The sequence below is a fragment of the Castor canadensis genome, chromosome 12 (genome assembly GCF_047511655.1).
Source record: "Castor canadensis chromosome 12, mCasCan1.hap1v2, whole genome shotgun sequence".
In the NCBI taxonomy this organism is placed as follows: Eukaryota; Metazoa; Chordata; class Mammalia; order Rodentia; family Castoridae; genus Castor; species Castor canadensis.
This window is the reverse complement of record NC_133397.1, coordinates 10,255,198-10,327,286: the sequence shown is the minus strand read 5'-3', so window position 1 is coordinate 10,327,286 and position 72,089 is coordinate 10,255,198. Positions and strand designations below refer to the sequence as shown.

Sequence of the window (72,089 nt, the reverse complement as noted above, 5' to 3'; positions counted from 1 at the left end):
CCAATTAGTCTCTCACCAAGGCAGTCCACAATCAGGGGACACTGTAGGTCAAACCCTTCTTGCTGTTGCCTAACTTGCTTGTTCAACAGTTCCCATCATGATAGTCTCTACTGGAAAATATTTAGGAAGAACTGACTTTTCTTAGTCATCTATGTAAACACTTCGGGACATTTACTATGTGGCCGACACAGTGCTAGACATTTTCACAATAATGAACTCATTTATGTTTCATTACACTTCTGAAGTTGGATGTTATCAACCATATTTTACAGATGAGAAACGAAGACTTAAATGGTAAGTGATTTACTCACAGCTAATAAATGTCAAAGCACAATGCTGAAACCCATCTCCCTGTCACTTGTCCTGTTCTCATTCCAATATATTAGAGCTGCCTAACAAAGAAATAACCACTTAGAAAAACACAGTCTTTCTGTTTCCCTTTTTTTCCTCTTCGGTCCTTTCTTCAAACATCGCTCACATAATGGAATGGAATTCTAAGGAGACAGAAATAAATTCTTTTCTTTTGAAACTTCTTTTCCTTTGGAGTCGTTCCCAGTTCTTGTGTGAACCATGGTCCAACTTCCACATCCTCTCTTTGACCCTAACATCCACTCAGATCTTTTTTCCAAGAATTCTCTCCCATCCTATGTGATGAATCACCTGGTTTGCCTCAAGACAGAAAACAGATTCTGGTCACTCTATCATTATCTACAGTTCCTCCTACTGTCCATACACTTTTCCCTACATATCTCATATAAACTAGTATGTCGAAGAAAGTAATAGACATTTGATTTTTTAATACATAGAGCATCCAATATAATGTCTAGAAGTGGTCACTCCTAGGCTATGGATTCATTCACTCATTTATTTATCTATTTACTTATTCATTATTCTGCATAAAGATTTCTATTAGATACAATGAACTCAAATGTGAGTAAATTATATTTTCTGCATGTAGCCTATCAAAAACTTGTAAGAGAAGCAAGTAAGGAATTGTTATACTAAACATGGTACTGTGAAGATTATAGGTTTGAGATAAAGTAACCACCACTTGAAGTCTGGCTGTTCCACACACTGGCATGTATGCTATTGTGCTAGACTCTTTTTGAGTCCCACTTTTCCATCTATAAAATTGAGATAAGGGCATCTACTCATGTTGTCATTGTAAAGATTAAATGAAACCACATGGCACATTTTCCGAAAAAATAGAAACAATTCAGCCAAAATATGGAATCAGCTCAGGAATGGAAAATATGGAGTCAACTGAGGAATTGATAAAGAAAATGTGGTATATATACATGATGGAGTATTATTCAGCCATAAAGAAGAATGAAATTTTGTCATTTGCAGGAAAATTCATGGGACTGAAAAGTCATCATGTTGACTGAAATAAGCCAGACTGAGAAAAACACATGTTCTCCCTTAGGTGGAGATTCTAGTCCTTAAGATGAATGCAGAACAGGTTCTGTTTGGGGATGGGTACCAGAGGGAGAGGGGATGACCAAAGGAGAGGACGAAGGATGGGGGTGAATATGGTCAAAGTACTTTATACCCATGTGTGAAAATGGAACAATGGAACCTGCTGAAGTTGTTTCCAGAAGGCTTGAGGGAGGGTTGAGAGAGAGTGATAGAGGGTGAATTTGATTGGAGTATATCATATGCATGGGTGGAAATATCATAATGAAACCCCTTGATACAACTAACATATGCTAGTGAAAATGCTTTGTAAGAATTTAATATGTGTTACATCCTATGCCATGAGAGAAGAGGAATAGTAACAATATAGTAGTTTTCTCAAAGCTAAGCCCACACAAAGAAACCAAAAAAGAGAAAGTTATTTTGTGAGGCCAATTTACACAATTGAACGAATGTTCTTAGACTTATGTGTTTGACCAAATAAGAACTAAGTTAGCTAAACTATTAATAATTAAGGACTCTGTGTGTGTGCATATTGACAGGGAGAGAGGCCTTATTTGATTGCCCAGTTAATTAATTCAACTACCCACAGAAATACTCTGTGATCACCCTTAAAATATTTTTAAAATATTTAAGTTACTGACTCAGCTATCATCACAAGTGCTAAAGAGGAAGCTACATGAAAGAAATAGGAATTCACAAGAGAAAAAACATCCTAAGGATAAAGTTTGGCATCTTCTGGGCTACCTTTGGGAGTAGCGATTTTCATGACTCTAAAGGAATTCAAATAAATGTTGTTCAGTCAGTTGTCCAAAAGCATGGTGTGGAAAGAATTCATGTATTTAGTCAAGTTTGAGAGAAGGTTTTTCTAGTCATTCTTATCTGTGGGACAGAAACACCTCAGCCTGAGCCTGCCTCCCTCTCTAGGACAGCAGGATCCTTGCTTCGTTTAGGAGAAGGCGTGATGGAGCTCCATATCATCCTTCCTACCACTAGCTCATGCTCTTAAACTACAAGTGAAAAGGAGATGAGGTGAGTCCCGGTGTTACTATGTGGTTAATGTTGTAATTTTTGTTCTTAAAAATAATCACCTGGTGATTGACCTCTGAATTCTGTTGTGGACGGAACGTCAACCCTGCTTCTCCCCACACACAAAGTTGATGAAGACTTCTACTTGGTCAGTTGCAGTAACAGTTCTGTCAATTCAATGAAGATGTACCAGGCCCCCTCCCTTGACCCAGGAATGCAGCAATGAAGTGGGAGAAAGTGTCACTGTCCATTATGACACATGCCAACATCCCAGAGGCTCTGCTGTCACTGCAACCCCAGACAAGTGGGACTGTGCCTGCCCCTGGGAATTCTGTGTTTTGGTACAGTTTCCCTTCCTTTACAGAGACCAATCAAGACATAGTTTCCCAATTGTCAGCTCCACTAGCAAGTGCAGTGAGCCAGGGTGAAGAGTCACTGCCACTAGAAATGGGTCTCGGCCTCCAGCATCCTAGAATTATGTTTTTCGCCTCCATCAAAGATCAAAATTTGAGAAAATGTTGGGCGATTGTAATCAACCCCAAAGTGTTTGGATGCACTGGGTTTATTCCCTAGCTTCTGCATTTGCCTGATTATTAGAAAATTAATATACCTATCTCAGTTTCACTTTCCTAAACATGAGCAGGGGTTGTTCGAGTGAAGTGAGTTTACCCATGGAAAATTCTTAATATAGTGTCTGGCACAAATATGCTCCATTAAATTTGCTATCGATATTATTAATACTGCTACAATAAATGTAACAAATCCCTCTAAGCTTTTCGGGATATCACATGGGGTCATTGCTACCATCTTAATTCTGCACAAACAGAAATCTAAATTGACAACTCCACTTGTCAGTTTTCCACGCAGTGCTAAGTCTAACTTCTAGCTTCTACTGCCAGCCTTGCCCTTCCTTTTGCACACTTGCCTTCCTCCTGACATCTGTTGGACACTGCCACTGCTTTACCTTCAAGAGACCACAAGTTGGGCTCCCGGTTCAGCTGGCCCTCAGTCACCTCCTTTGTCAGACACAGGATTTTCTCAGCTATTTTTATACCTTCAGTTCCTTTGGAAGTGGTGATGCCTAAAGAACCAATTCTCAGAAGATTTTCAGTTTGCGAAAATTAGATTTTTTAAGCAATCATTGGAGTATAGTTTTTCACATTAAAACAAGTATAGTAATATGTGTGCTCCTTTAACACAACATTTTAGATAACCTAATAGTGATATAATAAATATCATAATTTGAAGTTTTAATGAGTACAAACATTCTTTTCAAAAACTATAATGGAATGTGAAGATATGCAATATCTGTTAACAGTTACTGCAAATACAATCGTGATTTGTCATCTGCATGCACAAGGAATGGAGAGTAGTAAAAATGAAGTCATATTTCTTCTATCCTTAGTTATAAATGCCTGAGCTCTCTCATGAAGGGTTCATGGACCAGAACTTAAGAACTTCTGGTCTAGCCCTGCATCTTCCAGAGACCCCTGAATGGTCAACTCACTGTGGATATCTGCATGGGCACCAGACCTCCTGCATGCCTGGGGGTCATGTTTTGAAGTCATTGTGCCATCTCTTCACTGTACATGGGAATTTTTAGTATTTCAATGCTTAGGTCAACCCCAGCTTCCTCAGGAAACCTCCACTATATTCTCTGGCCTCTGGCATCAAGCCTTTATTGCTTGCCCAGATTTCGTTATCACTGACCTCAGAGGATGGCCAGTGCTATCATTTCACTTGAGGATTACTGCTACATTAATAGCTACTCAGGTGTTTGCCTTGCTTCATGAATGAAAAAAAAAAAACTAAAAAGCAGACAGACGTCAGCTGAATTATCATTATCATCTCAACAAAATCACTTTGCATTTTACAAAGCTTGTAAGTGCTCTCATTTGATTTTGGTAACAAGTCTTTGTGGGTAGGTAAAGCAACAGCATCGTCTTTATTATACAGAAGGAAAAGCCACACTTTCTTTTTTTTTTTTCTTTTATTATTCATATGTGCATACAAGGCTTGGGTCATTTCTCCCCCCTGCCCCCACCCCCTCCCTTACCACCCACTCCACCCCCTCCCTCTCCCCCCCCACCCCCTCGATACCCGGCAGAAACTATTTTGCCCTTATCTCTAATTTTGTTGTAGAGAGAGTATAAGCAATAATAGGAAGGAACAAGGGTTTTTGCTGGTTGAGATAAGGATAGCTATACAGGGAGTTGACTCACATTGATTTCCTGTGCGTGGGTGTTACCTTCTAGGTTAATTCTTTTTGATCTAACCTTTTCTCTAGTTCCTGGTCCCCTTCTCCTATTGGCCTCAGTTGCTTTTAAGGTATCTGCTTTAGTTTCTCTGCGTTAAGGGCAACAAATGCTAGCTAATTTTTTAGGTGTCTTACCTATCCTCACCCCTCCCTGTGTGCTCTCGCTTTTATCATGTGCTCAAAGTCCAATCCCCTTGTTGTGTTTGCCCTTGATCTAATGTCCACATATGAGGGACAACATATGATTTTTGGTCTTTTGGGCCAGGCTAACCTCACTCAGAATGATGTTCTCCAATTCCATCCATTTACCAGCGAATGATAACATTTCGTTCTTCTTCATGGCTGCATAAAATTCCATTGTGTATAGATACCACATTTTCTTAATCCATTCGTCAGTGCTGGGGCATCTTGGCTGTTTCCATAACTTGGCTATTGTGAATAGTGCAGCAATAAACATGGGTGTGCAGGTGCCTCTGGAGTAACCTGTGTCACAGTCTTTTGGGTATATCCCCAAGAGTGGTATTGCTGGATCAAATGGTAGATCGATGTCCAGCTTTTTAAGTAGCCTCCAAATTTTTTTCCAGAGTGGTTGTACTAGTTTACATTTCCACCAACAGTGTAAGAGGGTTCCTTTTTCCCCGCATCCTCGCCAACACCTGTTGTTCGTGGTGTTGCTGATGATGGCTATTCTGACAGGAGTGAGGTGGAATCTTAGCATGGTTTTAATTTGCATTTCCTTTATAGCTAGAGATGGTGAGCATTTTTTCATGTGTTTTTGGCCATTTAAGTTTCTTCTTTTGAGAAAGTTGTTTAGTTCACTTGCCCATTTCTTTATTGGTTCATTAGTTTTGGGAGAATTTAGTTTTTTAAGTTCCCTATATATTCTGGTTATCAGTCCTTTGTCTGATATATAGTTGGCAAATATTTTCTCCCACTCTGTGGGTGTTCTCTTCAGTTTAGAGACCATTTCTTTTGATGAACAGAAGCTTTTTAGCTTTATGAGGTCCCATTTATCTATGCTATCTCTTAGTTGCTGTGCTGCTGGGGTTTCGTTGAGAAAGTTCTTACCTATACCTACTAACTCCAGAGTAGTTCCTACTCTTTCCTGTATCAACTTTAGAGTTTGGGGTCTGATATTAAGATCCTTGATCTATTTTGAGTTAATCTTGGTATAGGGTGATATACATGGATCTAGTTTCAGTTTTTTGCAGACTGCTAACCAGTTTTCCCAGCAGTTTTTGTTGAAGAGGCTGCTATTTCTCCATTGTATATTTTTAGTTCCTTTGTCAAAGACAAGTTGGTTATAGTTGTGTGGCTTCATATCTGGGTCCTCTATTCTGTTCCACTGGTCTTCGTGTCTGTTTTTGTGCCAGTACCATGCTGTTTTTATTGTTATTGCTTTGTAATATAATTTGAAGTCAGGTATTGTGATACCTGCAGCATTGTTCTTTTAACTGAGTATTGCCTTGGCTATTCGTGGCCTCTTGTGTTTCCATATAAATTTCACAGTAGATTTTTCAATCTCTTTAATGAATGTCATTGGAATTTTGATGAGAATTAAAGCCACACTTTCTAAAGGAAAGAACTTGTAATGAACAACAGAGGAATGGAATCCCCTTTCTCCTGCCTCTGCCTTCACATCTGCATCCCTCCAATGACACAGGGCCTGCAAGTTAGTGATGTCTGCAGCTGCTTCTTTTGCAACTTCTCTTCATTATAAACCTCATGAACTATGGTGGGAGTGATGTGGAAAGGGTGTAAGAAGAGTCATTCAAGTAGGAGCTTCAAAAGAAGTAGAGCGGCAGAGCTCTTTTCTCATTCTCCATCCAAACGCACTGCTCCAAACTGCAAGACTGAGGCTGGGTGTCCAGTTAAGGTCTTCCAAAAGTGAAAAGGCAAAGCCTGTAACTACTGACAAAGAATCTGGGAGCCATTTCATACAGTGTGCTCATGTTAACGAGGAAGCAACAGAATTCAAGAAAAGAGAGTGTGTTTGCCAAGGGCTCTGTGGTTAGTGGTGGAACAGCACAGACCCAAGTCTCCTGAGGACCTGTAAGACGCTAGGCTTATTTGTTCAGAAGCCAGAATTACTTTCAGAAATTCCATTCCTTTTGAAAGACATAATCATCAGGGATATTTATGGGCGTCAACTATATGCAAAGTACTGTCCCAGAAATGCTTCAAAATAAAAACATGTTAAACGCAGTCTTGAATTTCCTCGTTAATGTTTCCTGTATAAAAATATCCATATTACATACTTTAAATCTCAGATTTAATAAGGCTACATGAAAGTGTGTGCTTATGTTTCTGCATATGTAGAAAAACTTTTATACATACTTGCTTGTATGAATAATCAGAGCTTGCTATATCACAAACTACACACAAACTACACATAAAGTATTGCATATGTCTGAAGAGATATTTATATGCATGCAAGCTTATGAATAAGCTTATTATGCTTCAATGAAGAAAGTTAATCAGAGCCACACATGGTGTGGCATGCTGAATGTGTACATTTGTATACATTTGTTCAATGCATAGATGCATGTGTGTACACAGAGCTATACAAATATGTAAACACATATATATGATGCTAGAAAGATGAATGCATATGTTTAAATAGACATTTACATAATAAATGTATAAGAACATTTACATGTATACATATAGACTATATTTAGACAATATATGTGTATAAACCTATATACATGTGAATTAAGTTAAAATTCAACAGCCGTTCATTGGATTTCCTTGTAGCCTTGAATCACACCCTACCCCATCAGTAAACTCTCTGGGATGGGACAATTTACTGACATGCCTGCACCTGCACATACCCTCATTTTCTAAATCACACTCTGTCCAGTACTGTCCCTGGTTCAGAATGGAAGACCTTCACCTAAGCGTGCAGACAGACCTAGGAGAGGAGACAAGCAGAATGTGGCCAGGGCTGTTTGGCAACTCTGAATTATAAGACACTGTGACTAAAGAATCAAGCACTTTGTTTTCTTCCAGTTTCCATTGGGTATCAATTGTAATTTGGACAAATTTGGTCATTTTTATACAACTTTCAACTTAAGTACATGTGCTACTTAAACCAAGAGAAAGGCAATGATAAAGCTCTAGCTTCTACACTAAAAATGAAAAAAATATACAATAATCTCGCCATTATATAGCAGCATACGGTACGGTAGAGAGATTGCAGCTTATGGTCAAATGATTGCATGAAGGGCCCCAGTCAAAAGTCTCTGTGCATCCAGCATATACCTTTGCAATGTGATGTTAGAGCTCCTCCCATCTATATGTTCTCTTCCTGTTGAACTTGTCCTTTCTGTTGGCCAGTAGGATCAGGCTCTTTTGCCCATGGACCTTTGTTGTTCCCAAAGAACACCCCTGGCTGGTGTGCTGGAGATGGAGCCACACATTGCATAAAAGCATTGTCCCACCCAAACTCACCCAACATAAACCTGCCCTAGCCATCCCAACAGCTGACCAAAGATGGAAATGAGTCCCAGTTGGTGGAACCTGGTCCTGACCCCAGCACTTCCTACCTCCACCAGAGACTAGTAAGCAAAAATACATGTTGATTATTGTTTGCCCCTGAGATTTGTGGTTGCTTGTCACACTTACTAATGTGGCACTAATGGGTGCAGGTCTGAGATCCAAAGGACTGATTGAAGCTCTCGTAGCACCACCTCTGAGCTGTATGTTCTTGTTCACGTCATTTCATCGTCTTAAACCTCAGTTTTATTAATGATAAAATGGGGATAACTATATCCGCCAGCAGGTTTTTTGTGAGGATTACTATGGCACGTGTAAAATTCTTGAAGTTAATAAGTTCTCAGTAACTGAGAGCTTTCATTATTCTCTGTTCTGCACCTGTGTAGGAGTTCGTAGGTTATGGTTTACTAAGGCCAATAAACCTACACTACGAGGTCAAAGTGGCTTGGAGTATCTGAGCACATCTTCTTTAAGCCTGAATTACAAAGCCAACAGCTAATTTAAAGCAGGTTCCTGAGGATAGCTGAAGTCTCCACAGTCATAATGACCACAAGGTTAGCAGCCAACTGTCCCAGCTAAATACTAGGACCTTTCTGTCCCTGGCTGGGCTTGACCACCATTCTGCAGGCCTGAAGACCTCCCCGTTAGAGCTCAGCAATGTTTAACAACTGGAGCGTCACATGCAGACCACCCAGAAGCCTTAACTGATGCACTTGGCTGCCTAATTAGGAGCATGAACTGATGGGAGCACGATGTTCCTGCAGCCTGGGCTTGCCGGAGGCCCTGACTTTGGCTCTCTGGGTTTCTCCATGGGGGAGGCAACGCCTTTGATCTACAAAGTCTGCATCCACTTTGATCCTGGTCACCTTCGAGGTCAATCTTCCAGCAGCTGGCCCTTCCCACTACGTCAGTCACCTGTACCCTGAGACAGCCTTGTTTAATATTTCCAGATGAAGAGAATCCAGAGAGAAAGAAGGATGCTGACTGCTTCAATGGGGTAGCCAAAAACAAACAGAAAAAGGCTTTGAAAGAGATCTGAAATGCTCTAACCATTTTGTTTTATACTTCAGAGTCCTTTTAACCATGGGAAAGGAAGCACTTCAGTTCAGCAAGGCAGAATCGAAGCTGAATTGCAACACTTCCTACCCAGCATTGGTGGGAGAGTTTTTAAACCCTTCAAATCTCAGGTTTTTCACCAAGGAAATAACTTCTTTAATCATAATGTATGCAAAGTGCCTAGCACTTGACTACTACTAAATATAATTATCGTAGTATCTGCATACAGTATTTCCCCTTACATCTTCAGAAGTTCCAAGACTCCCAGTAGACGCCTGAAAGCATGGCTAGTTCCAAGCTACCTACATATACACTGTGTATTTTAGTATATTCACACACCTATGACAAAATTCAATATATAAATTAGGCATAAGCAGAGATTAACAACATCAAGAGCAACAAAATAACAGTGCTAAGTGTGTGCTGTAAAAGTTATTTAAATCTTATGACTTGTTTATTTCTGAAATTTCCACTTAATAGCTTCAGACCATAGTTGCAGGTAATCGAAACCTTAGAAAATGAAACTGCAGATAAGAGACACCATTGTAATTGAAATATCATCTACCACTTAGGATGGAAGAAATGGAGCCTTCAGGGACTGGTGAGTAAGTCCTGGAGAGGAGATCTGGGATACCTTGTATTTCCATTAGTAGCACTGCCTGTGGTCAAACGCTATCCGTGGGCTGTTTGGTTCTCAGTCAGTGAGGCTTTCTGAGGGTGGTGAACAGAAAATGGACTCTCTTAAATGATGTTAGCATCTGTGCTTCATGTTCGTTGTTTTTTAGGTTGATAACCCTTAAACTTGTGTGTGTGTGTGTGTGTGTGTGTGTGTGTGTGTATCTGTAGACTATTATTCCCTTCTAGAGAAAGATTACTGACTTTAAGTTTAAAACCTTTCTTGAGCTAAGTGCTGGTGGCTCACGCCTGTAATCCTAACTACTCAGGAGGCAGAGATCAAGAGGATCACGGTTCGAAGCCAGCCCAGGCAACTAGTTCACGAGACCCTATCTCGAAAAACACTTTTCAAAAAATAGTGCTGGTAGAGTGGCTCAAAGTGTAGGCCTTGAGTCCAAGCCACAGTACGGGGAAAACAAAAATAAAAACAAAACTTTCTTGATGATTTGGTGCTATTACTCTGATTTCCTAAAAACCTATTACCACTTTCCATTGCAAATCTCTGCAATTAATCTCCTCCACCCACCATGGGCTCTCAACTCTTGTCAATGGATGTTTCTATAACTTTTCTCTGCTTCTATCCACTAAGCAGTTATTCTGGATTCCAGAGTGACTCTAATCACCTGAGAAGTTCTTTAGCCATCCATATATCAGGGCCTCACCCCAGGAAGCTGGAGGCCTTGGGTGAGGCTCAGAACCTCCCCATTTTAGCAAGCTCCCCGAGGATATGCTGATGCAGGTGGTCTGGGAATCATACTATGAGAAATGCTATTGGCTGACAACCAAATTATTCAACGAATCTATTCAACAGATATTTTCCAGGCTAGTTGTTAGGGTCATGACAGGCAGAGATGAAACATACTGACCTTGCTACCCTGGAAGGCTCAGTCTCGTGAGCTAAGAAATCTAAAATGACAATCATCAAAGCTGGGCCAAGGCCAGTAACAAGTTCACATTTGAAATGGATCTTAACCTATTACAGTTGGCTTCGATTGGCACAAACCAGAGATGAATTTTCAAGGATGAATTCTTGTTCCAAGTAGAATGTGGAGGTCATTCTAGGCAAAGGATCAGGGTGGAAAGTCAAGAGTAGAAAGAGAGCCTGGAGAGTAGAGGTAAATAAATGCAAGTAGTATGACATTGAGGGCGTAAGGAACAAGGGTAGGCTGGACCTCAGCAAGAACTAGTCCCATTTTTTAGAGCCAGTGAAAGGTTTTCTTCAGGATAATGTCATGCTTCAAGCTCGGTCTTAGTAAATGAAGTATCTGTGATTTGCTCAAGTCCTTTCAACTGCCTTTGTGTCTCTGAATTCTTAGGCTCTATTAGCACAGAATCACTAAGAGAGTTTCTGACCCAGGAAGAACTGTAACATGGCCCATAAAATTATGGGACTCATTAGTCAGCCAGAGCAACCTTAAAAGCTAACAAAAACAGAGCTCCATTTGTGTATTATTTGTCTAAATAATTTGTCCATTATTGTCTTAGACATGTACTATGATTTTCATTGCAATCCCTCTGCTCATACTACAAATTCAAGACTACTAGGTTTGGAAAGCAGAGGTCCAGAAAGGAGAAGGTCCTTAGTCACATGGTCAATAAGGGATGGAGCTCAAATTCAACCCCAAGCTGTCTGAGTTCAGAGCTTAGCTCCTTCTTTGCCACTTTGCTTCATCTCTCTGCACCAAACGGTGTAGTGGAAGGGGAGATGAGGATTTCTAAAAATAAAAATAAAAAAATCCCACAATTAATCCTACAAAAATTCACTTCATTTTCACCAAGTGAAAGGTGATGACCATTTTCCTATGGGTGTCTTGAGTGTTTCCAAGGTATTTCCTTCACTTGCTTGTCTCCATAACAGATAAATGGAACACTGTTACTTGTGACAATGTTATCCTTCTTCTGTGGTCAGGTCCCACTGTCACACAATGTCAAAATGACCATGATCCATTCTTTCATGTAGGTGAAATCCACAAGGACTGCCTAGGAGATTCCAGCACTAAATGCAGGCAAGCAGCATACAGGCTTAGAGAGTCTAACATTTGCTGACCATGTCACTGAAACTCTCAAGGATTTGTCACCCTCTGGCCAGTGGAACAGGATAGTGGCTTCCATACAGGGACTGTCTAAGGGTCTGGGTGCTGGCAGACTTCAGTGCTGGTCCACTCTATGCCCTATTCTTACATTTTCTGTCCTTCAGTCCCTGTCTTCCTGGCAAACTTGGAGGCTGTTCAATTGCTTGGATACTAACAACCTGTTTGCTTCAGCTGATAACACTCATTGGTCTTTGTACCTTCCAGTGACTTGCTCCTCTCTTCTTCCTGTCCTATGAATACTATTGTGAAGGTTCATCTTCATTGTCAATTTGACTGGATTAAGAAATGTTTAAGGGATTAGTAGAGCACAATTTGGGGTGTGTCTGTGATGAACTTTCCAGGATGATTTGACCGTGAGAGCTCTGACCTAATAGGTTAATCCTTGATAGCATTATTGGAAGGTGGTGAAAGGTAGGAGGTGGGGCCTCGTTGGAATAAGTAGGGCATTGAGAGTGTGTCTTAGACATTATTTCTTGATGTGACTCCTTCTTGTATCCCATATCTCTGCTTCTTAAGTGCTATGATTTGAATTTCTCTGCTCTAACAAACCCTCCCTGCCAGATGGACTGATGCCTCTAGAACCCTGAGTCAAAATAAATAATTCCACCTCTTAAAGTGTTCTCTCAGGTATTTTAGTCACAGTGATGATAAAAGTAATTAATACACTGTTATTAAAACATTAACACTTTTGAACAATATTATGCACAAGCCAGCTAAATACCTTGTCATTTAACTTAAACTTCTAGATTTCTAGCAAGAAAATATTATTGTCCCCATTTTCAGATGGGAAAACTAAGCATGATGATTAAGTGACTTACTCAAGATCACACAGGCATCCAGCCATGTGCAGTATAATCCTAGCTACACGATAGGCAGAGATTGGGAGGATTTGAGGCCAGTCTGGGAAAAAAGTTAATGATGTGCCATCTCAACAAACAAGCTAGGCAGGTGCACACCTGTAATCCCAGTTACACAGGAGGTATAGGTAAGAGGATAGCAGTCAGAGGCTGGCCTGGGAATAAAGAAGAAAACTCTACTGAAAAAACAACTAAAGCAAAAAGGCCTTGGGTCATGCCTCAAGTGGTAGGGTGAGCCTGCCTAGCAAGCACAAGGCTGTGAGTTCAAACCCCAGTACCACCAAAAAAAAAAAAAAAATCACACAAGTGACCTAGTATAACTGTAATTCAAATGAATGATGTTAAGCTAGTATTTATGTTACCACTCTCTCATTGACCCTTTTGCCAAAATAACATATACGTGTTTGCTTTCTCTGCCCTATGTACTAATCCCTTAGCTGAATATAGGTTAGATAATAATTATGATAAGACTAATAAGTACCCATTACTTCTGGAGACCTATAAAATCTTAAACACATAGATGCACAGGTTACTGAGAAACCCATTTGTGTACTATGTGTACCATAGAAATCACTTGGGTAAAACATTTGTAAGACAAAAACATTGCAATAATGGACAGGATATAGAAATGTCAAGTTACGTTTTTGAAGTTTAAATGTTTATTAATACCATTTGGGAGCTGGCTGTTAAATATGACCATGAAGGAAGGAAAAATCCCCCTTGTCTTTCCGCCCTTCAAAGTCCCTCTGTCTCACAGCTGTGAAATTTCAAAGGGGGCGGGAGGGAGTTTTGAACAGAAGACATTTCAAAGATGGAATCTCTTGCAGGAATGAAGCAGTGTGTCCCAAGAGGGTGATACCGAGGCCCTTTCCCTAATGGAATCCTCCTGTTTCTTGTGTTCAGCATCCTAGTATTGCTTTTGGATGCTTCATCCCCCGCCCCCTCCAAAAATGAAAAAAAATTACAAATCTACAGTGTTTGATAAAATACACATTGGGTGGGATTCTTCCAGTTTTAAGGACACATGTATTTTAGAAGTAAGGAATCTCAAAAAGCAACTTTTAAAAGGGCAGCCTACTGAGGGGTGTTTGAGCACAGTGAATCCCCTGTGGGACAATTTTAAGCTTTCTGTGTAGATATTCTCTGGTCATAAATCACTCAGAATCAGTCTATACCCCTAGGTTTTTTCATAGCACCTATTCACATAATCTCCGGAACCAATAACTCATTAGAATGTTGGGGTTTACTGATGTGCCCTTTAAAAATCTTAGGAAGTGTGTGGGGCTCCCATCTGCCAACACTTTGGAGCAAATTTATTTAATCAACATGCATCCCTTCAACACCTGACCTTGAGAAATCACTTCAAACAATAGCCTTTGATGACAAATGAGGTGAGAAGGAAGAATGAAAGGAAGGAGGGGAAGAGGAGCTAAGGCATCAGAGGAGAGCAAAAGGTTGCTGGGAAGAGAGGGGTAAGTTTCTCTGGGTATCTGCAGACAGTCTATCCACCACTGCTCTTTGGGGATTTTCTTGGTGGGCATCACCTCTGAAACTGGGCTCTGACATCCACCTGGGACCTTCTTCCCAGGCTTGATATCTTCTCTTCTCACCATATTTTCCTGGCCACACTTTGCATGGCCGCACTTCATAGGGTTCTCATGCTCCTACACCACTGCTTCAGCATGCATTCACTCATGTAGCAGGGCATGAGGAGTCAACAGTCACCCCTAATCCATATCCAACTCCTTCCTTCCTATCTTGATTAGATCACTCAACTTCCTTTGTAACCACATCAGTCCACCTGTCTGCCCTGTAATAGTCGTGGTCTGAGATGCATTTGGAAGTTTCCAAATCTCCAGTTTCTCCTGCCTGTACCAACCCACACTGTGTCATCCCTTGTCTGTTTTTCTGAGGAACTTCCTAAACATCTTCCTGTTCTTTCCTTGTTCCTGAAAGTCCTTACCCACATTGAATTCTGAGTGGGATCCCCCAAACCAAAATCAGGCTATCCATTCCTTGAGTTTAATCACTTCCTATCAACCTATTACATTTGAAATGAAATTGAAAACCTTCCTTTTACTCTGTCTACAAGGCCCAAATAACCTCCTCCAGGCTCACTGGTACCTTTCTCACTCTCATTAATGAAGGTACAGCAACACAAGATGTACTGTACTTCCTCTACACAGACTGGGTTCATGATGTGCCCTGGCTTTTGCTGTACCAACCTCCAGGACCAGTGTTCCTAGACTCTTCTTCTCATCTTCCAATCCCAGTTGGACAATATTTTCCTACACAGAATATCTAAGACAACTTCCCCACCCTCCCTCCCTAACATAATTGTGACTCACATCTTCCCATTTATTTTCTTGATATTATACTATGAATTTATCTTACTTAATTTTTTATTTATTTCCCCAAACTCCTACTACATTATAAATTGATGATGTGTAGAAATTTTGTCTTTTTTTACTTATTTAACCCAAGTGTCTAAATTGTGTCTGCACAGGTTTGGCTGTAAATAAACTTGATTAGACACCATGTATGAAAAATGAGACAAAGGTCTGCAGGTGGAGTCTCTGAATGGATTAGACATCCATTCTGATTACCAAGCACATACCAGGGAAGACCAGTGCCCCCAGTGTGGGTGTCCAGAGAAAGTCATAGTCACACAAATGGTCTTTTCAAATCTGAGATTTGAGTGTTTGGCTTGGGGACTAGGAGGACCAAATTTGAATAGTCACTGTTCTAGATAATATCGGTTTGGTATTGAGAGCAAAATTAACAGTTCTGCACCTCAGAATTATTATCCTTAAAGTTGGAATAATTTGATCTTCTTTATAGGATTATGTAATGATTATAACAATGACAGAAATGCAATTAGAAGTCTGACCTACCTTATTTGTAGTCTGTTTCACACTCTTTTCTTGTAGATATATATGCGAGTGTGTTTATATCTATGTGAATAGTTTTACAAAATACCACTTTCAAACAATGTCTTTTATTAAACATTGGCTTAATCCAGCAGGACAAAGAAGGGAGTTCACCAAATCTCTTGGTTTCCTGCCCACATACCTGAAACCAGGAATGATGAAATTTCTTCTCACCACCCTTCTCTAATTCAGACTTTGACCAGATGGTATGAACAGCTGATACTTCTTAGAAAACTTGGTAAACGACAGGAAATAGAAGAATACAAAAATACTTTCAAAGTTTCCAGGGAGGAAGTAAAATTGTGCAGAACAGTGTAAAACTATAGTACTTGAAGAAAATGAGTCTAAGGATTAAGCTTGAAAGTATTTAGAGAAGTTTGTGACAGTACCTGGAGGTGTCATAGTGAAGGTCAAGCATCCTTCCAGGTGGATGAAATACATTCAGTTGAGCTAATACCAGAGCTAAGTGACCAGAGGGTCAGGCGTAAATAAACATTGAAAGGCCATTGACCTGTCAGCCAAGGAATGAACATCACAGACCCTACTGGACTTCCTTCTGAATGTATTCGGCACGTAAAGCCTTTCTTCTTCTTTTTAAAATAAACGAACATTTTCCAGTAAAGTGCATGTTTTGGTGCACCTCAATGAAGTAGAATCAGGTGCATAAGGCCCTGCAAATAATCATTTACTGAACACTTGCTAGTGCCAAGATTCACAGCAAAAAGCGACTCACACAGGTCTGTCATTCTTACTATAGGTCTACAAGATCAGGGTGATCACCCCTCACACAGGTACGAAGACTGAGGCTTTGGAAGTTTAAATTACTTTTTCAAGATAGAGTGATAAAGTGAGATATGTATCGTGGTTTTTGTCATGCTGGAACTCAGGATCCTTTTATTTTAAAAGAAGTTCACTAAAGTAACTTTAACAAAATCAGCAATGATAATTCTGGAAGAATTTTGCAGTTTTAATATCATTCTCAAAGCAACCTCTATTTCATCTCATGCGACCTCACTTAGTCTCTTTGAGCTCTGATTGCGATGTGTGGTCTGCTTGAAGTGCCCACTTGCAGTGGCCTCCCACATCATCTCCATGTTATTGAGAAGTTCAGGTGTACAGACAAGCCCTCAGGCAACACAAGAGGCTAGCAGTAAAATAGTGAACTCCAGCAGCATATTTCTCCCGGCACAACACTGGCAAGGGAACAAGTGTCAGTTATTCCACTTCCAGCATCCTTCAGAGACAGCAGTGACTGTGCTGAAAGACAGCTGGGGTGCCTGATCAGCTCCACAGTTACGGAAGTTGTTCCTCAGAGGAAGCCATCAAATCACATTGCGTCTGGACCAGTGCCCGTGTGAGCCCGGTGGCAGGACGGCAGCTGTCTAAAAACCCATCTTCAGTGGCACAGGCATCTCTCTGTACAATTCCCTTCTTTTCTTCTTTCTTCTTTTGTATCTTCCTCTCCTTCTTGATTTTCACCTTTTGTCCTCCTTATTTCTTTTAATTTCAGCCTTTCTACATCTTTCCTTATATCTACTTGCCCTCCTCTCTCGGTCCCTCCCTCCCTCCTTCCTTCCTTCTTTCCCTCCCTTCCGTTAGGACACACTAAGTAGTCCCCAGTTTTCTGCAGGATGTCAGCATAAATAAACAAGAGACTATTTTGGAAGAGGATCATTGAAGAGGTCCCCTTCTCACCTCTCATTTTGTAAAGGAGCAGAGAAAAGGAAAGGTGTGTGTCAATTAGTGGCAGAATAGGACTAGAACTCAAGTCCCTTGACAATAATGACCACTGTAGTCCATCACACTCCACTAAATAATATTTATCTTCCTAAATAAAACAAGTTGGACTTGCTGAGAGATTTGGCTGAAGAACTTCCACACAGACAGAGCTCAGCAATGATCCTCCTCACACATCATATCTCCTCCTCCTTTCTCTCTGATCATTCTACCTGACCTGCACTCACTCACTTAGTCTCCCTTATCCTGATGGCTTGAAGCTACCAATGTCATATGGTGGTCTTACCAGTTCTAGTGCCCACCAGTACCTCACCTGATCCTTGTCCTGGGTAAGAAGAAAGAGGCCAAGTGAGGGGGCTAACGCTTATAATCCTAACTACTCAGGAGTCAGAGATTGGGAGAATTCCAGTTTGAGGCCAGCTTGGGCAAAACAGTTACAAGCCCCCATCTCAACCACATGGTGGTACACACCTGTCATCCCACTTATGTGGAGAAGCACAGATGGTATTGTGGTCCAGACCGGTCCAGAGATAAAGGGAGACTCTCTCAAAAACAATCAAAGTGAAAAGGTCTGGCAGAATGGCTCAAGTGGTAGAGCACCTGCCTAGCAAGTACAAGGCCCTGGATTCAACCTCTACTACTGAAAAAAAAGGAAGGAAGGAAGGAAGGAAGGAAGGAAGGAAGGAAGAGGAAAGAAAGAAAGAAAAAGGAAACAGTCACATGTTGTTCTGCTATGGATCTGAACTAAACGCCCTGTCTCTCATTCCGGTCTGGAAGCACCATCATTGAGAAGGACACAGGCATAATCAGTAAAGGCTGATTTCTTTCTTCCTTTCTTCCCCTCCTTCTGCTTGTTCCTTCCTTTCCTTCCTTCCTGCCAGATTAAAGTAAGTTACAAACACTTAGTGCTAATTTTCCTGGGATTCTTCCAAATTCAGTTACATTTGTAGTTCTATAATGGTCTTCATTCATGGGTGTAAATGCTCTCAAATGGCTTCTGAGCTCCTTTTTCTGGCCCTGCTTCCTTCCCATAATCAGCAGGGTGGAAGGCTAACCTAAACAGAGGACATTCTAGACCCTCTCCACACCGTGATGAGCTCTCACAGGACTCTGGGGGGGTGAGGGGGGGAGGCAGACATGCTCCTCTTCCGGCTACAGACCCCAGGCTGGTGGCACAGCCAAGATGTTCTCACAGGAAGGGCAGGATAGGCAGAGAAAGTGCCCAGGAAGTTGTGTCTAGTCAGGCTCTCTGGCTATGGAATGTGCAATTGAGTTTGCCAAAGACAAGAGGGTAACATTTGCCTAAAATTTCAGGCAACTGAAGCCATGTAACATTTCAGTGCTGGGCCAATGACAGCAGCAGTCTTCTTGGCTATCTCTCGAGATGAGTTTTAAGGAATCTTTTCCTCCAGAAAGCTGGGAGGGGTATAGGAAGGAGAAGGTGAGTGGGTGGTATAGGGTGTGAGACACAGCGAGGCCATGTCTGTGCCATGAAGTCAGAGAGACCTGAGTCCAACTCCAACTACCTGAGTGAACCCAGCAGAGGCTGTGGGTGGGTCAGCCATACCTCTTGAGTAAGTCACTTATGAATATCTCATTTCCCCACATGTACAATGGCATAATGACACCTACTTAGCAGGATCATTATAAAGATTAGAAAAGTCTAGCACTGCCCTTGTGACTATTATGATTGTTATGGAGGAAAAAGGAAGGGCTATCCAGTCTTCCACTCAGTGGAATCATTTTTGGACAGGGCCCTCTCCCAGACTACTCAGAAGGAGTCCTCAGCTTGATAACCTGCTATATTTCAGTGTGCCCGAAGGGAAGCACCCAGAATGTTCACCAGATGGGGATTGTATAAATAGCATCTTTGCCACACTGCTGTCACTATCCAAATTTCCCTACCAAGAACAAGGTTATGTCTGTGCTTCTGGGTGCCTCAGCCTCTCACCACAACCAGTGTGGCCTCTTGTCCCCTTTGGATGTGTCCCTACTTGAGAGGTCTGAGACCTCCAAGTGCTATAAGTAGCTCCTGGCTGCTACTACCTCTGCAGTCTACTCAGTCAAAAGAGAGCAGCCCCAAGGATCCGGCAACAAGCCCACAGATCTGTGTCTACAGGCACATCTCCATCTGGCCAAGTGTCTTCTGTCTGGGATGGGACCACCCACACCATTCTTTCTGATCAAACAGTCAGGCTTGCCATGATTCAGCTCCCAGTGCAGCTCTGTGGGGCCCACTCTCCTCCTAGGGACTAAAGGCCTGTCTTCTGACTGAGCAGGAAGTGTAGGCTGTGCAGCCTCCCAACCCACACTCAGTGAGCACCACCTCACTTCCCAGAAGTTGATGTAGCTCTTCTCCTGTTATTTTCAGCATTATTATCTTTGTATTACCTTGGAGAGATGAAGCCCAGGGGATACATAGAGAAGGGGAATGAGACAGCTTAGCTTCAGGTTTTAAATGGATCACTAGGAACTGTGTGACCTTGCATGTATCTCTCTGCCTCTCTGACACTCAGTTCCCTCATCTGTACAAAGAAAATAGTACTTCTGTCCATTTTACCGTGGAGAAATAGTTAGGCTCAAAAGGGGTGCTAAAGGAAGTGAAAGAGCTTCATCAGTTCTTTAGTTACTATAACTTACTTGCTTCCTGTGAAAGGACATTCTCTTTTTTTAATCCCAGACCTGCTCCTTTTGGAGCTCACCTGTATGTGGGTTAGAGCTAGAGGCTGTGACAGGAGCTTGAGCCACTGGAAGAAGAGAGAAAGCTGAGGGTCTTGGAGGAAACAAGAGAAAAATTATCTATTTTTCTGGAGTTTGCTCAACTTTCCACCATTGCTTTTCATCCTTCCCACTCTCCCAGTGCTCCTGTGGGGAGATGCTGAGTCTCTTCTTTGCCAGACATTGATGCAGGTGATAAAGTTGCAATGACACAAAATCTTTAAGGAGCCAAGAGTGTAAAACAAAAGCAAAAGCTTAAAAGAATAATTGATTATGGTGTGTGAGGCTGTAACAGAACAAGAACCAGATTCAGGAAGCCCAGGAGAGAGTGAATGAACTGGCTTCATGTGAAGGATCTCAGGAAAGCCTCCCAAGACAGGTAACATCCCTTTGCACAAGGTCAAAAACCTTCAACTCACTATGTTGGATTCAAGAAACCATTCTCTTTCCATGACACTATTTTGAGCAAACCTGGCTACATGGGAGGAAAAGATGTCATTAAAAAACAAAATGGAATTCCCTGCATCAGTAGTAAGGAGACCACAGTCCTCTTCATAATCCTCTAATTCATATTCAAAAGCCTTTTATCTAAGACCTCCTCCCTACTCTGAGCCTTTAGCATCTTATATTTAGACTATGACTTTCCTATTTGTATACATGCCAAAGATTCCAGCAGGCCAGAACCTACCAAAAACAGTGCAAATTCTTAAGCCACTTCTTGGCTCTACCTTCTCTTTCCACTCTCCCTAACTCTTCCCTAGCTTTCTTCCAACTTCACCCAACCAAACCTGATCTATGTTCTTATTTCCCTAATATGCCAATGGCTATGGTACAAGGAGAGAAAGAAAACAAAAAAAACCCCCACAAAGTCAGAAGATCTGGACTCAGTTTCCAACTCAGTCATTATTATTAGTCTGTCAACTTGAGCAAAGTTGCTGAGGTCTTTGAGCCTCTGTTTCTTTGTCCTCAAATGAGACTATTAACATTGACCAGCCCCCATACCCATGATGCAAGTTTCAAAGGATGTGATTGATTACTAAGAGCTTAGTGAGGTGTAATGTATCTGATTGTTATCAATACAAAGAGTAATCTGCAGATGTGTTTCTGATCTCAGGGAGTCTCTTTTTCTTTAAGGGAAGGTCACCATGTTACATGCCTTTAATTCTATAGCCTGCATACCATCTTTCTGGATATGATAATCTTTTGGGCAGATGCCCCCTGCCCCTCAGGCTCTAACAACTTAATTCAATTTCAAACCTGTCTGCTTGCAATCAATATCTAATTTTTTCTTCCTGTTCTTCTTTTCCCATGCAAAATGTGTTTCTCTTTTCTAATATTCCTTCCTGATATTAGTAGTTTGGAGCCCAAGAATCCAGCACTTGGAACAAGGTACTGTGAATTCATGCTGGGGAGTTTGGGACTGATGTCAAAAGTGATTGCTTCCAGCACAGTCTAGACTGTAGACCTAACTCAGAGGGGAAAAGGCAGTGGCAGCACAGCCTGAGTCATGAAGCAATTGGACTGGGACCCAGGCTTAGAGCAAGCAGCTTGCACGTTGTCAGAGCACTCTCCAGCTGGCCGGGCCAGGCAACAGGATGACTCTACTATGGCAAGCTTCTACCTCCCAGTTCTTCAGTCTTTCATTTGTAGGACATTGCAACTAAACATTGCAATTTGCCTTTCTTGTAGTGTTCCCCTGGATGATATAGGCAAAAAGAAGCACACCGTCCCTTGCCAGATTCTTCATTTCACCTGCTGGGTCGTGAAGGTCTGTAAGAACTTCAGAAGGGTGGGGGGTAGATACACAATGCTACCTCTTTTCTGAGGCAGAGTCAGATATCTGACATAGTTCACTGAACCCACTAACTCCACTGTGCATTATGGGGGAAAAGTCTGCAATTTCTTCTCAACATATGCAGAGAAGAAGGAGGGCGAGACATCAGTTTAATTACAGCATCTACCACCTTAGGCTGGAAGCCAGCCTTCCCTGATCTTGTTTCCCTGCTGTGGAAAGGAGTTGATAATGTTGTACATAATTGAATGCAAGACGGCATTACTTCATGCAGGACTAAAAGATGAAAAAACAGTGCTGTCTACTAGGCTGACACACGACTGACAATAAAATACACCTTCAAGTTAGAGATGTTAAAGTGTTACAAAAGAAAAGAGTGTCTTAGAAGGAATGAGTTATGTCACCTTCCTCACAGGGCTCCTGTGAAGATTAATTAAAATCATGCATCTAAAAGTGTTTTGAAAACTGTCAAGTACTGTAGATATGCTGTTACTAGAGCAAAACACAGACTCCCAGGTCAGCCAATCTCATATCAAACACCAGTGACATCAACTCATTGCTGTGTAATCTTAGGTCATTTCTTTAACCCTCATGATCTTGGTTTTCTACTCTATGGTCTGCAAATAGTATTTCCTTTTCTCATGAGTACAGGATCCGAAGTTTACTCAGGATGTACTCAGACCAAAAATTATTTATTTATCTGAAATTCAGGTTTAACTGGGTACCATGCATTGTTATTTGGTAAATATGACAACCTTATGTAAATTAAAGGGATCAGCAAATGTCAGGCTCAGGGCAGTCAGGGTCATAAGAATGAGACCTGGGAATTTTCAAAAGACGGGATGGATTAAAGGTGAGTTGATGATCATCAGAGGCTTCTGGTGGTGGCTAGAGGCAGCATAAGGGGAGACTGACAGCCTGTGGAGACAAGAAGACAACGCCTCTTGGGGCTGTGAAGGCATTCCTCTTTGCCCTGAAAGCCTACAAGATTACCCCAGCTGTAAGACAGAAAAAGTATTTAGGGGAGACATAGAAGTATCATTTGTTTTCAGTAAAGAAGAGAGTTTCTTTATATTTGATCATGAAGCTAGCACTGTAACTTTTTGCAATAAAACATTGCTCGTGAAGATATTAGAACTGCTGTGGGCACAATAAACAACTTTGCTCTTGCAGGGAAACACTGAGTGACCCACAGGTAATTAAGTCTGAACCCAGAGTCTAACAAAAAATTACTCAAACCAGAACGCCACCTAACAAAGATCATATTAAGATTTTTCATAACAACCTACCTCTTGACTTAACCATTACCATCTAAAATAGACAACTGGTGATACTAGTCTCCATCTTTATAAAAGCCATTAATCTACTACTGTTTCTATGGACAGCAGGTGTCTTCAGTATGTTCAGTCTATAGACTTTGTACTTCCTTAATGCTGTTATGATTCTTCTTAAAAGTCGCATTAACTTTATTCACATAAAAAGCATTTTTTTAACCTTAAATGATGGCTTTCACTAATTTCTTTTTTAGTAAAAGAATAACTTCATTTCTCCCAGTCCTGATCCTGGCAACCCTTCAACTAAATTTTCTGCCAACTGAATTTCCTTGTTACCTCCTAAATTTAAGATGGGAGGTGTACGATTTTTTTTTTTGGTGGTACTAGGGTTTAAACTCAAGGCCTCATGCTTGCTAAGCAGGCGTTCTACCAGGTAAGCCACTCTGCCAGCCCTAAATTCAAGACAGGAAAATGACTTTTTGGTTCCCTTTCTAGGTAAGGCCAGCACCCAAATTCAGCAGGGAGTAGCTATAGAAGGTTGGACTCTTACGCCTCTGCACCCCTTTTAAGATTAAAAGGGACCAAAGACATTTAAGGGGTAAACGAAGCAGGAGAGATAGATAAGGAGACAGGGGAATTGTACTATTTTAATAAATATTTAAAAGGCCACACTCTAACATTGAAACAAGGAAGTAAAGACTGGAGAGGCAGAGCAGCTAGCCACCTCCCGTCACCTTTTAGATGCTAAGTTACAGGAATAGAGAGAAGCTACCGGCTTCAGCTTTCCTCTTTGAGATGTTAACAAGCTACAAGGACCCTTCAAGGGTAGAGAGTGATGCAAGGGAAATTCAAAGGACACCTATTGTCTCCATGATGTGGGTGGGATGTGGATGTAATTGGGTGTGATTCTGGGTGTGATCTGGGAGGGTGACCCTTCCCTGTTTTAACAGTCATCTCAGCCATCCAGGCCCATTATCTTTGCCTTATTGTATTCTCCCAGATCTCCAATATAAGAAGAGATGGAGACCAACATATTCAGTCTTTGCTCCCGTTTCCTGCATAGGGAACAGGAAGTGTTTCTCTTTTTCTTCCCCCGTCCCCCCTTATCTATACTTTATCTTGTTATACTAAAATAAATCCTTTCCAAGAAAAAAGAAGAAGACACTGCTTCTGAGTGAAGGCTGGGGGCTTGGATGGCAGAGCCTGGAGGTGGTGCTCAGATCCACGTTTACCTAACTGTGCCTCACAAAAAGCCAGGAACAACAGACTCCAAATAAATGTCTTTAAAAACAGAAGATTGTGATGACTAAGTGAATAATAGCTGCAAGAAGAGAGCTCAAGAGTTGCATTGGGTAAGAACACATTCCAATGTTTTTCAATAAATGAAGGCAAAGCTGTAAATTATTCATTTGTTATTTTTGTAAGGATTTCAAATCTGTGATTTTTTTTTCCTGCTTTGTCTCCAGCTTTTGTGTCCACAGAAACTGTTTCTCCTTCATCCTAAGTACCTTTTTTTTAGAAATGGAATCTCAAGCCGCACCAAAATTGCAAACATGAAGTTCATTTCTCCCCTGTCAGTTTCCACTGGACAGTTTCTTACTTAAGGAATGGCTTTCATACTTCTACCTTGTTCTGAGCAGAAGGCAGAGTTTGTGTGAAGTTGGTTTGTTTTGACTTTAGGTGTTGCTAAATTCAGGTCTTTGATACTTGGCCATGTTTCTGAGCTATTGAAATAGACTTGGATGTTAGTCAGTAATAAATGAATGGCATTTGTGTTTTCTCAGAACATACTCATACCTGTGAAGTAGGTAGACTGGGGTTATGGTTCCTGAATTACCTGTGGGCTACAGAGTCCCATGGCTCCTATACAGTGCTAGCTAAACTCTTGTGATGTGTTGTGAGAGTTGGACTCTGGCCCTGGTTCCCTCCCTTCCTTACTAGTCATCTTGGCACCTCAGTTAAACCATCTGGGGTTCTGTTGCCTTCTCAAGAAAACAATGAATACTGCCTATTTGCATTTACTTGTGAAGATCACATGAGGTCACTTGTATGAAAGTGTATAGTAAACTGCAAACAGTATAACGATATTAGCTATTCCTAAATAGTTAGCTAGTTCCTCAGTAGGACAGGGCAAAGAATCTAAACCTTCCTGGATGAAATTTTCATTCTGCATGTCAACATGTGCAACCTCACTCAGGTGGATTCAGTGTGAAACATTCAGTCTTACTCTTATATGCTACAGACAGCAGAGGGGGAAGCCTGACAGACTTATCTCCACAGAGACAAGAACACACTACCTCTGAATGAAGGCTGAGGGCTTGGATGGAAGAGCCTGGAGGTGGTGCTCAGATCTACATTTACCTGACAGTCCTTCACAAAAAGCCAGGAACAACAGACTCTTAAGTAAATGTCTTTAAAAAAAAAAAGATGATGTAAAAAGAAGAAAAGATGATGACTAAGTGAATAATAACTACAGGAAGAGAGCTCAAGAGTTGCATTGGCTAAGAACATGTTCCAATGGTTTTCAATAAATGAAGGCAAAGCTGTAAATTATTCATTTGTTATTTTTGTAAGGATTTCAAATCTGTGGGCTCTGGAGGCAGAAAACCTAACCTTGACTTTGGGATGGTCTCTTACAATAAGTGATCTGTTCTAACAGGTCAAACTGACAGACCCAAATGCAAGTCAAAAACTTTAAGAGATCTTTGAATATTTAGTTAGTTCTTATATACTGAAAAAGGTGTTTATTCATAAAGAGCAAACTAGTAGGAGTGAAAGATAATCAAAATCTTCCTGAGATAAAAGTAAATCTTTTAAAAGAAAAACAGAAGAGTATTTGAGATTTTATTACCAATTAAGACCAACTTCCAAGAGCTATATTTGGAAAACAATATTGTTTCTTAGCAAACAAATAAGCTTATTTTTCTAGAATCTGTACTATTAAAATGTAATAGTGATATAGACATTTACAGCAAGAAAAAATTTTACTAATTATATAAACCAGGGTTTTCATTTCACAGATTTTAAAATCAAAGTCCAAATAAGAAAGTCCAAATAAGGCCACACAGCAAATAATGACTGACATAGAAACAGAATTCAGATCAACTGGCTCTCAGGATTATTAATTCTTAGGTCCACCCAGGTACTTTCTGTCTTTTCACAGAATTCTTTTTGTGCATTCATCTACTAAAAAATAGAGGGAGTACATTGTATTTGTATTTCCTACCCAAAGAATGACAATGTGGTAATAATTCACCTTGCATTATCATAGTCCATGTCAAAATTTTCTAGAGGCAACTCTTTGCAGTAGATTTCTCCATTAAACTGACCTTACTTACCATGAGTTCTCATGATTGCCATCAGGAAGGGAAAAATCCCTCTGAAGGGAAGATGATTGTAGTTGGTCCTCTTTATAGGCCTAAAGTAAACAAATCAATAATTTGTTCTCAGCACAGCCATCTTTCCTCAACATTCTCCAGCTGTCTTGATAACAAGGTCCTCTCATTTGAATAGCATCTTAGAAAGATACTGGATGTGTTTACTTTTCACAAAAGCTGATGAAAGAGCCCTGGTAAACTCGTTTCCAGCATTTTTACTCAATAGTAAAAAGATTAACTATCTGCTGGTTTAAGAAAAGTACACAAATGTCTCAGACAAAAATATCTATGACAAACTGAAGTAAGCTCTCAGTCTTAGAAAAATGTTTGTTACTCCTTGGCAACTAGTTCCCATGTGAGACAATGAATTGTGATCCCCTCTTTCTGTTTCTTGCTTGGAGTGCTAGAAATCTAAGGCTCTGATTTTATCCTCCATGATGATGGGTTTTCCCAGCCAGGGCATCTAGGAATAGTGTCATAGTCACTTCAGTTTTGCCTTTGCTTTGAGATCCGAATGTTGAGTTTCAATTTCCTGCTTTATTTTGAACTTCCTAGAATCATCATCACAGTCACAATTAGTCAATATTGAAAAGAACATAATAATAGAATATGATCATAGGTTATTATTTGTCCATTTTGTGTTGCTAATAACACACTATCACAGATTGGGTATGTTATAAAAAAAAGAGATTTATTTTGGCTCACAATTCTTATTCAAAGCCAAGGGGATGTGTCTTATAATGGCCTTCCTGCTGGCAGAGTCATGAGGTGGAACAGGGCATCACATGCAAGAGACAGGAAGTGTGCAGACAACCTATCCAAATTGGTTGTTGTAGTAGACCAGTTCTCAAGATAACCCATTAACCTATTAATCCTCTAATATATTAACCATATGAATGGATTAGTCTATTTATGAGGACATAGCCCTAATCCCCTCTTTAAATTCCCAAATGGTCCCATCTCTTAATATCTCATAATGGGGGTTAAATTTCACAAGAGTTTACAAGAAGACAAACCATATTCAAACCACAGCAGTGATCTTTTTTCCTTCATGCAAATACTCATTCCGTCTTTTTAGAAGACTGTTCTGTCATTCTCTTAGCTGCTGTTGAGACAGTCAATCAAAATGCCCTGTCCTCATGACAGGGGTTGGAACCTGTACACTGGCTGAACAGTAAGAGTGGCCCTACACCCTTGGCTCCTGTGATTTGCTCCAAGATAAGCAAGGGAGGGACCCAGGAAAGCCAACAAAGTTCTTCCATGGGATTACTTATGTCAACATAAAGAGAGGAAATGATTCTTTCTGCTGGGAGGTTATAAATCTGGGGCTGCCAACAACCAGAGGCTGATTACCACTAATGAAGCCAAATGAGGATAAGCAGAATGGGAAGAGGAAGAGAGAAAGGAAGAGAGTAAATCCTGATGTCCTTATTTAAGCTCTTGGGCATAGACTTATATGAAGTCAAACACAAGAGGACAGCTCTATGGCTAAACCTCCTGAACTGGCAGAGCCTAAAACTTGATGTATTCAATTCTAATAAATTTTATTATTTGTGTTGTTAAGATAATTTGAGTCAAGTTTTGTACTTATATGTGAAGTTTTCCTGAATAATACAAGGAGGCAGCATGAAGTAGCTTAGTGCATTACCCAACAAGATCTTGTCTCCCAATGAAATCTCACGGAAAGTGTCAGTGTAGAGACATTGGATCTCTGTGGTTCCAGACTGAGGGACAGGTGAGAAGAGAATGGAACCCAGTTTGATCTCTTTTGTAAACTAAGTAAAGCTTGAGGCATCTCTGTGGGACCCTAATGTGTCCAGCAACAGTTACATCATCATGAGAGCACACTAGATTGTAAGTTTAGTAAGGACAATAACTGAATTGAGTGCCTGCCTTGTTCTCTTCCACACTCTTAATACCTAGCAAATGCATACTTTTTAATGTAGAATAAATGAGTGGATATTTTCTACTTGTGTCTCCTCAACTGATTGAAATATTTATCTTCTTAAAAATGAATTATTTCCAGAGTTGCTGTGCTGAAAGGTTAAATTGGAACACAGTATGTATGGTATCTAGCATGGTTCCCTTTGCCTCTTGTCCCTCCAAAGTTCTGTGGGTGTCTGTTGAATTTTACAGAATACACACAAGACTTGGGGGTCAGAAGACCCATGCTTCAGGGCCAGCTCCATTGCAGTATGATTTTGTGCCAGTCTCTCTCTTCTTAGGGCCTTCATTTCCAAACCACTGGCAAAATGAGGGGCTGAGCAGGATGAGTCTGAAATCCCTTCCAAGTCTACCATTCCATAGCTTAGTATAGAGCAGGATATTGATGACTCATTTAGCAGGATAAACAAGTTCTCCCCATGTGCAGTCTGCTAAAGTAATGAGCGGAACTCTTTCTAAACAGAAAAAAATTTTCACACCAGACAGAGTCCAAAACCTCTGAGGGTTGAATAAGGGAAAGCATAATACTAAGCAGATGAATCTTCTAAAATAATATTGCAACACCTCCTGGCATCCCATTCCAGTTTCCATAGGCTCTCTCCTGAGTGATTTAGCTGCTATTCATGGGGACACCTGAGGTCACTTCCAGCCCTGGCCCTGGCCTCACCCAGCCCAACACACCCTTTGCATTTTGCTAAAGAAAGGCCTGTGGTACAGAAAACAAAAGGACTTTCCTCAAAAGATCTCACAAAGAAAAAAATGGACTCATCTGAGGCCAGTTTGTGATCACTCTTCCTTTTGTTCTCCTGTAAGCAAATATTTGCCCCAGAGGTTCCTAGGATTCATAGGAAACAAATTAAGATACAGTGAAACTAAACACCTAATAATAATAATAAACCGTATCATCACATTTCATGTGTGTATGCAAATATCATTATCAATACACCAGGGAGTTAATCTCATCCCCAACTGGGCATGGTTATGCATACCTATGATCGTAATTATTGGGAAGTTGTGGTAGGAAAATCACTGGCCAAGGCCAGCCCAGGAAGAAGATCAAGACCCGACATGAAAAGCAAACTAAAAAAGCAGAAGGGGCATGGCTCAAGTGGTGGAGTACTTGAGGCCCTGAGTTTAACCTCCAATACCACCAAAACACACACACATACACACACACACACAATCTACATTCACTAGATGAAAGATTAAGAAAGTGAAGCACAGAAAGATTAAGAAAGTTGCCTAACATCATTCACTTTCAGAAATGGAACCAGAATTCAGACAAAGATAATTTTACTCCACACCTATGTTTTTTGCTTCTGTCTTAGGCTACCCAGGTAACTATAACAAAATACACCATAAACTTAATATCTTATGAACAACAGAATTTACTTATCACAATTCTGAAGCATGGTAGCCCAAGATTAAGATGGAGCAGATTCTACATCTAATGAAGACATTTCCTCAGAGACAACTGTCTTCCTATTATAAACTGCACATGGTATAAGATATGAGATCCTTCTGTACCCTTTTCTGTAAGGGCACTAATCTCATTCAACTCCCAAAATCTCCATCTCCTAATACCATCACCTGGAGGTTAGAATTTCATCATATGAATTTGGGAAGTGGGGACACATAAACATCCAGTCCTTCACAGCCCTGATTACATCAATAGGCATATGTTTTTCTTGACACAATACTGGCAATGTAAACTGTGAATCTTGGTGAAAGCAGAGACCCAGAAGGAAAAAGGGTCCTAGTAGACAAAGTTCCTTTAACTCACTCAGCTGATAATATGAGATGAAATTCATTCTTACTCTTCTCATTGGTTTTGCCCAATCTGGCTCATCTCTGATTTCTCTACCACATGACCAGTTCAAAACTTAAGGCTGAGGCCCACAGTTCAGCAAACTCAGTAGCAAGAGTATGCAAAACCCCGTTGGGTAGATATTTTAATCTTAAGAAATTAATCAAGGATCAAATCTTAAAGGTAACTTTCCAGAGAACTTTCTCAATAGCCCCAGGTCCCATGAAATATTTCACTTTGTTAAACCTATATATTCTCTAGCATGTTGTAGTGTTCAGCTCAATGATGAGAACATTCTCCTTAAGACCTTTCAAGATGTTATAGGGCAAAACCTGTATCCATGTCCCTGAAAACTGATCCTGAGAACTTTGTTCATCATTTCACTATGTTCTTTATAATTCCTGAGAAAAAAATTCAGAGTTTATTAATCAGAAAAACATGTTTTTCTGATTAATGAATAATTTTTATTTATTCAGACCTTGCACGTTTCACAGCCAATTGTGTTTAGGTTTGTACAACAGCTGCCTGAACCGTGTCATAGTCTTACCTCTGTGCTCTGAGATACTTCTTTGTAAAAATGCCTCTTTTTTGCCTCACAAAAAAAAATTCATTCTTCTGGACAATTTGACCATTGTCTTTTCCCAAAGTGTCCATATTTTCCTCCTCTAGGCTCCATTAGATCCCCATAACGCCTCAGATTTAGCTAAACTACAGCACTCTCATAGAGTTATGACTTTACCAGTTTCTTCTCAGCTTCCCTCATTATTCCCTGGCTTCCTTACATGAAGGAATTTGGAAGTCTGTGAATCTGTATTTCCTACACAATGTGTAATGCAGAAAAACTTCTTGGGAATATTTGCTGTTTGAACGTCTGGCTGAATAAACATGGAAAGGAAGGAAGACAGAGAAAAAAGAAGAGCAGGATAGCAGAATTGAAGATGGAGGGAGAACAGAAATAAATTATGTTCAGTTCTAAAGATTATCTTTAGATTTTTTTAACCTACTTACCTTTTTCCTCCTTTAATCTTTGATCTTACATTTTCATGCTTAAAGTTATGCATAATTATTTTAACAAGAATAAAGCAGAGTAATATAAGTAAATTTATAAATATGTGTGTGATCTCTGTGGAGTAACTTAATTATACTGGTAAATAACTAATAATTTCGCTAACCCCAGAATTCATGGAAGTGAATTCTTTCGTCGTCCACAAAAGGGAAGAGGAACTACTGTTAGCAAATGAAGCAATGGGAAACTCAGTCAGTAGCCTTCATGGATAGGAACTGCAAAGCTGTGTCTTGCTAAAACATAACTTCTAGACCCTTCTCCGTGGGAAAGGTGTCTATTATCCAGTGGGAACACTGAAGACTTTGAGACAGTCCTTTGGGACAATCTGCAGCTAAACAGCTGAAATAAAGGACAAGGCAGGACCAGTGTTCAGCCTCACTTTTCCTCTGCTCTTTCTGGCTGTGGTTCTCATCCACCACTCTTACAAGGCTGGTTCCGTCAGTAGGCTATGTTACAAATTGGCTAGAAACTTGTCAATAGTCCAACTTTATAAATGACCAGTGGGCTCAAGGAGTCTAAAGTGACATCCAAATTCACAAGTAGCAGTGTTAAAATTTGAGCTACATTTTCTTCTAAAACTCATGATCCTTGTACATCATGCCGGCCTTTAACTGCCAAGGACTGCTGAAACCTCTGTGGGACTCAGTGATGTGGTTCACTGAGTCTGCTCTGCTGACCCAGTGGATTAAGATTCATAGAGGCATTTCCCACGGGTTAATGCCAAAATCTCATTTGGGGTAAATGATATGTGTATGGCTTTTAAAAGCATGTTAAATAACAAAGCAAGTTTATACTTGGAAAGGAGAGATGTGCAATCTAAAAAAACACAAACTACAGAAAAAAAGGTTTAACAAAATGTCCCCTCATTATGATAATAAGCTAAAAATAAACTCTTAGGGAAAATATCAGAAAAATCTAGCTAGATGGGTGGAGTTCAGAGGCTGTCAAATTTTTCCAAAGGGATGTGTAGCGTCTGGGAGCAGTGTCATGTGCACACTGGGCTGAACATCCCCAGGACATTGCTCTAATTATCTGTAGAGATTTCATACTGATTCTGGTGCACACCATACTCATCCTATGAAAAAGTCATATTCACATTGAGATAACGTCCACATTATTCTGAGTAATGTCCTGGAGATAAGGTATCGAGCTGCATGGGTTTTGTGAAGATACAGTAGTCTACTAAACCTAGTGCTCTTTCGTTCAACAGACATTTGTTGAGGGGCAGCCATTGACCAGATCCTGCATGAAAGTTCAGAAATAAGTGTTACATGACACAGATACTCTAGATTTCAGCTCTTTAACTGCTATGAAGACCTTAGACATTCAATGAGGTTATGACTTTACCTTAGTATTTATAGTTTTGTATACTAACCCAGTTGCCAGCTGGATTTAATATATTAAAAACCATAGTCTACTACATAATGGAAAAAGTCATGGGTTGTTTTTAGAAAGGACACTTTCTCCAATTCACCAGTTGTTCTTTGCTTTCCTTCTCTATGGCTGTCCTCTTTCCCTCCTCTTCTTGTGAGATTCTTATCAATCATGTTAGATTGAACAACCATGTTAGATGTGTTTCTCTGCTTTGACCCTAGGGATAGCTTCATTCGTTCAGTGTAGACCTGATGATTGCTGTGGCAGGACCTATGTGGATCACTAAGGAGATAGATATGAATTCAAGCATTATTTTCTGAAAGAGGTGACTACAGAGATGTCTTGAAGGATAGCAATTGATGTGTGCCTTTTCTTCCTGATCTTTACTGTCCTCATCCATACAAATAGAGGCTCAAATGAGGCAATTCTTAACTTTCTTTTCCAGGGAGACAATGTTGAAAGACAGTTCCTACACACTAAAGGACACAGAAGACATATGTGGTAGCACTTGTAGCTCATAAGACACTATATATTTTAGATTCACTTTCTTGCCCTAAGTCTGATTCCATTGAATTAACAGTATGCTAGACATCAAAATACCTGGAACTTGATTCTGACTGTATCTTCCTGGGAAAAGATGCTTGTTATGGTTTAGATATGAAGTTTCCCTAGAAAAGGCACATATGTTGAAGGCATGGTCCCCAGCTGCTGGAGACAATCATCAACAGGTAGGTGAATGTCTCATGAGGACTCTGATACAATTATTGAATGAATCCATTGATGGATTCATAATTATTGTGAAGCAAAAGAAACTTCTGGAGGTGGAGCCTAGTTGAAAGAAGTAGGCCACTGGGATATGCCCTTGAAGGTTATATCTTGTCCTCAGACTCTTCTATTTCCTGGCTGCCATTAGGGGAGCAGCTTTGCTTCTACCATTATGGTGTTCTGCTGCACCCAGGTCTGTACCAGTGGAGCAAGCTAACCATGAACTGAAATCTCTGAAACCATGAGCCAAAATAAATCTTTCCTCCTTTAAGTTATCTCAGATTCTTGTCACAGTAACAAATAAGCTAACACAATGCTGCACAGAAGGTACACAAGAATGCCAACCACACAGGCAAATCTCTTCTCCCTTCCCACAGCACTATGGGAATACAAGGCATGCTGGCGGAAGAGGATCAATACCAGCAACACTCATGAGATGGGTGGGCTTCCTCCTCCTCCTGCACCCCTCCCAAGACCATGCCCAGGATGTCCTCCTCAAGCTACCCTTCTAGCTTCCTTTGGGCCCCAAGTCTCTGCCTGTGTAGCCAAAGTGAACAGAGAATCTGGGGCCTCAGATTCCTACAAGCCCCAGAGATCTCACACTTCTTTCCCAGGAGAGGAAGAACTAGCCCAAGGATGTAACCCATTGTTCCTCTTTCCTATGGGCTGGGTTGTTCCAGGAAGGATGTGTACTTCCTTTTGAACACTTAATTTATTTACTTTTTAAATGTGAAATGATCAGACCTCAGAATCCCATTGGATCTGAAGACATGCCTTAAGCTCATGTCTCCTATTACCTCATAAGCTCCCTTCAAACAGGGGCCATTCCTCACAGCAATCTCATGGCAGAAAAGAGATCAAGTCATGTTTAAATTGGGAAATGAAATCATCAGGTGAAATTTACAGTTCTCTAAGGATGATATCCTTAGATCTATCCCACAAATAGTGTGGATCAAGGGGGTGGACCCAGGAAGTCATGGCTCAGAGTCCCCTTCTAGAAAGGATATTTTGAATGTGACTAGTTGGCAGCTTTCAATGGTTAACTCACAAATCCATCTCAGCTTTGCAACTGAGGTCTTGATTAAAATGGTCTAACCAATGACTAAGCAAGTTGAGGGTACAACAGACTACTTTCAAATGGGCAAATGTTGGCCGTGGATCTCCCTGTTGGGCTGATGAAGACTTGCCAGTTATCAATCAAAGTGTGAAGCTCATGATGCGCAACCTTGCTTCCTCAAGTTTTCTTTCTCAGGTATTTATCCCCAACTAAGCTCCCACACATTCCAACTTAGCTTCTGTTTAGAGAAGACCACATTAGCAGAGTGATTCCAGAAGTAGGATGGCTCAGAAAGCGGGTGGTAAGCAGGTGGAATAGATCACTCACTATTCAACTGGGAGCAAGTACTCCAGGCCAGGTGATATGGGTGTCACAGTTAGCCCTAGTATAAAGTGGTGGCCCATTTGCTAAAAATTCCACCAATGGTGACTGGTTTTTTTTGTGTAAGGTACTGGGGTTTAAACTCAAGGCCTACACCTTGAGTCACTCCACCAGCCCCTATTTTTGATGATGTGTGTTTTTTTGAGATAGGGTCTAATTAACTGTTTGCTGGGCCTGGCTTCGAACCACAATCCTCCTGATCTCTGCCTCCTGAATAGCTAGGACTACAGGTGTGAGTCACCAGCGTCCAGCCACTAGTGGTAAGTTTAAGAGAATGTTATGGCAAAGAGATGTACCCTGGCCAACACATTAATCCAAGCATCTGAAAGTATGGGAGAACAAGTCGTGGAAGGACATGAGATTACATTTGAAGGGTCAGGGGATAATGAAAAGTTGAAGACAGTTAACAAAGACTCAATGTGAAACCAGACCATTAGGACCAGAGAGTTCCTTTGGTATCTTAGAAAAAAGTTCTTTTCTGATTTAGTGGGTATCTTCATCCACTTGGTATGCTATGATAAAAATACTTTCAATTATTTTTATTAAGTTAAAGAAATTTTAACAGTTGAAACTGAAATTTATTTGTCACAGTTCTAGAAGATAAAAGCCCAAGATCATGGTGTCAGCATGGATACCTAGTTCTGGTGAGGGCTTTCTTCCGGGTTATAAATGGGACTTCTATTCCCACATGGGGAGAGAGTAGACTAGCTCTTTGGTTTTTTATAAAGGCACTAATCCCACATGAGGGCTTCATCCTCATGACCTAGTCATGTTGCAAAAGCTCCATGTACCTCCTTCAGTATTAGGAATTTTACATATGAATTCTGAGAGGACATAAATTCACCCCATTACAGAAGGAGAACACAAAATGCTGAAGTTCAAACTATTTTCTCCTTACAGTAGAACTTCAAAGACAATTGAATTTCAGTTAAGGCAGATCAGTTATATTACAATAAAGGCAACAGTGGAGAAAATATGGGTATCTGATGTATTCTAGTGCATTTCCCCAAATATTTTAGCTCTCCAGAATCCTGAAGCCTCAAATACTTAAGTGCTCCTCATCACCCTAGTAAGGACAACAGGCCCCCTTCAAAGCCTCCTTTATTGAATGCCAGGTCAATAGCCAGTGTTAAATAGTTCCATAGCTCAGTTACATAACCCATATAACCCCACTGCTTCACCAAGGTGACAATAGCCATTATACTTAGGAAACTGTACACTAGAGAAGTAGCAATACCTAGACATTGGACCTTTGAACACAGGGCAAAAATGACTATGACACTGTCCTGATCCATTTTATGTTGCTATAACAAAATACATGAAACTGGGTAATTTATAAAAGAAAGATGTTTATTTAGCTCATGATTTTGAAGGTTGGAAAGTCCAAGATTGGGTGGTTTCATCTGGTCAGGGCCTCAAGCAGCTTGATAACATGATAAACAAGAAAGTTGAGGAAGTCAAAAGTGCTTTTTTAACAACCTGCTCTTGCAAAAAATAATCCAGTCCCAAGAGAATTAACCCAGTTCCTCAAGAAAGGCACTAATCTCCCATAATGACCTAATCACCGTTTAAAGGCCACCCTCCTTCTTGGGAACCAAATTTTGATGAGAATTCAAAGGGAAAAAATCATATTCAATTAATAGCAGATATCAAGAAACCCAAAGTGTCATCATGGCTCCATAATCAGGCAAGAAAAAAAAAAAACTATACTGCAAAATAGCTACAAAATTAGTTACCACATATCTGTGGGAATTAGTGGGTGTCTGTGGTCCTGGGTTTTAAAGATTCTTGATCAAGGGGACTAGGCCATAACACTAGATAAGAGAGGTTATTGACCAGGGAACACTTCTTAGATGTAGGATTGCTAGTAGAAAGAAAAGTGACTCCCCCAAGATACCCAAGTCTAATCTTTAGAACCTATGAATATTAAAGGAATTAAAGTTGCAGATGAAATTAATGTAACTAATCAGCTGACATAAAAATAGGGTGATTATCCTGGATTCTTCAGGTGGATCTATTGTAATCACAGGGTCCTTAAAAATAGAAGAGGGAGAGAAAATAAGAGTCAGAGAAAGAGATGAGAGGATGGAAGCCAGGTCAGTGAGATGGTGTCACTGGATAGGTGAGAGCAAATTGATGAAGGCAGTTGGCCTCGAAAAGCAGAAAAAGACAAGAAAATGGGTTGTCCAGTAGAGTCTCAAGAAAAGGTAATCCTGCTAAATTCTTCATTTTTAAGCAACTGAAATTTGCATTTGACTTCTAACCTCCATAAAGTTTGTGATCATTTGTTATAGCAACAATAGAAAACCATTACAAACCCAAGAGGTAGGGTGGCCTTCAAATGGTGATTAAGTCATTATGAGAGATTAGTGCCTTTCTTGAGAAACTGGGTTAATTCTCTTGGGACTGCATTATACTACGCAAGGCCAAGAGATCTACCTGACTGGCTCAAAGCTTACACCAGCACTGTCAGGAGTGCAGTGAAGATAGATATGCCTGATACTGGAGTGTACCGATGATGGGCCTCACTGAAAAGACCAGCAGAAACCTTCTATGGAAGTTATAGTAGAGGACAAGAGACTGTTTTGGTGTTAGCTGACAGATAGCAATGGAGATGATGGCCCCTGAAGTACAGGTAAGGTATTGACAACTATTGCCCAAACCCAAGAGACTGTAATTACCATAATGTCAATAAGACAGTAAAAAAAGTAAAAGTGATGAATAAAAGGACTCCAATAAACACGGCATAAACTATTTCCCAGTTTTATTGTTTGAGTTTCTAGAATCAAAGTCATTCACATTAAAGGTAGCTAGATCCTCAGGAGAAAGGATGCTAAAGATCCCAGCAAGTATGACCTTTTCCAAGTGGAACTATAGCCATTTACTTGTATATCCTTGATGAAAAAGGAATATCTAGGCATTTAAAAGATTTATGGACACCGATCATCAGAAGCACAGCTCCCTATTAAGATACTCACGTCGGGGGTCTGGTAATGATGATTCTTTGCCAAAACCAAGCTCAGGCTCTGCAGACACACTTGGCGGTCATTTCCCCGTTCCCCAAATGTACAATTGTATTTGACATACTTAGTTGTAGTTACTTTCATTGTGTTGCTGGTCTATGGAGTAAATGTCAACATGGTGGAGAGGGACAAATAAAAGGCTCTGAAATTGGCTACTCACTCAATCCACCCCCATCAAGAAAGCAAACATAAAACAACATTGCATCCTCAGGCAGAGGTGGTAATTAGTGTCACCCAGAAGAATATAAAGGATGAAAGAATGAGGATTTTTCTCATGTTTCCATTTAATATAGCAGTTTTCATCCTGCAGAAACCAGATGGATCCTGGGGAATGCCTGTGGATTGCTATCACTCAACCAAACATTTTCCTCAATCAAAGATGATCTGGCAAATGTGATGTCATTGCTAAAGCAGGCTAAAACGTCCTCAGGTACGCGGTATGAGGTCATTGATTTTTGTGGATGTGTTCTTCTCTATCCAAATCATGAAAGATCAAAAATAATTTGCATTGATGTGGTATGGGCAACAATAACTATTCACCAGTGTTCTCAATACTGTGTTTACTACTTCTTTTCACCATGTATTTTTAAGCAATATGGCCAGGCACCGTGGCTTACACCTGTAATCCTAGCTACTCAAGAGGCAGAGATCAGGAGGATTGCAGTTTGAAGCCAGCCAGGCAAATAGTTCCATGAGACTCTATCTCGAAAATATCCTTCACAAAAATAGGGCTGGTGGAGTGGCTTAAGGTGTAGGCCCTGAGTTCAAGCCCCAGTACCTTAAAACTAAAGGAAATATGAACAACTAGGACAACCCATAAAATACTCTATCCCATTACATTAATAATATGTTGAACAAGGAGGATGAGCAAAGGCCATTCCCCTTGTTGCCCTTGTTAAAATGCCTGCATTTTAGAGGGTGGGAGATAAAAACCTTCAGAATTTCCAGCACCCTGCTACTTCACCAAAGTTTTAAAGGTCAGCAACCTTATTTTCAAAATGAAATGTAAATTCTACCATTTTCATCTCTTGCTTCAAGTAAGGAGGTGCGATTTTTGCCAACCTCTTTGGGTTCACAAAGGAATAAAAAATGGTAACACATAGGTAATATAAAGACATTTGTTTATATTATTTTTGATGCATTAAAAATAGTGGTTTTCTGTAAAAACAATCACAATGTATAATGAGGATTTTAACCCATAAAAATAAAATATATGTAAAAAAGAGCATAAAAGATGGATGAGAGGAAGTTTACTATTATAGGGCTCTTTATTTTTATAAGGATGAATACTAAAATCCTAAAACAACACTGAAACAACAAAACAGTTATAGCTAACAAGCCAATTAAGTATACAAAGTGGAATTACAAAAAATACTCAAGTAATCCAAAAGAACATAGTAAGAGAGAGAAAGGGACACAAAAGGATAGGACAAATAAGATAAATAGCAAGTTGGTTGATTCAAGACCAATCACATCAGTAATCACAGTATGTGTTGTTGAACGGCAGTGATCACCAGACTAGCTAAAGAAGCAAGAGCAGTCGTTTTCAACCTCCCTTCCTGACAACCCATTTCAACCTTTGAAAGTGTATTGCTTTCCTAATAAACTTTACTATTGTTTTTGCTATAAAAAGAGCAACAGCAAAATATAAGCTTCCTACAAGAAAGCCTCTATAGATATGAATATATATTAAAACTAATTGGATGACAAAAAGATATATTAAGATGTCACTAAGCAAAAAACAGTGAGTGGCTATACTAATATCAACTCCACATCAAAGACTCCCAGTAACAATTAAGAAAATTATTCATAATTATAAAGGAGTGAATTCATTAAGAGAATTTAATCCTAAGCATCAGAGTTACAAAATACATGAAGCAAAAACTGCAAAGTAAAACAGGAAAGCCAGCAAGTACAATGAGAGGTTTTAATAGTTTATTTCTGAGTTACTAATAGAATAAGAAACAAAAAATTTAGCATCTAAGTAAATGGCATTTGTTTGCATTTTATCTATTCCACATTGTGGAGGTTCAAACCACTGCAACATGCAAGAAAAAGAAATTCAAGACATCCTGTTTGACAAGCAGCAAAACTGCCCTTAATAGGCAACATGATCGCCAGTGTAGAAAACCATATGGAATCCTTTAAGGTACTGGAACAAAAAAGTTTAGTAAAACTGCAGAAGACAAGAGCAAACACAAATTTCAATAGTGTCTTAAGTGTATATATGTACCAAGCTTATCTAATGATATACTTTCAGTATATGCAGTTTATTGTATGTCAAAGGTACCTCAATAAATCTGTATTAAAAAGAGAAAAGGAGAAAGAAAAAACTGAACAACTGTGGAATGCTTCACAATGTTACAGCTACAAAAGTAAGGTATGCCAAGAACTCAGTTGAAGATGGAAGAATGCAGCAGGTTGCAATAACTGAAGTTCAAGTGTGCACACAGCCCTCCTGAGTGCCTATAAAATGGAATTGCTACTCTATGAACATTATAGCGTGAAGAAATGCTTGTGAATGTTTAGTAAAGAATAATTAAGGGTACAGCCACACGTAGTCTTGGGAGAAAAATAAACGGAAGTGTTTTGTGCCCAAAACAAGGGGTGGGATCATGAGGAAAAGAACTTGCATAATTACAAATGGGCTAACTAGTGCTCTCCACACTCTTACAGATGACATGTACTTGGTATCTACTCTTGGCTGCATATCCACATAGGGTCTCCATTTTTGACTGTCAGCATCACTTCCTGTAGATAACATCCAACTGAAAACTCATGGCTTACCTGGGCTGATACCCAGGCAATGGCAGCAGCCTGCCATTCAGAGTACCCTTCCTACTGCCCATCATCTCACAGGAGTTCTAGACCAGCAAAGGCTATATTACTGAATACTCCAGCAAGTATAAAATGCAACTTTTGAGAGACCATACTTCATTTTTTTTTGTAGCTCTAGGGTCCAGCAACATTCTAGAATCATAGGAGAATCCCAAGCTTATTACTTCTTAGCATACCACAAACTGAGTAGCTTAAGAGAGCAGAAATGTATCTACTCACAGTTTGAGAAGCTAGAAATTGAAATCAGAGTATTAGTGGGGTGGTGCCCCCTTCAAAGCCTCTCAGGGAGTATCCTTCTTCACATATTCCAGCTTTCTTCAGTAGCCCTGGGTGTTCCTTGGCTTGTGACGCATCACTCCCATCTCTGCTTTCATCGGTCTTCCTCGTGTGCGTCTATGTCTTCCTCTCTTCTTCTAAGGATAGCAGTCATCTAATTCTAAACCCTGTCATTCTGTTCCATCTAGATTCTTGCTTGTATTTTCCTGGGAATTCACATGTAGAAAGTGTAACATTTGGGGTGCAAAGGTCGAGAAGGTGGAGCTCTCATGAATTGGATTAGTGTCCTTATAAGAAGAGACAGGAGAGAGTTTGTTTCCTCTCTCTTTCTCTTCCCTTTGTGTGAGGATACAGCAAGAACACAGCTGTATGTAAACCAGACACCGATTGTCATCAGTCATTAAATCTGCCAGCCACCCTGATGCTGGACTTCCCATGCTCCAAAACTGTGAGAATAAATGCTGCTGTTTAAGCTACCCAAGCTATGACATTTTGTTACACCAGCCCAAGCAGATCAGTGTAATGCTCAACTTCAGAAACCTTAGCAGTCTGGGTGAAGACGTGTTTCTCTTTGGGGAGGGAAGAAGATTCAGGTGTTCCAAGGCTTCTTCCCATATCTGGTTAAATTGCAATCAAGTTCACAGAAAGGTAAAAATCCTTTTCGCCTCAAGGATCTTTTCAGTTCTGTCTATCTATCCCCTTGAGTCAGCAAGCTACTGAAAACATTCTCAGAATGGGTGTGAGAGGGAAGAGAAGGATCTGGCAGTACTCCCATGTTTTAGCATTTTTGTCTGTGTTGAGAAGGATCAGTGCAGAATGGCTTTGAGGACTGGGATCCCTGGGGTCAAATAGAGGGTTTGCCATTTATTAGCAGTATGGCCTCCTTCAATTCATTTAATCTCACCTTACTCATTTGTAAAACTTGTTCCCTGCTTTAAAAGGCTGGTGCTTGCGTAAAATAGATTTTGATTACTATTTTGTTCTTCTCTCCATCTCCTAAGCTGCCTCTTTGTTTCAGGGGTTGGTTTCCTGCAGTGAAAGCAGGCATACCCCACCTGGTATGTACAGAGATGACATTGGCCCAAGAAAGGCCATTCGTGGGCACAGTGTGGGATTCAGGTTGAAAGCTGGATTTCCTGATCCTTCTTTGCTGTTGGAATTCTGGGCAATTCTCTGACTCGTGCACATGGAAGGATCTAAAAGCCACAGATGATGAGTAAGAACACTTTAAGGCATTTGTGCATAACCATGGCTCTTAATTATTGCAGACTATTATCTGACACCCATTAGAAATTGGTCACAAAGCTTGTCACCCAAGAGGATGGACTGGGTCAGGGAAGAAGCCCATGGTGGAGAGGACTTTGGATTATGATGAAAATTGAGTTGATAGCAAGCCCTGGAGTTCATGGAGGGCAGTCTAGTCAAAAGTCCCTACACACCTTGACCTTATAGTCCACACTTCTTCACTTGTTCTTTGGGTGACTCTGGTCCTGACTGCGCTTTTCCCTCTCTGGATCTTAATTGCTTTCTCAAAAAATGTTAGAATTGGACTTGATCAATGATTTTCACACATATTGCCTTGCTCTGTTTGGCTGCTGTAGCAAAGTATACTAGAATGCACTTTATAAATAGTAAAAATTTATTTCTCACAAGTCCAGACACAGGGAAGTCCAATACGAAGGCAGTAACGGATTCAGTGCATGTGTGTTGGGGGATAGTGTGCATCACTTTCTGCTTCAAGACAGCAGCTTGATACACTTTGGTGGATAAAGGACAAGGCAGCTCCCTGAACCTTTTTTATAAGGACACTAATCTCATTCATGAGATTCATGAGGGTGGAACTCTTGTAACTCAGCTACTTCCCTAAAGGCCTCACTTCTTAATACTATCACATTATGCATTCAGTTCTAACATGTGAATTTCAGAGGGACACAAACATTCAGATCACAGTGCATATACAGAAACAGAGCCTTTTCCTTTCCTTCCTAGAAGCCTGCATTACAAATACATGTCTAAAATTGATTCAAGAGGGGTATTTTGCTTATAGCAGGGGAGGTCTCAGTGGGTCCTTCTCATCTCTCCCTGATGGCTCCTAATATATTCACAATTCCAGCACCGCTCCCCAGTCAAAAGAGCTCTGCCCTGTTATCCTCTTGATTGATAATAGTAATGGTTCCTATTCCAGCCTGGCCCAGCACTAAGCCCTTGACAACTCAGTCAACCTTCACAACACCCTCGGTCCTAATAAAAGTTAAGTGATTTGCCAGGTCACAGCTAATATGAGAGTAGAGATTCAGAGTTCAGGCCTGTTTCTTCCCCATGCTTCTGCCCTTGATCCCCACAGCCCAGGAACCTTTGCCCTGTCCCAGGTCCAGACTGGGAGCAGAGGGAATTGTCTATTCCCCACAGCATTTGAGTATCAAAGCTGTCTATTGGCAGAAGTCTTCAGACTTGGGGAGGGAATGCAGGGAAGGGGTTGCTGAGTCTGGGTTCCCATTCAGGTAGAAGAAGCTCATTAGATAGAAGCTTGGAACATGTATGTTAATGAACCACCCCCAGTAACCACACATGGGAACACTTGACAACACAATTAAATCAGGCAGTCATTAGGCAACAGGCCCATCTCTGCTTAATAATAGGCAGGGAGAGAGCAAAGAAATTGGGTCAGCCTCTATGTGGCCTAACAAATGTCACTTGTAGGCTTTGATACTTCAATGGGTGTTTTCTAACGATATGCATCTTAGAAACCTGGGGATGGAAAGAAATTTAGCAGCATCTTCCCCATGACACAAATGACATGTTCGTGAACACTTACTTACAAAGACCTTCCAGGTGCTAGGCACTGGGTCTTGTGCCAGTTCCTGGCCAGGTGCTGGTGACACAGAGATAATGTCTGTCAATAATAAGCACTGTGCTAACTTAGAAAAATTTTTCCATTGGCTAAAAAAGTCTGCTTCAGCCGTGTCCTCTTGTTTACCACAAACCCAGTCTGCAAGGACTTTGGTGAGCTCCATCCACAGGTTGGCATTAAGGATGGTAACTTGGGCTCAGGTTCCCTCTGCGTGCAGCACTACTGCTGTCTCCCTTACCTCATTACCTAAATCCTTTTCTTTCCATTATCACTCCTTCCAGGACACTTCTTAAAAGATGAGTGGGGTGCTCATCATGGAAGGTGGGCTTCCATGGACCCTGTGTTTCCCTCCCCACTCACTTCCATTCACTGCATCTGTTTGGCTCCCTGATGCACCAAGGTGCTTACTCAGTGTTTCAGGATGGAACTGAGCCTCTCTGGGCTAACACTGCTTGTTAAGCCATGTGCACAAGGGCTGTGATTGCCAGCAGAGCCCATCTAGCTCTTCCAATCTAGCCTCAGAGAGAGAAGGCTCACATAGGCATCAGTTGATGGAAGCTGGGTGTCTTTGAACATTTCCTACCCAGTTTTAGCAAATGCTGCTATTCCCAGGTAATCCTGTGAAAGGCCAGATTGTTTGTGTCTTCCTAGGGCAAACCCAATTGCTCCAGAGCTGTTATTACCCTCTTTCAGAGAACTGAGGCGCTTTGACATCACAGGAAGTGTGAGTAAGCTTGGGATGAAACAGACATGGGGTGCAGTCCTGGCTGTATCATCTGCAGGACATTTTATGTTTGACCCTGGACAACGCACCACTTTCCTGGGCTTATTTCCGAATGTATAGCTGGAATGTAATCCATTCCTCTTCAGGCTGTCCCGACAGGTTAATTCAGTAAGCTGTTATAGCTAGATTGGCCAGCACACACCCAAATAGTACGAAAGGTAGCTTTTATAAATAGTGCCATGTTGTATTAGTGAGTCTATCTGAGGGGATTATAGGGAAGCAGGGGAAGGAAAGAGAATGTTAGAACTATTAGAAATATTGAAATATTTTTCAGATGAAATAATTTGCAGCTGTGTATGAAGATATATACTGCAATGCACTATAAGCTGTTGAATAACAGGGGCGCAGGGTGACAGAAAAACCGTAAGAAATAGGGGGGTTAGTTTGATGAAAGCACAATATAAACATGTCTGAGCTGCCAAGGCAAACAACCCACCCTTGAGCCATCAATATACACTTAAAAAACTGAAGGACAGCAAGGTAAGACAGGTCTTTTCTAGGAGGGAGGGCCATAAGGGAAAGGTGAAGAGGGCAAATATGACGGTGGATGTATTTTGTATCCATGTATAAAAACAGAACAATGAAACCTGTCGTCATTATGCTGAGAAAGGGATGAGGGAGAACAATGGAGGGGGTGAATCTAATTAAGCTATATTGTAAGCACATATATAAATGTCACAATGTATCCTGATGTTCAACTATTGTGTGCTAATAAAAAAATAGTGATCATGGTTCACCTATATACCTAAGGACATGTGTAACTTCCTGGTTAATGTTTGGTGGCCACAAACCAGTTAGCAGAAAATCATTTCCCAGACCTCGGATTTTAGTTAAATACGCACAATTTTATTGATTGAAGAGATTAGGACAAAAACATTAAACCAAATACAGGACAAAGCACCAGAGGCCACAGATTCCCCTCCATGCACGTCACCAATCTTTCCTCCTACCAGGTACTTAAAAAATAGGGAGAGGGAAGGAAAAAAGTCCTTCTCACCACAGCACCATCTTCAGAGTGTAAAACCCCTCTCTCCTCTGTCTGAATCTTCCATTATTAAAATAGAATCAAGGGCAAATCCATGGTCGCCTTGTCTCCTGATTATGAATGGGGAAGCCGCCCTCCTGGGGACAGGGATTCCTGCTGAGCAGGTATGAAGCATCCAAGAGTCTGCACACACATGCCACGTACTATAATGAAGCACAGATTCAAGTCACATTTACATACTAGAGTCCACGTGTTACCTACCCAAAAAACAGGACCATTTCACAAAACATATACAGGCAGTAAAATTCCAACAACTGAGGTACTGGAAACACAAGTATTTATGCCAAAAGAGTTCTGTATCATACAGCAATAGAAAAGCCGTAATAAAAAACATTTTGCCACTCGAAATCAAATAAAGCTATCTAGAAAAGCCAAATAAAAGTTATTTCAGGGACAGAAATACTCAAACAAGAAAAAAAATTATAAATGTTAACTACAGCATGTAACATGTCATCCCAAGTCGACCCGTAATTGAAGTACTGGCTTAATACATCACAATGTGACATTTTCCTTAATAAATAGAAGAGTTCTTGAAAACACAAAGGTGCGTATTGGGATAGAGAGCTGTTTGTATTTATATCATCTTAGCTTTCAGCTTATTATCAAACCAGAGGGCCTTCCAAGCCAAAACCTCATTCTTCATAAAGAAAACTAACTAGCTGCCCTGTATTTTATACATGTGAGACAACCTGCTTGGTTGCACTAGTTTCCCATAAAACAAAGACAAAATGTTTAGTTGAGATCAGAGTGTTGCAAAAGCATCAGACTCCAGAAGCTTCCTGCCCACTTTGGCGCCGCTACCATCTGTACAAAGAGGAATGCCTCATCGTTCAAAAGAACAAAAAGAAGTTGGATTTCTCTTTCCCTTTCTTCTTCCCCTTTCGACTACCATAGTGCTAATGCATCTGAAGTTTGACTAATACCTTCCTGCCACAAACCAACAGATGTGAAGCACAAGAGCCAGTTAAGGAAGAGTTTTCCCCTTCAGGGAGCAAAGCATTAGCCAGGATATTAAATAGTTTATTTAGAAGAAATGAGTTGAAGAGAGTGATTAAGAGACACCAACTGGACTTTTGCTATCTTTTAGTTTAGCACCCAGGTTTCAGGTCAGTCTGTGCGCACCAAATTATTTAAATGAATTCCATTATCATCACATAGGTGGTTGGCTTGTTTTAAAAAAAAAAAAAAAAAGTCTTCAGCCAATTGTTCCTTCCCCAAATCATAACAAGAAGTTAAATGCTAACAGTGCAATGCCAAGATGTGTGTTTGAGGCAGAGAGTTTGATTCTATCAAGATCTGCAACTATCTAACAAAATGAAAAGTGGGGTAGGTGGAAGCGGCCCAACTAGCAACAGGGGAAGGGGTCTCCCAGGCTGCACCTGGGAAGAGAAGCTGGGGGGGAGCTCCCACCCACCATCTGACCCCAACCCCTATCCCACATCTCTTGCCCCTCCCCATGCTACAGGTTTAGTTAGCTCCTTGAAGGTTTTCCTCCTCTGAACCAAGAAACGTGTGAGTGCAAGTGTCTGTCTTGCTGCCCGGCCAGGCTATATGTGTCCTGGAAGAACTCCTTTCTGGGGCCCTCTCTCGCTCCTGGTACCTGCTAAGTCTCTGTGGGCCACGAGCTCAGTTAAAGAAAGGGTCCAAGTTCTCTTCCATGTTGACATCTGGCACCAGCTGGTCAGATACTTCCTTAGCACCATATCCCGAATTGGAGACGCTAAAATCTGTAGAAAACCAAGGATGGTCCAGAATCTCCTGCGAGGTCAGCCTCTCCGAGGGCTCCCGTCGGAGAATGCTTCTGATGAGGCACTTGGCCTTGGGCGACAGAGTCTCTGGAATGTTGAACTGGCCACGACGGATCTTGCTGAACAGGGAACTCGGCTCAATGTCATGGAAAGGGTAGCGCCCCACCAACATGGTGTACAGCATCACTCCCAGGCTCCACACGTCCGCTGCCTTGCCCGAGTAGCTGCCATTGGTGTTCAAGATTTCTGGGCTGACGTATGCCGGGCAGCCATGCTTGTCAGAGAGAGAGTCATCGTCTCCCCGGAGGATGTAAGCATCTTCCAGGCTCTCCAGCTTGACCCGAGTCCTGCAAGGAAGAGAGGAAGATGTGAGCGCCCAAAGGCGATGGAAGGTACAGTCACCCTGTCATTGTAGCCAAAAGACCCTTCATTCATTCACATGACCAGCCCTATGTGCTTTACTGAGCACCTCTGTCTTTAAGACACTATTCCAGAGCTAAGGACACACAAGAGACAGACTGACAAAATCTTTTCATGAAGCTGTACTGGGGAATTCAAGCAAGTCTTCAACAACAAAGCAAACCATAAACAACATTACAAGTGTCCTTACATTAGCAATGAAGGAACAAAAGAGTAAGTCATTTTCTCAAAATCATTATAGCAAGATAGGCTTCATGGGACTTGAACTCAGATTCATTTATTTATTGGCAGTACTGGTGTACGACCTCAAAGCCTTATACTTGTCACATGAAACATGCCCCCAGCCTCTTCATTTATTTTCCAGAATAGGGTCTCATGTTTTTTTTTTTCTGGGGCCGTCCTCAGACTGATTCTCCTACCTACACTTCCCACATAGCTGGGGTGACAGATGCATCCCACCTCACCCAGATCATTTGTTCAGATGGGGGCTTCCTAACTTTTTGCCCAGGCTCGTCTGGAACCTTGATCCTCCCCATCTGCCTGTCAGCTGGGATTACAAAGGCATGAGCCACTGTGTCTATCCTTGAACTAAGATCTAACCAATTGAGAAGCACATATGAGTAGCTCTACCACTTCTTGGTGACAGAAGACCACCCACCTGACCTCGCTGCATTTGGGCCTCACCAGTGGTTTTTGTTAGGCATGTAGGACTTTACTGTTCTATTTTATGTTAGGATAACAAGGCTCAGTGAATTGAGTAACATTCCCAAAGTCTTTAGGCTGGGAAATAGAGAGGATGTGACCCCATAAGCTGCTCCTAGGCCAACCCTGTTGCTGGGTGCCAGCCGCTTCACTTTTGGACACAAGCATTGGCAATGAAGGTCCCAGCAGGAGCTAGCTCCCTACCTCCTAGTTTTTCTGAGGCTGACACCCTTTTACCAAGTCTATCTTTCAAGGATTTCCTGCTTAAGTTGTCACCTGTCCTCCCTGTCACAATCCCAAGGGCTGGTGATTGCCCTGCCTCTAATCATGTGGCTGAAGCTTGCACACCTGCCTGTGCCACCCATCTGTGACTCTGATTCCTCAAGTATGTGAGGGGCGAAGGGTAAGTACCTGACAGCAGCGGCATGATCCCAATGTCCTTCTCAAACTAGTCACCCTATCTCCAACTGTCTTCCTGCCATTTACGAACTACTGGGGTCAACCCCTGGAATGGGGATGTCTCTGGAAGCGCTGGGGAAAAGAGGCGGACAAATCCTACATTGAACTCCCAGACCCTGGCACCCAGCAAGACTGGGTCACCACTGATTATAAAATAAATAAAGCTGTGTTCACTAAATACCTTTGGAAATAAGTTGACCTCTTAACATTCATCATATCTAATTTACTGCATTAGAAGTTGAGGACCAGAATGGTGAATGGCTTGTGCAAGGCTCCACTTGAACTTGAAAGTAACAGGATTATCCTCAACCAGCATCCCAGCTCTCAGCCCAGGCTTCTCTCCTTGGCCTGAGTGCCTCCTGAGGATTCCTGCTTTCCTGTCATATAGTTCTTTGGGAATAAAGTTAAATATTACTAAGTTAAACTTCCAGTACCCAAAACTGAAATCCTTCCTTCATCTTCCTGCTGGAGTACTGCCCTACACAGTTGCTGGTTCTCAAGCCACACAAACTTTGTTAACTGCAACCCACCACATCCACAAAAGCCTGTTACAAAGATGGCACGGGGTAGGGAGGAGGTAATAAGGAACCCTCTAGAGAGAGCTATAAGGCCCCCCAACATTTACATCACCAGTCCCTTCATCTCAGAAGCACACATCGCATGTAGGCCTCTACCCTGTGTTATGGAGCTCGATTAGTACAGCAAGAAAGAGCATGGGGACAATCATGGTGGTCCCCAGTCAGAGCTGGAGACCAAGTGCATGTTCTGCTGGTTCTCTTCCCCTTTTGCCTACAGGTCTCAGCCTTACAAAGTGATCTGAACATCCACTAACAGTCCTAGAAGGGAGGAAAAGCACTCAAAGCAGGATTGCTGGGACTCTCTGGCAAAAGCTTTGTGAAATGCTGCACTGCTTCTAAGACATCACAGGTGGATTTTAGGAACTCCAAGAATCAGGAGTGGCTGTTTGCCTAGACTCATTTCCACTGACGAGGGAGAGGCATCTGTGGTCACAGTAAATAGTGCCAGGCAAGGAGATGGGAGGAGGGCTTCCAGGCGGCTAATAAGTCACTCAACCTCTGCTTTTCAATCTTAAAGAGGAGACCCGAGAAGACAGTTTTCATGTCTTAGTCAACATGATAAAATATGTATCAAGTATAATTTAGCATCGTTAACCATTTTTAAGTGTACAGTTAGTGAACTAGCTTGATATACATCCACGTGGTCATGGAGCCATTTGGACAGGGCGGTCTTAAGTGTCTCTGCCAGGTTTAACATTCTGGGATTCTGTAACATACAGCAATATGTCTTTTTCTTTTCTGTTTGCTCACCCATATTCTATTATCATCCACAGTATCCATGTTCTTCTCCTGTCCTCCACAGCTAATGCTCTACAAAAACAGGAAGCATCTACTGTGTTAATCTGGAATTGAGCTGATTAAAAACAAATCTTTCTTCCTCCAGCTTCTAATCTAAAGTGGCAGCAGCACTGATCCACCAGCCTCACCAGATGTTCCAAGATGGATGGAGGGAAGTGGGTAAAAGCCAAGGGTTGAGAGAAGGAGAAAGAGAGGGAGGGGATTGTGTACTTCAGGCCCAAGGGGGTTCTCTTATCAGCTTCCCTCCCCTGCCTCACCCTTCAGCTCTTGCCTGGCTCACACCAAACTCTTCACCCCAATCTCTCTGCCTTAGCAGCAGAATAGCTATGGGAAGGACTATAACCATGAAAGAAATAGAAGTCCTAAGTGCCCCACCTGTGTGACAAGGTTGTTCATGGAACAATCCCAAGTCCTATAACCAATATATTCAGGCTTGGGGTCGGGTTCCTCTGCCAAAACCCTCCAGGTGTGTCAGCTCATTCACATGGAAATCAATATCCTCATATGACCCCCATTTATGTCCCTTCACTATCTCCATATTAGTCCATTTGCTGCTCCTCAAAGGGCACTATTTGGCTGCAGTCCCTCTAGTGGCTTTTGCCTGTGCTGTCCCAATGCTCAAAGTGTTCTTTCCCATCTATACACAGTTCACAAGCATCATGTAGGAGGCCTTGCCTGTGCACCCCACGTAAAGCAGTACCCCACCCATCATCTGCCCCTACAATGATGCTCATTGCTGTTGACACAGATTTGCACTCAGTGCTCTGTAAATGATTCTGTGGTCATTTCTGGGAATCCCTTCTTTCTCACTTCCAGGAGCTCATAAGCACATGGCTGAATTCACTATGGATGCAGTGAGCAACACATGTGTCAATGCTAGACCTGTGACACCTAGACACACACCTGGCATCGAGCAGATGCTCACGCAACAGTTAAAGGGACAGGCATATGGTAAGTCTTGGAGCGTTGGTGTTCTGACCTCGAGAGGATCAACAGCCTCTGCTCTGCCTACCTGGCCAAGGTCGCATGAAAGTCGAGAGGGAGATTAAGAAGGATACCCAGTTACCTGTTGGGTGAGGGGAAATGGGTAAGGTTTCAAGGACTGGAACTCTCCCTGGTTTTGTCAGGGACAAAGACTCCACCTTCAGCTATTTATGCTAAGCCAAATTTGCAACCTACTTCCTCTGGGTCTTAACTGTAGATGCAACTCCATGCAAAGCTCCTGACCCCTCATACCAGAGGCCCTCTCTACATCACAAATGAGGAATTTAGGACTTAGCCAAGGACCCCATCTTGTCAATTAATGTTTCCCAAGTGGAGTCTGCCTCCTCCTTAGCTCAAGACAAGGGCTTAGACTGTGCAAATATCAAATGAATTCAAGAATGGAGAAAGAAGACAATGCCCCATGCTGCTAATGCTCAGCTGTCCTTGGGCTGATCTACAGACACTTTACTCTCCTTCTGTGGAGAGGTGGGGATTGCAGTGATGGGGAGCTGGGTGGCCTTGTTTCATTGGGTTCCGCATGGACTGCAACAGAGCAGCTACAGGGGTCAGGGCAGCTTGAGGGCAAAGCGTGTGCTGAAAAAACAGCCCCAAGTTCAAGTTAAAAATTACAAAGTACCAAGTGTCAAACATCGTCTATATACCTGAGGCGTGCCAGGCATTTACATATGATATATGAGATAATTTTCTAAGACAGGCATTGGAGTCCTCCAGGTGGACCAGAAGCGTGAGGCCCAGAGAGGCAGAAGAGGAAACTGGTATAGCAGGCAAGAATAACAAAAATTGGGTGCTCACCCTTCTCAGGCTGGCCCCTACCTGCCCATGCAGTACGTGTGCAAATGACACCCAGGTTACTCAGTGGATAAGGCTCTATCCAAATGGGCAGCACCTATGTACCCTGGCCAGATCGAACCAGCTTGAGGCAGGAGCGAGTCCCTTGCAGGAGCATCTGCATCGCAGACAGGGCAGAGCAGGAAAGAGAAGTCTGCAGAAAGGAAGGGAAGGAAATGCAGTCCTTGCAGGCTATCCTTTGACCCTGCCTCCTCGGAACATCCTGAACTTGTTTATATCACCCGTAAGGAAGGGTCGAGGCAGTGGGTCTGGATTCCATCTCTAAACGCTGGCCTACAAGGATACACACCATGTCAGGGAGCAGAAGGAAGTCAGGCAGGCAGCAAGGCTTCCAGTTCTAGTGCCTGAGGACTTGCTGTGTAACTGTTGGGCAGCTGCTGAAGACCTCTGAGCCTTGGCTCCCTCCCCTGGGAGACAGGGCTGCTGTCACTACTCATAGGACTGCATGGGGCAGGCAGAGCAAGGCACCGTCACAGACAGAAATGAACAGTTTTACAACTTCTGCTGTCCCCTCAACAGTCTGGGGATGATGCATTTCCCAGGCAAAGGAATCAATTTCCATAAAAATCAACAGAAGCATCTGTGGACCTAGTCATTCAAATGTCTCACTAATCACTCAGGCATTCAAAAGACATTCGTGGAGTCTTTATTCCATTTCAGCTCCCAAACTAGGCACTAGGGACAAATCCATATAAGTAAAGCAACACCCATCCTCTCAGTTTTTGTGAGGATTGAATCAGAGAATGCAAGAATGAGTTCTGTGAGAGCCTAGCATAACATGTGAGAAAATGGTGGCAACTATATGGTTCCTATTATTAAAATGATGCCCCCATCCTCAACCCTAGAGCCTGGCACGGAAGGCAGAGATGGAACATCAAATGGGAGCCCCAGGCAAGTGGAAGTACTCAAATGCTGTGACCATGCTCCTTCCTGGCCTGAGACAATCTTGGCTAAGCCCTGCATCTCATCCAGTTCCTGACTGAGCTTATCAGGATGTGCTCTGAGGACAGGGTGAAACTAGAGATGGTCTATGAAGAAGATTCCCAAAAGTGACATGGGGGGAGAGGGCAGGGACTGTGGAAACTGAAAAGCTGTAAATGGCAGTGGTTATCTTCTCTAGCAGAGACATCTCCGCATGAGGCAGGAGCCCGAAGCAGGCTGCATTTGGCCAGAGAAGCCAAATCCCTGCATGCCTTCTGCAGTCTGTCCCTGGCATGAGAAGGGAACAGCCTGCTTTGCTTTCAGCCTGCTGAATGAACACGGCTCACATGTGGGCAGCCTGTGTACTCAATGGCAGGCAGCCTGACGCCAGATCTTGTGTCACAGATCCTAATGCCAGGTGAGGAAGCTAGAACCAGCAGAATGTGGTTCCTCTCCAGGCTTCTGGGGGAGCAGCAAGGGTCACCCTCAAAGCACCAATCCCCTCACCTATTCCCAGGACAGGCTTACAAGCTTCCAGAGTCACTGTGTCCAACCAGCAATGTGATTAGTCTCCCTTCCCTAAAACCAGAACAAATAGTTCCAGGGCATGAAAAGGACTCTTCTATGTTCAAAATTCCTGGTTTTATTTTCCTTTCATTCCTATATAGCATCTTAATTACCATGATCAAGATTCTACTACCAACGGCAGCAAGAATGTATTAAGAATTTACTGCATGCTAGGATTTTTACAGCCTACATTTTTAGTTCTCAAATCAAAAGTGAAAGATAAAGATGAGGATATATGCATACTTCCTAACAAATAAGGAAGCCAACGTACAGAAGAGTAAAACATCCTAAGCTATACATAGGCCAACTGAAGATGCTGAGATCTAAACTGATGTCAGTAGAATTCTAACATAATTGTCTTCTCCAAATACATCCTGGCTTGACGATCAGAGGACTACTTAGTGTCAAAGATAGAGACTTTCCAAGGGTGATCCTGAGTAGATGGAGACACCTGAAGCCAGGTTGACTCAGCACCAGATCACAGAAGAAACTGTTACATACAGTAACTACTTGCTATAACCCTTGATACAGACAGAGCTGGCTGGACCTGCCCACTTACTATATGAAGAAAGCTGAGGTACAGAAAGCAGATGTGACTTGACCAAGGCTGTAAGTCAAGTGAGGGCAGAGCAGCAATTCAGATCCAGGTTGCTACTGCTAATCTTCTCCATCCTCAGTAGCAAAAAATGGCCTCCATAGCAAACCACACTTTGTTTTGAAACCTTTATGCATTACCCTGGACTCTTGGCAGGAAGAGAGGAGGATAGGGTGGGCCAGGTTGAGCTGGGAGTTCAGCCAAAGTGGGCCTGGCAGGGACAGGAAGTCCAGTGGCCTGAGGTCAATGATAGCCAGAGAAGTCATTGAAGGCCATTAGGCCCGGCATCCAGGCAAATTAAGGGTCAAGGGAAAAGGTCATTTGCAGCCAGGTCTGACCTTGCTCTGCCTATTACTGAAAATGTTCTCTTGGCGACTAGTACAGCTGTACAGGCAAAAGTCCCACTAAGGCAAGTGATAGAGGGTGCCCGGAAAAAGAACTGTTTCCTGCCATAGGAAGCATTCCACAGACTTAGCAGCCCCTACTGAAACTGAACGAGTCACTAAACTATGCCAAGCAACCTGTCCCTCATTTAATCCTTGGTTTCATGTGTATGTAGATTTTCCCAACAGTTATCTCTGACAGCCAACTCTGCTCCAGGTCCTGGGCATTTCACAGAACCCACCCAACTCCTGCCAAGTGGCTTACAAGGGAGCAGGGAGGCAACAGGTAAATCAGTCAGGGAAAACCTTCAAGATGGAGGAAGAGACATCTGTAAGGAGGGGGACACCAACAGAGGAGAGAAATAGCCAGTTCTACAGGGTGGAATATTCTCTCATCACCTTAAAACCGCACAACCTGGGCAGGGTATGTTTTCACACTGATCTGATATAAAGACCACTGCAGAAACCCTTCCTTGAAGCCCAGAGAGATGAAGGACCTGCCAGGAAATAGCATCGTCGGGATGAGAAACCCAACCTGAGTCAAACACTCAGGTGTTTGCTACAACACCCCTGGACCAACCACAATGGAGCCCCTAATGTTATGGATGCTCTTCTGCCTCATCACAGCCACTGAAGCAACAGGCATAGCCATTCCATCTGGCACCCCTGTTCGTTCCCCAGGAAGACCCCACGCAAGTGACTCCTGTTGCCATGGAAACAGATGGGGAAACCCAAGCAAGGAGACAATACTGTGCTGATCAGAATGCTCATCAATCCTCCACTGACCAGTAGCTCCCCAAGGATCCCTCCTCCCCTAGATCTATTGACTGGCGTCTCAGAAAAGCCTCCCAGGCTCAATGCTGGCAGGAGCACCCAGGGGTGTTGCTGCTACATTACTTGGGCTAATTCAAGGTCTGGAAAGTTCCTCTCCAGGCCCAAAAGGGGTGAGATCAAACCTCAAGGAATGACATGAGCACATGTGTCCCTGCATTCACTGGATCAGACCAGGATGCTCTACCTGGGCAGGCAGCCCAAAACCAGGGCTCACCCCAGATGGCTTAGGCACATGCTAAACAAGTCCAGGGATCCAGAACTTCTGGTCCTGCTCTTGATTGTGCTACTGACATGTTTGGGACCTTGGGTAAAGGCCTTCCCCTCCTAGTAGATTTCTTCATCTGTAAACACAAAAGGGATGATTTACACTCTCCTGCTAACCACTTCACCTCTTAGGACCACTTCCATGGTCGTTTCAAGCTGTATCACCCCCAAATCAAGCCCAGGTCCATCCTTCACACATACTTCCAGAATCACCAACCTAATCCTGTCCCTGCCCTCTAGAAAAACCCATCATTGACTCTTCCAAGGCTTCAGGTCAAGTTCAAAGGTCAGGAAAATATATCCAGTGCCCTAGCCCTTTTGGTCTCATTGCTGCCTCTCCCAGCTCACCCTCCAGTAGTTCTTCTCTCCTGGAAGGTGGCTCCTTTCTGCCTCTTGGCTTTGCTCACTCTGGACCTTCCCCTTCACCACAAGGTCAGACCAAACTGGAGCAGGTACCCATCGCCATGAAGTTAGATATCATTCTTCACACCTCTCTGCCACTAGAATTGTGACTTAACTGTCCCACTGCATCGACCACCAGCATGGACTCTCCTGTACTGATTCTTGTACCACCAGCATCTAGCACTATAGGAAGTGCTTAATAATTATCTGCAAGATAGCATAACTCCCGTATCTAAGATGCCCCTTCTATAGCTCCAACATTCTATTAAGGGTTCAGAGTCTATCTGTATCTGTATTCTATCTAAGAACAGCAATGCCTAGAGCCCAAAAAATTTCAAGCAGGTTAAGACTATTCCACCACTTAGACAAAATATTAAGAGTCCTAGGGGAAGGACATTTACAATGTGTTTATAACCCACTGTCTTCCACCTCCAATACAGTGAGGGATCTTTCTTACAATATTCACAGCTCTAGGGTATGGAGGTATTCATACATCTGTTTCATCAATTGCCACTCTTTTACTGAGTACCTACAATGCTAAGTCCTCTGCAAGGCATGAGGAACAGGAAGATAAATGGACTCCATCTTACAGTTCTCTGAAAAACAAAATAAAACCTATAAAGTAGAAAAACAGGGCACCTGTCAATGGTGTCCTGTCTGTGGAGCTGGTTACTTGTAGCTCTGTCCATATATGTTGTGACTGCTCAGAAAATGGAGTACCAAGTTTAATGAAGACTCCAGCTAGCCAGTCCACCTGGTGCACACTTGTTGCCGATCTGTGTGAGAAAATTTCCTCTAAGCGTTAGACAAAAGAGCTATTTTACCTGGTGTCCACCTGGAGGTTTGTACCCGGTGTTTAAAAGCTTTGGCTCTGAAGCCAGCTATCCTGCACAAAAAGCCCAGGTCTAGTGTTAATTGGCTGAGTGACACTGGCCCTCAATTTCCACATTTGTAAACTGATGATAACAAGAACAACTTATTCATTGGGCTTAAACTGGTTAATTTAAATAGAGAAGTGGAATAGAAGAAGTTAATTGGTTAATTTAAATACTGGAGGTAGAGTCTGTAGGTAGGCTTAGATATTACTTCACTGACCTATAGGTCCTGTGAGAGCATTTTCTGTCTCATTTAGTACTGCAGTGTCTCCAGTGTCTAGAATAGTGCCTGGCACACAGAAGATGCTTAATAAATGCTCCTTGCATGAATAAATGCATCTATAAATTATTAGGTTATGAGTTTCAAAACCACCAGACAATGGTCAAAATTAGTAATGACAGTTACATTTCTAAGAACTTGTAATGCACCAGTCGCAATGCTGGACACTTTCATACTCATCTCCAAATGCCTTCAGAGAAGAGAAGCTGGGGTCATAGAGCTAAGTAGAGGAATCAGAAATCTTACCACTGTTCCCTTCTGGTTTACTCAGGGCTCCAGACTAACGAATCAGCTGATTGACTAAGTCTGAGTAGTAAACAGCCGGGTCAGAAATCCTGCTGAAGGTTAGCCATGATTTCACTTACTTCTAAGCACAGAGCCCTGGCTGGGGAAGACTGGTCCCCTCTCACTGTGATTAGCAAAGCCCTTCCTAAATAAAGTTACAGCTTGGCTTAAACTCTTAAAAAAGTCTTAAGTAGATGTCACTTAGGCATAAATCATCAACTCAAAAAGGCAGTGATGGGTTAATTTCTCACTTGATGAGCAACTTTGAAAACAGCTTCCTTTGCAAAGGTATCTCCATGGGGATTCGTAAGTTTCCTGGGCTCCCATTCCAGGCAACAACCTACATTTAAATGATCTGTATTTATCCCTGCCTCTCTCATCCTGTCATTAGAATCCAATCTGCGCTGCTCCTACTCAAAAAAGGAAATCTTCATTTATTCAACAAATAACAATACCCTCCTGCCCCCGCCCCCTGCCATGTTCTAGTAGCAGTGAGTGAATGAGACTGCCTCTGTCCCAGGAAACTTCTAAGCCAGCAGGGTCAGGGAACATGGACAGCCTAGTGATGTATCCATGGACCATTAGACCATCAAAACAGAGTTGAAGCTGAGACACACAGGCAAAGGGCTGCTCTGGGAAGGGGCCACTGACCCACCCCAAGGAGCATGGAGGGGGAAACCTTGCCCAAGGGTTGTCAAGGCCAAAAGTACAGTCAGTCTACATAAACAGGGAAATTTCTCAGGAGTTCTGTCTCCTCCAAAGCAAAAAAAATAAAAAAAAGGTAAGGTACTTAACTAAAACAAAGAGTACCTACAACTTGAAAAACACATGAACACTATTAATGAAAGAAAAGCTGAGTCTGGTCAGCTACTATTTTGTTAGGTACTGAAACTTCAATGGAAGAGGAGGAAGTGAAGATCTAAAGAAAGAGCCAACACAGGTAGCAACACCTGAAAAGGAATGAGGAGGCACAGAAGGTACTTATTATACCATAAACCCCAGGCCTCGGAGTTCCTGCAGCAGGTCCCAGCTCCCATTCTGCAGAAGCAAGCTGTGCTTCCACTCAGAAGAGGAAATGAAACCTGCCACATTAAGAGATAAGGATCTTTCAACCAAAGAAGAAACATGTAAAGAGGCGTGTTTCTCACTTCACATGAGGCATTTCTGTGCAAGGAAATGTCAACACTGATCTAAGACTGGGAGTAGAGCAGGGGGGTGGCAACAAGCCTTGTCCCAGGAGAGAAATACAGCTGGTCAACACCACGCTGGAGTCATTGACTGCAGGAACAGTGCTCCGCTGCTTTCCTTAGGCAGCCTAGGGTGCCCTGGCATAAAGGGCTCAAGACACTGAGTGTGGAAGAGGCTAAGGTTGGCAGGAGCTGCCACTTCCGGAGGCTGATTATGTGCACCAAGCATTGGGTTTACGTGTGCTAATACCTTTAATTCCATGCCTTGCTATTTTCACTTTGCAGACGAGACAATCTGGGCATGGAGGTTGGGTAACTTGTCAAGGTTAAATTTCCTAACAAGTGCAGGATCAGAGATCGGAATTCAGATAGCAATTCTCACTCTCTGCAAAGTAACAGGCCTTCGCCTAAGGCCAGGCTGTTCCTTGAGGCCCAAATCGAAACACAGGTCCTCTATGAACAGAATGACTGCCTGTTGTTGGGGGCAGATATAGCAGATCACCACACTAACACAGCATGGAAAGAGAAGCTAGAGGGTACCAGGAAACCCCTTTGGGGACATGGGCATATTTTGTGCCTTCTTATCAGATTCAGGGCCCCTCCTGCAGGGTCCCTGCTGCTCACACAGACCATTGCAGATTTGCTGCAGGAACTTTGGATGCAAAAGGTTTGCCTAGGGCAAGCACAATGGTGACTAAAGATTCACTTCCTCAAAATGCCAATGTGTCCTGAGATTTTTTTCCATTGAGGAGTGTGTTAAAGAAGGGAAGGGAGACTACCTTGCAGAAACATCCAGGGGCCTGCAGACATCTGCTCGACCTTCTAGCCTTTCTGTGCCTCAGGTTTCACACCAGATGCACTTGACTTGAGAGTCACCCTTTTTGCACTGATATAGTGACTAACATTAAACATTAACAACAAAAAAAAGGAGGCTGTGCTCTAAATGTGAACCCCTACATACGAAGGGCTCCACTCTTTATAGGAAAACCTACCAAAGAGAGTGACTTCATCATGGTACTGTTTTTTTTTTTCAATGACTCCAGGCACAGCTGTCACTTAATGACAACCTGCTCTGCACATGAATCTGCACGTGAATCACAGAATCAACTGTTAATGTTCACATGACCTTCCAGGGATGCTATGAATATTTCAACCTTGAGGACACTGCAGCTCAGAAACATTAAATGACTTATCCAAGAACAGGTAGCTAACAAATGGTGGAGCCAGAATCTAAATCTAAAACCTTAATCAAAGTAAAGGAGAATCTGAGCTGTATGTTGCTGATTCAGCACAGCTGTAGAAGGCACACTGGCATTGGGTGTGAACATGATCTTGGGTGTCACCTGAGTATAATGTTTGCAAATCTAGCTGGGAAATTGAACTCAGAGCTCTGACAGTTCCCTCTGTGCAGTATGAGATGGTGCCACTGGAGTCTATGTATATGGAATCAGCTCATAGGCAGTCTTGCTCTGCACCCAGTGAGGCTCAGTCAATGCCTTCACCTTACCTTCCATCACTCTCAAGATCGGGAAGAACAGGAAGCACACCCTTAAAAGAAGACTGATGTGAAAGTGAGGTGTCTGGTCTCCCAGAGCTTAATGAAGCACAAACTTCCAAGAGGCTGCAGTGCATTTTTCATTTTTAAGAAGGATAGGAAAACAGTTTTCAAAACTCTTTCAGATTTCAGCCATTGTTCCCCATGCTTTTGATGTTGTCAGAACAGCAGGAAGAACATGCCACAGTTGGGATGGGAGGTAAAAGCAACCAGCACCCAGACCCAATGAGATCTGAGGACCTCTACCCCTGGCTTCACACTCTATCCCCTCAGGAAATGCTGGCTACCTGTTGCATGCTAGCCACTCCACGGGTCAAATAGCAAGAGATTTTGCTGTGAAACTTGACATAGCCAGGAGACAGAGAGGGAGAAATATGTTTCAGCAACAAACCAGAAGTTTTACATTTTGTACTGAACATTATTAAACAAAACAATAAAAACAGCTAGTAGGTACTACTGCCCTTTCACAAAAACTTAATAGTTGGGTGAGAAAATAAAAAGTTCCTATAAGTTACTGATGAGAGCATTTAGACTATTGTAAATGCTGAACACAGAATTGACCTTCGCAGAGCTTCCCAGATAGACACTTGTCCTATTCTGGAATGAAGTCCCCTGAGACCTCAACATGGTGTGAGGCAAAAAGAAAAAGCACTGCAGAGCCAAATGGTTGCATGGGGACCTGAGACATCCAAACTACTCACACTCACTTCACAAAGAGACACTCGCTATGGGGTGCTATCCCCAAACATGCCACCCTGGCAGTGGCTGACGCTTGGAGATGTTTCAACAGGCAGGACCCTGTGGGAGAGACCAGGGCACTGGGCTGCTCACACCCTCTGGCAGGTGAATGAATTTCTTGAGAGCTGAGCTGACTAGCAGGGAATCTTACCTTCCTTTCCTTTCTTGGAGTAACTGAGATTTCACCACTCTGCTTTTGGCTAGCAAATGCACATGCCAGCCCTCTCCTCTCCAACTGTAGAGAGGATAAAATAAGCTAAACTATAATCGTAGAGCCAGTAGTCAACAAAATATTACCTCTTATTTTTGAAGGTGAAGTTATTAAATTTCGAAGAAAAGTGGAACACAGAAGGGCAAGGAGAATACCTTTGTCAGCATTCTGCTGACATTCAAAGAACATAGACCCGAATATTATAAGGAAAAGAAAAGAACTTGGAGCCAATGTAATGGAGCCATGGCCACATAGGGATGAGAAAGGTGAGGCCAGGCTGGGGTGGGAGCAACATTACTCAAGACAAAACCAGGGTAAGGACCTGAGTTTTCAGGACACAAGGGCAGAAGCACCTGAACTGCAGAAGAGTAAAGGTAAGTGCCTCCCACACTAATCTTAGGAGAGCTCCCCCTTTGCTTTGTTAATAAAACCAAAGCATCACGATCAAAGGCCAGGACATTAGCTGCCACAGTTGCCAAGGATCCCTCTGTGGGTAAAAATATGGAAAAATAACAAACTTCTGTAGATCCAGGAAGCCCAGAAGCCCTTTGCACGTTGTATACGCAGCTGGATTATAAACACCCATGAAATTATTCCATTTGGCCTAAGTAACAACAGGCCCTTTTCCCTTGCTAATCCCCAAATGCTTGCCAGGCATTAAGTTCCCAATTAGTTCAAACCATGGAGATTTACAAAACACATAGACACACATCACTATATCTAGCTCATTTGATGCCACTGGATTTCTATAAGCAATATATTGAAAATATCACAGGCCACTGAGCTTGATGGCAAAGGAACTGGAAGGCAGAAAGATCTGACCACTAGCTCTGTTCCAGGCACACAGAAGGTACTGAAGAAAAGTTTGCAGAGTGAGTGAATGAATGAAGTGTCCTGGCTCCACCATCAGATGGTCCTAGCTGAGAACTTTGATGGCTTTGTGACTATGGGTCCTCTACTTCACAGACCCCCTTTTCCAGCAGGGGATGAGGATGACCAAGGCAGCCATAAGAATCCATGAGCTCAGGTAAGTAAAGCTTCCTCAATAATTCTTGGAGCAATGAGTATAAATTTGTTGCCTCCATCCCTCTAAAAAAAGCACCTTCTTAAAAAGTAGCTCAATCACAGTCAGCCGGAAGAGAAAGCAGGGCCCCAGCAGAATGAAGGTGTTAATCACAGAGTCATCATTGGAACCCAGAAGCTCAATGTCAAGTGCAGCTGTCTCCTGAGATGACCACGATCTTCCCCATGGTGCAACTTCCTTACTTAGAAGGCCAATCCTACCTATACTGCCCTCTTCCCATAATATAGTCCTCTTCCAAGCCTTAGTTTCTATCAAACCTTTCTTAGCCCTTTGAGGACTTCTAGTTGGAACTAATATGCCCTCACCCCAGTTCTCACAGGACCCAGACTTACTTCTAGGTAAAGCCTATAACACCTCCTTTCTGGGTCTGGTCAGTATCTAATTCATCTTGATATTCACAGTATAATGAACTATGATTCATACATAATATATGCCCAGGAAACAGCTGTTAAAGAAGTGAATGAATTATAAACAACTGATTCTAGACAATTCTGATGGTATAGAATCTTCAAAATCCTGCCCTAGTGACATAGAAAATGGCATACTGGTGAGCGGCCACCTTCAGAGTTCATGACACCAATCCACAAACCTTCCCCAGGGCACAGCACCTGTCCTTTGGACATGTGATGACACATATGGAGTAATGGTTACTTATTTTCCAAGAGCACCTACACATTGAAATAGTCTCCTGTTTGTCCTCCCACCTGGACAAGAGGCAGCAAAAAGTGCTCCTTCCAGTCTCTCACATGCCAGGCCAGGACCAGCCTTCATAGCACGTGTGTCTGCACCTGACTAAGCCTCACTTACCTCTCCTCATCCTTAAAGATGAATTTCCTCAACTTGAGGTCACGCAGCACCAGCCCCCCGTCGTGGCAGTGGGCCACGGCTGAGGCGATCTGGTAGAACAGTCTGGCTGCCTCTTCCTCCCTCAGCTTCTTGCAGGTACGGACGAAGGAGTGCATGTCTCCATAGCTCCGCTCAAAGAACACATAGGCTTTGGTCTCCCCCAGGAGGATTTCCGTGATTTGGTTGATGTTGCTGTGGGCAGACAGGCAAAAGCACGGGGCCAGGGACTCCTGGTAGCAGCTGATCTCAAACACCTAGGACAGGATTAACAAGAGCTGAGTTAGACACTCCTCCTACAAATCTATGGCAGAATGTGGATACCTCCCATAGGCTTGCGTTCATGAGATAACAGAGAGCATTCGGACTCAGACCCACTACCAGCTGTGCAGTATTGAACAAGTCTTTAAACCTCGCTGAGCCTCCAAGTCCTCAATATGTACAATGGACAAATGAAACCTGACTTACAGTGGAGGGAGAAGCCTGTGAGAAAATGAAGGTACTATACAAATGGTAAATTTTATTCTTCCCTGTAGCCCAATTCCCTATTTACAGAGTAAGGCAAAATCAGACAGTGACAGACCCCTAAGAAACATAGACAACACTACCGTCAAATAAAGGAACAAAAGGCACACCAACGAGCTCTACATAACTTATTAGCAATTAATACATTAAATATCTAGATTTTACCTAACAGCTCTCTAAATTTAAGGCATTCATTTCACAGATGTGGAAACTGAGGCTCAGAGACCAAGCCCAAATTCCTGCCCCCCAGTGGCAGAGCTAGGTATAAGACTCAGCCCTTCTCAACAGGGAAGCAGGCTGGCTTATTTCTTCCCTCCACAGACATCTAAGTCAATGAAGCAGTTATGCAATGATTTTCTATGAATCAGAATTAGCCTGTGAAACGCCACCTCACCATTGCTTAAAAAGAAAGTGCACCATCAATACCTTTTGAAACAGATCTAAGAGAAATTAACCCTACAGAGAGCTCTTGATTGGAAAGGAGCACTTTCGTTCATTTCAAGCTCTGTACTGAATCAGAGCGCTCAGACTTGTAATCCCAGCATGCAGGAGGCAGAGGCAGGAGGATCAAGAGTTGAAGACAAACCTGGGCTACACAGGGAGACCCTGTTTCAATAAAAATCAAAAAAGAAAAAAAAGGAATACCAGTGCCTGAGGTTTGGAATGTGGTTTATCTTGCTTTCCAGAAATGTGGGTAAGAACTGCCTATGGGGGTGTGCACCGGCAAAGGGGCACTCTGCTAGCAATTCATGGGTACAAAGTCACTGAGCTTTCCAAATCGCCTGTCAGTGAGACATACTTCCTGTGGTCATCATTTTGCATTGTGGCAGGAAAAAAGCTGGAAAAGAAAATCACTGACCTGGCCTGGCCTGGCCTCCTTCATCCTGACTGGGCCACCTCTAATTTGGATGGGACCTCTCTCCTTCTTCATGAAATAAACACAGGACACAGATTCTGTAATCCCTCCCGGATCCCTCCCACTAGGGAATCTGATAAAAGCTCTGTCGCCAGACAAGGACCGTTCTCAAACGCATGCACAATACAAGATTCTCTGGAAGAGATCCCTAGGCCTTCTGAAGCCCATTCAGGAACACAGCCTGCAATTTAAGAATCCAGGAGTTCAGTTACTCTAAGCATTAAAAAAAAAAAAAAAATCTGTGAGTCAAACAGAGACGATGAGCACCTCAAGGGGGCTGGTGCTAACTGGGGCTGAGGAAGCAAAGTTAACAGTAACGTTGTGAATGAACCATAATGAGGCATCTGAGGAAAGCAGCACAGCTGCTGCCACTACACCCTAGAATTTAAGAATGAATACTTCACCCTCTCCAGAGACCACAAATCACACCCTGATACTGTCACATGATGACCTCAGAGCAGTGACCTCAGAGGCCTGTTCAATTAGGAACCTGAAATGCTTGAGTCAACTTTAACACCCAGTCTGCAGGCAGCAGAACGGGGCAGGCCTTGGAAATTTCATAGAGGAATAAATGCTTTGCCGTGGTGAATGTCAGCAGGCTGCCTTATATGATGAGCATGACTGACCTGCTCTGAAGCACTAGGCTGTGCATTCTGTCACCAGAGCCTACATTTATGATTATTTATAAAATAACTTCCTGTTTCCAGTTGCCTTTAAAAAAAATAAAATAAAAGGTGCCTTTGGTTCAGTCTATTATCCTGCCCCAATGCTGAAACACCAAATGAACAAAGAATTAAATTAAAAAAAGAAATCAAACCCATTCATGAGCGCTTCAAAATGTAGACATACCCTTTGTGGAAGAGACCAAATTCCAAGATGGTGGACAGAGAATGAAAAATAAAAGAGGTACTTAGGTTTTCCCAAATGGGAAGGAACTAAACTTTTATTAGTAGATTTAACAGGCATTTATGGGCTTGGATTGGTATTTAAACCATCACCTTCAAGAGTAAAATCAAGCCACAAGTCTGGTTGCCAGCTTTTTTTAAATGTTTAATTTGGAGTCTTAGTTATATAAGGTGACAGTTCAGATAAGGCACTCAGATTAGGGTACGTTTAATAACGTTTGCAAAAAAAAAAAAATGACCATTCTGCCAAGATAATAATTATGTCAGTCTGCACAGTAGCTACCAGCATTTCTGTGAAAACGATACAGCTAAAGACCCCCCAAGGTCCTTCCTTCATTTGCTTAGCCAAAGTAGCACATGGAGACAATAAACAGGCTGGATTATTTTGTTTAAATGCCTCTGGAATCTCTCTCTCCCGAAAGCAGTGTCTTATGCATCTCTCTATTCAGCCCTTTATATTAAGCAGCATTTTTATATTTGATCTGCTTTTGCAGACTTTTTTTCCTTGGGCCAACATAAAGGTAGGAAACAGGAACCCTATTCTAAGACATCAAAAGCAACTTGACTCAATGTGTAGATTTCAGTGAGCCTTGAAGTAAGCTAAAGCCAGCAATGTTTCAGGGCAGTTCATAGAAGCAGCCTTAAAAAACTCATTTGGAGCTTCCTAGGATATACACAGCTATGCTTGCAGAAGAAGTCATCCATATCACCTCTGGCAAGGAGGCAGGAAAACAGAAGCTGCTGTGTCTTAAAGGGATGACCTCTGTCAAGCAGAACAATGATACTGCACTTAATCCACTTGCAGCCACACTGTAATTGGTGAGGGGCTGATTCACTCTTTGCAATAACTAAACCAGCAGATTAAGTACAGTTTTAGGCCAGAGAGCAAGCCTGCAAATGCCACTGTAAGGTCAGCCCACAGTGAAATATGTCTTGAAGGATCTGAAGGGAGAAAGAAAGAGCAGAGGCCAGAGTCATCTTGATTTTAAACAAAGAAATAATAGCAAGATGCTCCTGGAGAATTTGGCTGCAGTCTCTTTACTTAAAAGCATCTACAGCCTTTGAAAAATATTAAAATTCTGTACTGGAGTTGAGCAAAAGGAGGGAAAATGCGCACTGCTGGGAACTGTGCACATTTTATAGGAGAGTGGCAGCTCTGTGGAACTCATTCATCTTAAAGGATGACTGTCCTATTGTGCAACCTTGCAGGACTTCTGAGAATCCAATCCCACTCTGAGTTGCCTACTGAATTTTGGTTAACTGGGCATAGCCGCTCTGGTCTCAGTAACTTGGAAAAGATGCAAAATACCAAATGCTCAGTATATGCAAAAAGCAATTCCGACTTCCCCTAAAGTCTGAACTGAACAATCAATCACAAAACTGACCTGACATCTCCACTAACCCAGTTTTTGCAGTGAAACACTCCAATCCAGTATGATCTGAGGCTATTCCACAACCCAGTCTGTGGTTCTAACACTGCTGTGCACAGCACCCATTTCAAAGGCAGCATGGATCCCTTCTCCCCCTGCCCCCAAAAGAAATTGTGAGCAAATCTAAAATTAAGTGACAAGGAATTCTTGACCTATACCCAATTCTGTGCTCTATTGTAGTCTTTTTTTTTTTTTTGCAACAATTCCCCTCCTCATCCCCTTTCTTGTGCCCTGTGAGTGCACACAAAGACACACAGACACGTACACAAAAACCAAGCCACTGTTCAGGGTAACCGAAGTGTCCACCTCCATATTAGCACTGGAGACTCCCAACCTTACAGGCAAAGGTGTGTTGAGGGGGAGGGGAAGTAGGAATTGGCGGAAGGAGGACCTGCAGGCAGAGAGTCTAGAGATGAGAAGGCACCAAGACAAGAAAGACCCAGAGGATTCACTGTTCACCCAAAGGTGCACTGGTGGCCCGCTCCCACCCTAGCCCTCCTTTCCAAGCTCCAGGCAGAAGAAAGGTCTTTGTAAACTCCTTCCCGGTGCTGGGCCCCAGGACCTAACCAGAGGGGACACCTCTGTGTGTGTCTTTTAAAGGGCACCTTCGGAACAAAGGTTTAACACCTGCACGCTGCTAAGAACAATGGCTGCTAAAGGAACCAAGTCATCAGCTCTTAAAAACGCGCGGGGGATTCCCTAGTTCCTTGGGAGGGGAGGGGGCTCGACCTAGAGCGAAATCCCCTGGGCAGCAGGACCCCGCCGCGCGCACGGGAGCTCCACCAGCCTCGAGGAGCACGCGTGTCGGGACCCCTCGCCGTCCCGCCGCCCGCCCCGCCCGGGTGCTCCCCAAAACGCCCCCGCCGCAACCCGCCCCATTGTCTCAAACGATCTAAAAACTTCGCAACTAGTGGAACAAGGACACACAAATAAACAAACCCACTTAACAAGGCCACAGATAATTATGCTGTGAATCTCCCTCCCTTAGACTCGAGGGCTCAGCGACCTCCCGCCCCCTCAGGCCCTTTGCAAAGGGCCGAGAAACCTTTTCAAAAGACAAAAAGCACAAGCAAACGCCGGGCTCCTTACCTTACACACCAGCTCCTCGCCACTGTGCAGATGCACAGCACGAAAAACGTGGTCTCCCTCCAGAGGTTCCAACAATAAGTATTTCCCGATGCAAGAAACGCAATGCGACAAGTTCGGAGTCTCGGGCGGGCTCGGGGAGCCAAGGTTCGGGCTGAAACTCTGGCTGGGCTCGGCGGACCTTATGGACGACAACTCTTCGAAATCCTGGGTTTTGTTCCGCGATCTCCCATATCTCGCTATTGTGATGGGGGTAGACCTGTGTATGTTCATGAGTGTGAGGATCGCACACGACAAAAAAAAAAAAAAAAAAAAAAACCCTGCTGGAGAGATGAGTCGCGGACGAGTGCGGCTGCAGGCGCCTCGATGCCACGGATTTAAAAAGGGAACGAGACGGGAGGGGATGGGCGGGGGGCTACGTGGAGAAAGAGTTAGAAGCCCCCAGATGGGCGGGCGCCGCTGGGCACCTCGTCTGCTCCAAGCCCGACTCCCGGGGGTGCTCGGTCTGCAGGCAATCGGGTCCTTTTGTTACCCCAAAGCAGCCAGCGAGGAGCAGAATCCCCGCACTTTTTAGTTTCTCAGTCTCTCTTTTCCCAACGTGGATCTAGATGAGTAACCGGACTGCTAAGGTGGGGAGCTGCGGCGCCGGGTTCCCCGAGCGATCCCCAGGCAGCCTTCTGAGCCGCAGACGGGGCGGAGGAGCCCTGCTGTAGTTTGTGCGGTCTTCTGGGAGCGCACGGCGGCGGCTCGGTCTCCACGCGTTAAGAAACCAAACAAAAAGAAAAAGGAAATAAGCACGGGTCTACCGGCTCGCGACACACGGCAACCAGAATCCGCGCTGCACCCCCTTTTTTGGTGGAAAGGGTGGGGGGCGTGGAAGGAGGGGTGCCGGAGAGGGCAGTTACCTACGTTTTAACTGTAGATGGCGTCTGAGGCTTTTCCAAGATCGCAAGAGCTCTCCAAAAATTAAACACAAAAAAAGAAAAATAGCAAGGGAGCATTTAACTTGGAGCGGTCCGCGCTGCCAACAAAAGATTGCAAAAACTGGGCAGAGTTGCGGCGCGGGCCGGGCGCAGGTACCGCGACAAAGCCCAGGGCTTGGCCCGCGCGCGCAGCTCAGCACTGGCTCATACTGTCGCCGCTCGCTCGCGTTCGGAATCTTCCTCCGAAAGAAGCAAGAAGTGCGTTCGGGGACCTGGGCAGATCAATGGTCCCCGATTTCCCCGGCACAAGCTTCCGGGGGGTCCTGCGGGTGCTGGAAGGGGATGCTTCCCCGGCCCTGCAAACCCGCGACGTTCCTTTTCCACGGGAGAACTGATCTTGTCTTGGAATAATTTGCAATCACTCCGTCTCCCCCTGCCCTGAACCCAAATTGCCCGGCGGGGGTTTGTTTAGGAGAAAAAAATTGACGGCTTTTCTTCTTCTTTTATTTTTTTCCTTGCCACCCAGAGGTAAGAGAGGACTGTGTATTTAAAATTTAAAGGGGATGGCCGACGGTGTCCAAGGCCAATCCCAGCGCTCAGCACGCCCGCAGCTCCTGGCGAGGCGGTATTAATAGTTACTTACGTGGCCGGGGATCTCGGAGCGAGCGGGGCTGTGTGCGCGTGTGTGCGCGCGCGCGCGCGCCTGGCTCGCACTCGGTCTCCCCATTCAATGTCACCGACACATTTCCACGGAGTCCCCGCCCCCCCAACCGCACCCGCGACTGGCTCGGCCCGGAGCAAGGCCCCGCCCCGCCCCCGCCCGGGCCCCTGTCATTGAACCGGGCGCCCATCAATCAGTCTCTCTGCTGCCAGTCCGCGGACGGCTTCCCGCGCCAGTCGGCGGCGCGGGCGGTCGCCACTGCCATTGCAGCTCCCGGCCGGGGGCGCCGGCGCTGGCCTCGCCCCTGGTTGGCGGGGTTCGGAGAGGTAAACACAGTGCGATATCCTTCCGCGGCTCGGGGCACTGCTGCACGCCTGGCTATACTGCGAGCCCTGTTAAAGGACGGCTGTGGAGGTGCAGACGCGGGGGTATCGATTCCTCACCCCAACCCCAGCCCGGCCGCGTCAGGTCTACTTCTTCAGACCCAGCTCGTGCTTTTCCCCCCAAAGCCAGGCAGGCGTCCTCGGAGCACCAGGGCCTCTGCTCAGAGCTTGCACTGCGCGAGCGGCTTTCCTCTTTCTGAAGAATGTGCTTCCATTAGTATCGCTGCCTGGAGTTTCCAGAATTCGTTTCGTTATATCTCTCCAAGGACTCCCCTCGTTTAAACAGAAATCTATTGCTGCCTTTTAGTAGCTATCATCGCCCGCCCACCCCCAGCGTGGGCTTCCAGTATTTTCAGCATCTTTTTGACTCAGAACAAACTTAATCGGTGATCCTTTCCTCTCCGAGCAGGGTCCAGAGGGCCTTGGAGGCTGGAGGAGATCCACCTTTGTACACACACCTCCGGCAAGCACTGTTGACTCATAGCCAGGGTGTTGGGCTTCACCAATCCTACCCCAGCAGGAGTACCAGAAATCCTTTCATGCTGGAATCAGGTGAAGTCTGCACTTTCACCTCCAGCTCCTTCTCAGCTTCCTGGCAAGGTTCCAGACCAATGGCTTGGTCAGGCACACAGGAGGAAAGTTCACAATCGGGCTTACACCCGGGCTTTAGAATTTGGCCCCCTGCCCTTCCCTCGTGCATCTTGGTATATGAGGACCAATCTAGAGGGGGAAAACTTTAAAAACAAGGCCAAGATCTGGCTGGCAAAGGGCTGTTGACATGTTTATGAAACCTGCGCGCTTTTACCCAGTACATCTTTTAGTCAGGAAGATTTACTGCCTATTTCACTTTTGATTGAGAAAGAAAATTGTTTGTAATTGTGCTCACATGGGACAACAGAGTCACGTTGGCCAGAGATGGAGAGAGAACATTGGTTGTATAGCTGGGTAGCCTAGAGCATAGAGTCTGAAAAGAAGATGCTTCTTGGCACTCTCACATTCTTTTACACACAAACCTGCCTTTTGTTTAGGGCTTAATCCCACAGAGGGATGAGTCCCTTAGGCTAGCCCCATGACCAAAGCCTGAGTAGGACCCATACTCCAGTCGGACCCCAGGAAGACATTTGACCAGGGTCAAGAGCAGCCCTCAGGCAACGTAAGGAAAGTTTTCTGGCTGCCTTTGTTGGGTGACCACCCACGGAGTTTTACTTAGAATTAGAGTTTGGGGAGACCTGTGTTCTTCCCCTGGCCTCTGATTTCAAGAGGAAATTGAGTCCGGAGATATTTTTTCCTCTCTGGGTCACTGTTTCTTCATCTGTAAAATGAGACTCATTAAACACAAGCCCTGCTCACCTCACGTGATTGCTTTAGAATTGTATTTGCTGTTCCAGGAAATCTATGAAGGCTTACTATAAGCTAGGCCCTGTGCTGGGTGTTAAAGATCCAAGTGTGAGTAAGATTTGGTCTCTGCCACCCAAGAGCTCAGAGTCTAGCCCCAGAGAAAGAGCAGGAAACAAATAATTGTTTAACAGTATGGCAGTTATAATATTAGGGCCTCGAGGAGTAAAGAGAAGAGAAGGATTTTTCCAGGACTTCAAGGAGTTTGTCCAGAAAATGTGCCTTGAAGAAAACAAACAAAACACTTGAATTAATTCAGAGCAAATATTTATTGAAACCTACTATGTGCCAGACACGGGACATGGAGATACGACAATTTAAACTATATTTTCTTTGTGGACCTTGAAATAGTCCTATGACTC

The 72,089-nt window shown here is 42.9% G+C and overlaps 1 protein-coding gene across 2 annotated transcripts; it reads right to left on the bottom strand.

Moving 5' to 3' along the window:
• Positions 1–45,699: 45,699 nt before the first annotated feature.
• On the bottom strand, positions 45,700–70,001 carry Trib2 (tribbles pseudokinase 2). 2 transcript variants are annotated; one of them, XM_020184460.2, is made up of 3 exons: positions 68,369–70,001; positions 63,468–63,760; positions 45,700–48,015 (listed from the first exon to the last, which is right to left on the bottom strand). In XM_020184460.2, the coding sequence occupies exons 1-3, from the start codon at positions 68,636–68,638 to the stop codon at positions 47,547–47,549; spliced, it is 1,032 nt and encodes a 343-aa protein (XP_020040049.1). In that variant the 5' UTR covers positions 68,639–70,001; the 3' UTR covers positions 45,700–47,546. The 2 variants fall into 2 exon arrangements, with proteins under 2 accessions (XP_020040049.1, XP_073905300.1); XM_074049199.1 differs by lacking the exon at positions 68,369–70,001 and adding an exon at positions 64,888–65,618.
• Between the last annotated feature and the right edge of the window lie 2,088 nt (positions 70,002–72,089).

What these genes read in the sequence shown, in the direction of transcription:
- Trib2 (XM_020184460.2), bottom strand. Translation starts at nt 68,638, where the DNA reads ATGAACATACACAGGTCTACCCCCATCACAATAGCGAGATATGGGAGA. An exon ending in GCGAGGAGCTGGTGTGTAAG is followed by an intron (nt 63,761 to 68,368) that starts GTAAGGAGCCCG and finishes ATCCTGTCCTAG; the next exon opens with GTGTTTGAGATCAGCTGCTA. An exon ending in ATCTTTAAGGATGAGGAGAG is followed by an intron (nt 48,016 to 63,467) that starts GTAAGTGAGGCT and finishes TCTTCCTTGCAG; the next exon opens with GACTCGGGTCAAGCTGGAGA.